Source organism: Pisolithus orientalis (assembly GCF_024613125.1).
Source record: "Pisolithus orientalis strain OTSU chromosome Unknown F5J12scaffold_33, whole genome shotgun sequence".
NCBI lineage: Eukaryota > Fungi > Basidiomycota > Agaricomycetes > Boletales > Pisolithaceae > Pisolithus > Pisolithus orientalis.
The window spans coordinates 316415-377442 of NW_026260814.1; the positions used below are offsets into that span (position 1 = coordinate 316415).

Consider the following 61028-nt stretch of genomic DNA (forward strand, 5'->3'; position numbering starts at 1 on the left):
ACAAACGTATTTACTCCCTTACCGACTTTTGTCTCCCCACACTCGATACTACGTGCGCGAAATGCGTATCCTCGCCTATGCACAACTATTGGAATCGTATCGGAGCGTGACGCTAGAGAGTCTCGGTGGCGCGTTTGGCGTGAGCGTTGACTACATCGACAGGTGGGTCGATTTTTCTTTTTGGTAGGATGTACTGAAGGGACTTATTGCGCAGAGGAACGGAAAGGACGAAGAGCAATGGCAAGAACACTTGCCTTTATTCAGAATGGTAGTAGCATTTGATAAACGTTGAGGTTTTGATGAGGGGCTCAGTTGTCGAGTTGACAAGTGAAGAACAAATGTAGAATTTGATGGGGATTGAGGAAGAAATCCCCGAGTTTATATACATGAGTAGGTACGCACAGACCAGTAGCGTAAAAGGAAACTACTACTCAGTATAGTAAGAAATAGTGCAGAAGGTCATGGAATATGATGTATATTATGATGTCATTGTGACATCATTGTGGAGCTGATTGCTAAGAAAAGTCATGTGATGAACAACGTGTTGATACATGTGTAAGTCTGGATCAATCTAGACATCGGAACTATTAGGAATATTTCCAACACTCCCCCTCACTCTAAAATGGTAAGGTCACAAGACCCATTGACAAGCGATTAGTCTCGAACTTCTGCCAAGTTAATGATTTTGTAAGACCGTCTGCTTTTTGTTTGTCAGTTTGAACATATTCAATACTGAACAAATTATCTTGAACACATTCGCGAACGAAGTGCCATTGGATGTCAATATGTTTGGAACGACCATCCAATACAGGATTCTCAGCAATGAAGCAAGCTCCCATATTATCGCAGTAAAGAATAGTCTTTTCGGTCTTGAGTTTGAGTTCATCAAATAGCATAGAAAGCCATTTGATTTGTCTGGCAGCATCACATAAAGCCATATACTCGGCTTCAGTGGAAGAGAGTGCGATAGTCTTCTGTTTTCGAGATCGCCAAGAAATAAGGGAATTGCCAAGATACATGGCATAACCAGTAGTGGAATGATGAGTGTCTTTATTTGCAGCCCAATCAGAATCTGCAAAGCCATAGATTCGAGATTCAAGTCCTGAATAATATAAAGCCAGTTTTGGAGTAGATGCAATATAGCGAACTATATGCAAGGCTTTATTTCGATGATCTTCGGTAGGATTTGCCATATATTGAGACATGCGAATAACCGCAAAGGCAATATCAGGACGAGTACCAAGAGCCATATAGAGTAATGACCCTATGATTGACTGGTATTGTGACCGAAGAGAAGAAGTGGCTTGATAGTCTGATGGTGCTTTTTCCAGTTGATATCCAGAGGGTAATGGAGTGCGAACATTTTGAGCAGTCTCCATGTTGAATCTTTTAATAACCTTTTTAACATAAGGTATTTGGTCGAGATAAATTTCCTTCTTCGACCTATCTCAGTGAATTTGAATGCCAAGATATTCCTTGACTTCACCAAGATCTCTGGATTCCCATTTTTTCATGAATTGTTCTTTCTTGGCTTTAAGAAGACGCTTGTCCGATCCTAGAAAGAGTCCATCGTCGACATAGATGAGGAAAATGATGATTCCAGCTTTGGAAGTGTGGATATAAATTCCAGCATCCACTTTTGAACGAATATAGCCCATAGCGAGTAAGGATTGATGGAGGGCTTTATTCCATGCCAATGCTGCTTGCTTTAAGCCATAAAGGGCTCTAAGCAACCGATAAACCTTGTGTTCTTGACCCGAAACTTTGAAACCTTCTGGTTGCTCCATATAAATTTCTTCATCAAGATTGCCATATAAGAAGGCAGTTTTGACATCCAGGGCTTCTGTATCCCAATTTCTTTGGGCAGCAAACGCGAGTAAAATGCGAACAGTTTCGAAACGAGCCACTGGAGAGAAGGTGTCTTCAAAGTCGGTACCAAATTCTTGTGTGAAGCCTTTTGCCACAAGACAAGCTTTATAACGACCATCGCTTTTAATAGCGAAAACCCATCGACACTTGACTGGTTTCCGATTTTTAGGAGGATCCACCAAAGTCCATACTTGTCTTTCTTCAATAGACTTTATTTCGTCTTTCATTGCGTCGAACCATTTCTTTTGTAAGTTGGGAGAGAGTTTTAGCACATCTTTATAATGTTCCAGAGATTTTTTAACCCTGGCAGCCAACGCAAACTCAAAAGGATGCATTTCCGGACCTGGCATTTGTGCATGTTGGTCAGGCATGCCTTTGGGTGAAGAAGGAGTATCTGGAAGAGGAGTAAGTGGAGATAATGGAGTCGGAGGAGTAGTTCCTTGTGGATGTTCAGTCCACTGACGAGGAACTTCAGGAGGAATCATTGCAGGAGGCAACCTTAGAGAAGGAGGTCTGCGTTCCTCTGCATATCTCCAAATATTCTCCCTAGAGTTGCGAGCATGCTGCTCAGCATTACAAATCCACTGTTGTGCTTGATCCCGATTCTGTTGAATATCTCGTTCAATTTGTACTGGAGGTCTGTCTCCATAAATGTTTCCAGGATGAGATACTGGTATAAAACAATGCTTTGGACGAGGTTCTCTGTCATCTGAGGGAGGATGAGCTCTGCGAACATTATGTGAGTCTCCTTGAATGAATTCTGGTTGATGAGGATGTCGTAGATGATGAGGGTTGACTGGTGGTGCAGCAGCAGGTGCTCTTCTTTGTTGTTGAGCTCTAGGCTGGTCTGCAGCTCTCTGCTGTGGGTTTGGTTGTGGTGGAGTATTAGGACGAGGTGGTTGCCAGTGATGAGGCGGCAGTTGGATCTGATCAGGATCCGGAAGTGAATGTAGGCTTTCTGTATCGGAAACAGATGATTCATGGTCACTTTTGGTATCGGGGTCAAAGGTTTCGGATTTGTTTTGACCAGAGCAAAAAGGAAAAGAGTCTTCCATGAATTTTGCAGTTTGAGAAAGAATAATCTTTTGTCCATGGAGGAACCAATATCCTTTTGTATTAGGCTCGTAGCCTAAGAAAATCATTTCGACTGCATGAGGTTCCAATTTGTCTTTTCTTTGTTCTTTCGGAACCCATACAAAAGCTTTACAGCCAAAGGTGCGAAAATAGGAAATATCCGGGATTTTTCCTAAGAAAAGTTCAACTGGAGTCTTGAACTGAATCCTTTTAAGAGGAGTTTGGTTGTACACATGAAGTGCACAGTCAAAAGCAAAATTCCAGAAGCGTTTCGGAATACATGCATGATGTCAAATGGTCCCAGCTTTTTCGGAAATAGTCCGATTAAAGCATTCTGCATGACCATTCTGCTGTGGTTGGTCGGCAATTGATAATTGATGGGTAATTCCGCGCGAAGAAAGGAGCGCCTTGAAAGTAGAACCCATAAATTCTCCCCCTTGATCTGAACGGAGCGCAAGAAGATGATGCCCAGTAGTATTTTGCATAGACACCATCCAATTGGCAAAAGCAGTATAAGTGTCGGATTTATTGTGAAGGTAGAGGCAAAAACCGTAAGATGAAAAATCATCCAAGAGGGTTAAGATGTATTTGGACTGAAAATAAGATTCAACAGGTAATTCAAGTAAGTCTGCATGGACCAACTCGAGAGGTTTAGTTGCACGTTTCCAAGAAGGTTTAAAGGCTTCAGAAGATAATTTGCCCTGTGCGCATCCTTTGCAAGAGGTAGTCTCCCCCTGTAATGTAATATCCTGTGTAAGACCTAATCGGTGAATATGTCTGAGAACTGCTTGTGCAGGGTGACACATGCGATTATGCCATAGAGACTCTTGTGATTCCTTGACCAAAGGGCAAAGGACCCCAAAAGCAGTGGTAGGTGGAAGCGGTACGCCCACAAACCAATGTAGAGGTGAAGTCAGTGAAGCTATTTTTGCTTCAAGGACAATCCGGCCATTTGGTGCTCTGATAGTCTCGCCAGTAAGTGTCGCGGTGCTCCGATATCCGTTATTTAGGAGCACATTTCAAGAACATAGTCGCTTTGAAAACAAAGGACTGTAGACAACATTATGTAGTGGCAAGTTACTGCCATTTTCCAGGCAAATAACCACTGTTCCTTGACCGAGAAGTTGAACCTTTTTAGTGCCCGCAGTAGAGGCCAAAGGTGGATTTTTAAATTCTCGAAAGGTCAGGAAATCAGTTTTAAAAGGAGTCACATGATGTGATGCTCCAGAATCCAACATCCATAATGACTCACCCTTTGGTAGGTTCTTTTTAAGATTCGCATATGACAAAGGCACACCCAAGGGGTACAAGTCATAAGAATCAAAGGCATGACCATCGAATTGCATGGGTAAATACCCAGAGGCAGATTCGTTTGGATCATACTCAATGTCTGGATTATGCTTTATACGGAATGATTTTACAACAGGTTTATCTGGCACAGATTCGTGAAATTGTGACAAGGACATAGGCTTAGCACGCTTTTTAGCGGCTTTTACAAGTATGGATTTGTGGAGAGATCCTCCGTCTCTACTATCCTGTCCTCGAAGTCGAGGGGAAGAGAGATTAAGAGTCCGTTGTTGCATCGCAGACGCAATGCCATTATCCTCAACATTCCGATTCTCCACCAAGTTCTCGCCAGCCAAAACAGAAGTTCCCACTTGTACTGAGGGTTCGAGGGAACCACTCGCACATATCCTGTCCTGCTCAGCAGGGGGAAGGGAAATCTTCCTCGGATGAGAGTCCGAGTCCTCCTGTTGCTTCGGTTCCCAAAGGGAAACTGCCAGCAGGTTGCAAGTTGTGGCTGTTCAGCAACAAATAGAACATTGGCAGGAATTAGATCCGGGAATGTTAACACGAATCTTGACTGACTCAACTTGATCCAGTTGGAAATTTTGAATTTCCTCCAGATACCAAGGAGCAAGATTTCCGGTTGTAACATCAACTGGATAATTTGGGGTCTCCCCCACAGTTTCCATCGCCATTCGTAAATCCTGGCGGGAAAGATCAGGATCATGCATCTCGGTGTCAGATATAACATGTTGTCCGAGATACGTATTAAGGTCAGAAGAATAAACTCGTTCAACTGGAGTAGTGTCCGGGAGAGAATATTCAGGAGATGGTTCACGGTGTGGAATTTCGAGAGCATCAAGCTCCAAATCAAAATCAAAATTTTCAGCAGCATTCTCGAAGCTTTGCTGATCTGGGTAGACATCCCAAGATCTAGAGTTTGGATTGTAAGAACCCTCAGGAAGTTCTTCGATATAGGCAGCGTCAATTGCTTCTGTGCCTTCTACTTCGAGATTATTGGCTCGGGCCTTGCCCTTGCCTCGGCGTCTGTTCTGGCCTCGGCCACGAGAACCAGAACCTTGCTGCTCTTGTTGTTGGCCATAGGGAGTGTAACCTCCACGTCCACAGCCACGACCTCCGCAACCTCTTCCGCGACCTCCACGGTAACTGCGAAAGGATCCTGATCCAGATCCAGATTGATGATCAGAAGTATTATGTCCGCCTCTGCAAATTTGACAGAGTGGCGGTTTATTCATACGTGCCAGAAGTGAATTTGATTCTTGTTTGACTGTGGTCGAAGAAGACCTGGCTTTTTCCTGTTGAGGAAGCATAGTTTTGCCCAATTTGTGGGCCCAGACTTCTTTCATGCGAGGTATTATGGTATCGGGAGAAAGTTGATCGGCAGCAATAGAGGACAATATATTGACAGGAGCCTGTTCCCAGGCTTGTGTCATCGAATGAACCAAAATTAGCGCTTTCATTTTGTCATTAAGGGCGATGCCCTGAGCGCTGATAGCGGCAATAAGCATTGTAATTTCTGCTATTTTGGTCATGATATCATCCTTCGGTTTAATTTGAATGTGAATGAGTCGCTGGAATTCCATGAATGTAGTCATGGCTGAAGGAGCGCCATAAGTGGCTTGGAGAGCCTGCCATTTCAAATGTGCAGATGCTTGTCCGTCAATAGACATTGCGATCATTGGATCACAATAAAGAGTAAGAATTCCCTGAGCGCGAGTGTCAGAGACATTCCACGCGTCAATGGCTGCTTGTCCGGCAGCTGCTCCAGGTAAAGCGATTGTGCCATCAATGATTCCCATAATACCGAGAGTTTGCATGTAAGCCTTCATAAGAACCGACCAGGATGCATAGTTCAAGCCGTTAAGCTTGGGGATCTGCTTAGAAAGACCTTCGGACATCTAATGTCAAAAGTCCATAAGCAGGTGTTCGTATAAGAATGAGTGAGTCGGATGAATGGAAGTGGATGGAGGATTTAATTCATGAATCCGATTCCTTTTTGGTCTGCGAGCGGATGCTCTAGCAGCTTGAGATGGTCAGCGTTTTCGTGTACATTGATTCTTGTAATAAGGACGAGGACTACGTCTCTTCTCCATTTTTGTTTCCGGTGCTTTGGTACCTTTCTCAGCGAATCTCCAAGAAGAGATGTGAGAATTATTGCACTCTAGACTTAAAAAGTCTAGCAGAGGGAAATAATGATAAGACATAAAGCTCCAATTGCAATCATGCAATGGAATCCCATCCAATCGAAATCCCAAATAGGGATCAGCGCAAGAATATGGTACATTTAAAGCATAAGAATGACGAAAATGTTTATCTTTAACAAGAATTTCAAAGACGTTATATGATTCATACAATGTACACGTATTAGTTGCCGAATGGTTTCGGCCGCCTGATGCATACGGTGCATCCAGCGAGTTTGGAAGAGGATAATTTTTGATGTATGGCTCGAGCCTCACGAGCTCTGCTAAGAGCTGTGGTGCGAATTCTGCGAGGTCGGGGAGCTGCGAGATAGTCAAAAGTAGTGTCGTCCATGACACGTTCGAGATCACGTAGAACCTCTTCTGTTCCTGGCCAGTAAGCGAACTCTGCGTTAATGGGGTCGAGACCCCACGAAAGATGCCGGTTAGCAGAGTTATATCGCAAGGTACTTCCCACATCTGCTTCATCCCTATACCGTCGTACAGACCTAAATAGGTCACTATCAAACCCGTCTCCTCTGCGTCTTCGTTCCCTGAACCACCCTGGGACACAGGCGATGTCGGTCGATCCGTCAACCCAAGTTCCTCGGAAATGGAACTCAAGATGCTGGTTCCAAAGGCGGAGAGGAGGGATGATGCCGTTGAAGCAGGGATCGTAGAGTGGGTGGACGTTATAGTAGATATAGACAAACGTGTCGTGGGTAATGGTGAATGCGGGAACAGTGTCGAGGGAAGGATCTTCATAGTAAGCACTGGGAAGATCGCAACCATTAAAGTTAGCGATAGCATGAGGCGACAAGGTATGAGACAATTTTGGGAAGAAGTCGGTAAGATAGCCGTGATAGGCTAAATGAAGGCCAGGATAGAAAAAGGGTGATTCGAACCCGGGAAAGTGGGGCATTTGTTGCCACGCTGTTTCCACGGTGTCAATTGGGATGAGATATGTCGCAGGATTTGGCTTCTTGAAGAAAGCCATCGACGACGGAACAGCTTCTCTCCAGCTGGCGCAATCCCATACATACAACATCTCAGTATACTCTATAATTTCCTTTACTGCATACTTCCGCCATTTTACTTCATACATCCCATCTCGCTGTTCAGTGATAGCGAGTTCAAGTTTCTTTGCAACGACGAGGGACATCTTTTTAGAATAATTAGTTCCTGTTGTTCGACAAAGCAAACAAGTTTTAGAGTAAATCGAACTCAGCGATGTCTTCGACAGTGAGAACGATATTTGGATTAACCAACTCGTTGACAGCCACAACCTCCTCAGGAAGAGGAGTAGGAGCCTGACGTGGAGAAGGCGGGTTAAGCGCTTCTGCCACATCATAGGGTGGAACAGGATCTAAGTCTGCGTCGAAGTCGATATCGGGAAGGTGAAAATGAAGGTAATGAGGAGGTGGAGTTGGCGGACGAAGAACGAGTTGCTGCAACAGCGCTCTGCGAAGAATCTGCTCTTGAAGCAAGTTCTGTCGCCTTCGCCACCAAGCGGAAAGACCTAATAGAGTAAACCAAAAAGCCACAGAGCATATAAAGAGCTCGTGGAGGTTAATCGGATCCAGGCCACCATAATGAAGTAAAAGTACTGCCTGATTAAGGCCGGTAACAAGCAACACAGCGAAGACTACTACTACCATTCCTAGCGCATCTAGGCCTACGATATCCATAGTGTTATGCCCGTCGGCAGTGAACGCTCTATGCAAATACCGCAAATAGTTTACCACCTAGTTATAGGCGGGGCTCATAACCTATTGTGCAGAGGAACGGAAAGGACGAAGAGCAATGGCAAGAACACTTGCCTTTATTCAGAATGGTAGTAGCGTTTGATAAACGTTGAGGTTTTGATGAGGGGCTCAGTTGTCGAGTTGACAAGTGAAAGAACAAATGTAGAATTTGATGGGGATTGAGGAAGAAATCCCTGAGTTTATATACATGAGTAGGTATGCACAGACCAGTAGCGTAAAAGGAAACTACTACTCAGTATAGTAAGAAATAGTGCAGAAGGTCATGGAATATGACATATATTATGATGTCATTGTGACATCATTGTGGAGCTGATTGCTAAGAAAAGTCATGTGATGAACAACGTGTTGATACACGTGTAAGTCTGGATCAATCTAGACATCGGAACTATTAGGAATATTTCCAACAGGACTGGCATAGGGAACTCTTGCGGTTCATTGCAAATGGGCGGTTGCATTGCACGATCGATAATGTGCATGGGATCGTGGAGACGACAAGACCGTCGATCAAGATGGCACAGTATGAGAAAGTGGTCAAGCAGGGGGATGTACTGTTGAATTCCCTGCAGAGACTCAGCAAAGTACTGTATTGATCATTGGCTGGCATTCTGCTACATAGTACGGACTTCCCTTGCATAATCATAAACTGATCTGGCTTTGTCGGTTCACATCGTTATCTGACCATCTTGGACGTCGAGGGGTATGCCATTATCTAATGGAATAGCAATCCGGGGTGACTGGCACGCCACGTGCTGGTTTGACGACAGGTCCGTCATTGTCACTATCCATTGGACACTCAGCAATCGTGACCCGGAGGAAGACACAGTTCTATTCAAACTACATTTGAGCCTGCTCGCTCGACACTTGACATACTTTGGCCGCATGCTCAAAGGCCCAGGTACAGATGAAGGGGAGTCAGTCGAGTCTGATAACTCGTGAATATCACAGGTGACAGTCCCACCTGGACTTGGCGTCCGGGTGGAAGAATTCGTGTCATTACTGGAACATCTATAGCATGATACGTGAGCGTATTTCAGTGTCTACATTGCAATAACCATGGCTCGATATCAGGTGTTATATTGACGATTGAACCCCCCCCTTCCTCCTCACAGCCCTCTATCATTGAAGTCTCCAATCATGTCGCTTCGATCCTTCGCGTGACCTCCTCATCACAGCTCAGCTTTCCCTGCTTACACGCTCTCATCCGAAGCTACTTAGAAGCGATGTTTCCAAGTGGCCCCTTTTCGTTTACGCATCTTGATCATCTCGAGGAAGCATTGGCATTGACGACGGCATACGACATCAGATCGGTAAGTCTGTCTCCGTCAACTCAACCGTTTTTTTGTACCCGTATTTGGACGGAGCTATGTCTGTTGGAAATATTCTATATGTTCCAACGTCTAGACACATCTAGACAAAACATGTGTATCAACATGTTGTCCATCACATGACATGTCTTAGCAATCAGCTCCACAATGATGTCATGTATGACATCATATTATATGTCATATTCCATGACATTCTCTGCTATTCTATACTATACATAGTAGTAGTTTCCTTTTATGCTACTGGTCCATGTGTATCTACTCATGTATATAAACCTGGGGATTTCTCCCCTAACATCATTGCAATTCCACATTGCCTTCTATTGTCTATATGACAACTGAGCCCCTCAAGCTTAATTTACTCAAACCTACTACTGTTCTAACAAGGCAAGTGTTCTTGTCTATTGCTCTTCATATAGCTCCTGTTCCTCTGCACAATAGGTTATGAGCCCCACCTTCTAGGCAAGTGTGCTATTTACATATCTGCATAGAGCGATCACTGCCAACAGGCATATCACTATGGATATCGTAGGCCTAGATGCGCTAGGGATGGTAGTAGTTATCTTTGCTGTGTCACTGGCCGCTGGTCTTAATCAGGCGGTTCTTTTACTTCACTATGGTGGCTATGATCTGATTTACTTGTGGGAGCTTTTTATTCACTCTACCGCATTTTGGCTTTCTTTTCTAGGTCTCTCCACATGGTGGCAACAGCGACAACTATTGTTACAAGACTTAGTTGTTCACAGAGCTCTGATTCAGATGCTCATTCGTCGACCTCCAACTCCACCTCCACATTATCTACATTTCCATCTTCCTGACATCGACTTTGATGCTGACCTAGATCCCATACCTCCCTATGATGCTGTTGAGGCTGCTGATGCACCTCCTCCACATTGTGCACTGACTCCTCTTCCAGAGGAAGTGGTTGCTCTGAACAAATTGCTCAATCCCAAGCTTGTTCTCGCTGTCACTCCTGGTGATAACACTGAGTTCGATCTCCTTTAATTCATTTGTGTTCTTCACTGTCATTACAGGAACTAATCTATGGTCTTTACTTCTTCAAGCATGTCTCTTGTTGTTGCCAAGAAAACCAAATTGCTCACTGCTGAGCATTGTGATGGAATGCATGAGGTGAAGTGGAGAAAGTATGTGGTAAAAGAGATTATAGAATTTGTTGAGATGTTATATGTATGCGACTGTTTGTCTTGGAGAGAGGCAGTCCCATCATCAATGGTGTACTTCAAAAAGCTGAATCCTGCAATGTACCTCGTTCCGCTTGACACTGTGGAAACAGTGTGGCAGGTGATGCCCCACTTTCCCAGTTTCGAATCTCCATATTTTTATCCTGGCCTTCATCTAGCCTTCCATGGCTACTTAAGCAATTTCTTTCCTAAATTAACCCATATTTCAACTCCTCATGCCATCACTAACTTCAACAGTTGCGACCTTCCTAGTGTTACCTATGAAGATCCTTCCCTCCTCACTGTTCCAGTGTTCACTGTCATGCATGACACTTTTGTCTACATCTGCTTCAATGCCCATCTACTCTATGAAGCCTGCTTTAACGGCCTCATCCCTCCTTTATGAGTTTGGAACCAACATTTGGAGTGGAATTTCAGAGGAGTTTGGGCTGATGGAAGCACTGACATCCAGTGTGTCCCAAGGTGGTTCTGGGAGCACTGACGAGGAGGAGACCGTTTTGATAGCAACCTGCCTGGGTTTATATGACGATTCAAGGAGTCTACTGATGTGGGAAGTGAGCTGCGATATATGCCTGCTAACAGGCATCTTTTCTGGTCTTCAAACACCACTCACACTGACTTCGCTTACTGGCCCAGCACAACAGAGATTAATAATGATCTCGAACATGCCATGGAGAAAGAACATGCCATGGAGAAAGATACATTCGATTATCTCATGGAACCCTGACCTTGCGGAATATGGTCTACGGCTCTTAGTCAAGCTCGTGCAGCTCGAGCCATATGCCAGAGTCTATCCTCTTCCAAGTATGATGGATGTACCGTACATATCAGGAGGGTGATACCATTTGGGAACTGACAGTTGTATCATTGACGAGTCTTACAATACTCTAGAAGTACTTGTAAAAGACCTTCATTTTCGCCACTCTGATGCTGTCAATGTACCATACTCCTGCACTGATCCATATCTTGGATTCACTTCTGGAGGCAAACCTTTGCATAACTGCAAGTGGTCATTCCTTGGATACCACTATTTCCCTCCACTAGACTTTGAAAGTCTAGAGCGCAATAACTCTCGCATCCCTACAAGACGATTTGCTGAGAGAGGTACAAGCATCAAAAAAGTCTGGCGAAATCCTCGTCCTCATATTCCCAAACTTCGCTATTGCCACCCATCTCAATCTGCTAGAGCATCTGCTCGCAGACCAAAACAAATCAGACTTTACACATTAAATCCTCCATCCATTCAAACTCATCCGACTCACTCTTTTCTTTATGAACACCTTCTAATGGACTTCTAAAGATGTCTGAAGGTCTTTCAAAGCAGATTCCGAAACTTAATGGAGTCAATTATGCCTCTTGGTCAGTTTTAATGAAGGCTTACATGCAAACTCTCAGTATCATGGGAATCATTGATGGCACTGTTGCACTCCCAGCAGCACCTCAAGCTGCTATTGATGCATGGAATGTCTCTGATGTTTGTCCTCAAGGGATCTTGACTCTATATTGTGATCCAATGATTGCAATGTCAATTGACAGGCTTGCTACTTCAAATGTGAAATGGCTTGCTTTACAAGCTGCCTATGGCGCTCCATCTGCAATGACTACATTTATGGAGTTTCAACGCCTTATTTGCATTCAAATTAAACCAAAGGATGACATAATGACCAAGATTTCGGAGATTTGTCACAAATTTTCGAGGTGCCTGATAATGCTGCCAGCTGACAATGCTTGTGAGTTTCCTTATTAGGGTCATTAAAATGGCCTGGTAATGATATGTCAATGGCTTGGGGGCAGTGCCAAGGGAAGAAGTTTCATTGGACAGGAGTTACCCGAGTTACTGAGTGATAATGATCTGATAATGACTGATATTATGGCGTGACATTTGTCTTACATCAGCCGAACACAGCGTATGCAGCATGTCTGACAACTATCAGTCAGCTACGAGACATCTTCTCTCATGGCTCCCTCCCATACCACCCGTTTGGCTTCAACCCATCAAAATGCTGAACGGAATCATGCTGTTTTCCATCAATGCCCACACTGCAACAGGAATTTTCAGAAAACCGGTTTCAAGCAGCATGAGGCGAGTTGCAGGAAGCACAAAGAAGATGAGAGGGAGCATGTAGCTTTTGAATGTCAGTACGAAGAGAAACAATGAGGTATGTGAATTGGTGCATAGCGCAGGCAGACTCAATCTAATGGTTTCTGGCTTCAATTATTAACTCAGCTGCCCACCATCGAGCTGCGAGAGCATCGGTACTCAAATCACAGTCTCGAGTGCCCGAAGCTCACCGTACGGATACAGGATATTTTTTCATCAATGAACCCGGTGAGTCTGACTTTCATTTATGTTGTGGCCCTAGTCTCAGATAAGCTGCGGCTGCAGTCGAGGTGACTATGGGACAAGATTACAATGAGACAAGTGACATGCTCCACACCTCAGGTACATATTCACTTTGGTGTGCATTCTTGCAGTGCTCATAATTCCCTCAGACATGTCGATGCCAACTTCCACAAGTTCTAATGTGGCAAAACTTCCTGAATTCAAGATCCAATTTCATCCGAGAAGCAATCGACCACCGATTTATCAGTCTTATGAAGAGTTCCATGTTCGCAGTGAGAAATCTGCATCCCTGGTTGACAAGACACCTTGGTCCCCATTTCGTACGTTGGGTGACTTCGAGTTTGCGGAAATCGCACTCGCTTCACTGCTCAACCAGCAACAGGTCAATGCCCTGCTGGATCTCATTGCTCATGTCACACAGGGAGCCATCCAAGTCACGCTCAAGAATGATGCCAAACTTCGCAAAGCGTGTGATGCAGCTGCAATGGAACTCACTCCAGTAAGATTTTCAAATGTCCATTCATTGCCATCCGTCCTACCTCTCTAAATAGTTCTCCAGGGTCGAAGTTAAGGTACCATACAAAAAGGAAGAATGTACGTTCGAAGCGCATATTCGCCCACTGTGGGAGTGGGCACTCGATATCTTAGAAAATCCATTCCTCAGTCCGCACTTCACTTGGGATGCACAGCGACTCTACAGGCACAACGGCATTGAGTATGAATGTTTTTATGACGAGCCCTGGACCGGAGATTATTGGTGGGATATTCAAGTATGTGCCTGGTCGATACGTCATTCATTACCTGTACATAACATGTTGTATTTGTGCTAGTCGAGCCTACCAGATATCAAGAACGCCGTGCCATTTGGCCTGATCCTTTATGCTGGCAAGTCCAACCTATCGTCTTTCGGCACTGCCAAGAGTTACCCTGTCGTTGTGCGCTGTGCAAACTTACCAGTTGAGATTCAGAATAGCAATGTTGTTGGCAGGGGTACTGTTGTCGGCTGGCTGCCTATAGTGAATGACATCCACTGTTTAGATATTCATATAGACTAAGAACATTTCAGGTCCCCGAAGATGCCAAAGAAGAGGGAAAGCTAGGCTACACAACCCTCAAGTGTGTCGTTTGGCACAAATCTTTCAAAAAGTTACTTCTGGAGATTGAGCAGTACTCGAAGACTGGGTATGCACATACATCTTCGCATGACAACATTACCCATTGGCTCTTTCCAAGTCTTATGATACTGTCTGCCAATTTTGAAGAGATGTAATATACTTTCTTCTTCTTGCTCAAACTGGCAATACTAACTCAATGGCCTACTATAGATGCATGATGGCACTCACTCGTGGTCACGGTGGCAAACGCCCTTGCCCTGTATGTCTTGTACCGTCAGAGCTACTCCATGACCTCTCCAGGACTTTTGAACCTTGTACACATGCCCAGGGCATCGATGCGTTATGTGTTCATGCAACAAATCGAGTCGAAGGCGATGAATTGCTAAAGTGGTTAGGTTTATGACCGATCGAAGTAAGTTTCCACCAACAAATCACCTGTCAATGAACTAATATTTAATGGGATGCAGAATGTGTTCTGGATGATTGGGTTCTCTGATCTCCACCTCGCCTGCAGCTTTGACTGACTGCATTATGGGCATGGTTTTTGGGGCAAGCACGTCTTTGGGGACCTAAAGGTGATTGTAAAGGCGCTCAGGTGACAGATCGAAGCCGACGTCAAGAAGTAGTGAGTCACTGTTTGACAAACAATTGCTGTGAATGTTGTCACTTCTCACCTTTGACAACAACAGTGTTGCAAGTTTTCCTCGCTGGCAAAACCTCGCACACTTCAACCAAGTTATTCACGTCACTTTTTCAGATGGTAACAAGCTGGCCGATATCTCCAAGGTGTGTGTGTCCAATACCGGATGGCTGTCAATGAACTGTTCCCTAGCAAATCTTCTATGCAGTGATCAATGTTTTGAAGAAGAGTGTAACCCCTGAAGGGTACCAGCTCCTCCGAGTCATCTGAAGCTACCTACAGCTTGATAGCCTTGTCGGCTTAGATGTCCAGACCGAACATATGATTAACATGATCAATGACGAGATATTGACATTTGATCAGACACTGAAGGTAGTTATACACTTTGTGCTCATGCCAATTTGTTGTAATGTGTCATTTTCAGGACTACACCAAATGTGTCATGAAGTCCAACATTGATGGTCTGCGAACTGACTGGAATTTCCCGAAAGTCCACCTTTGGAAGCACGTCATTTGAGATATCCGCCTAAAGGGTGCCATGTGCAACTATAGCACTTGGCCCAACAAAAGTATGCATAAGCCAATCCGAGACGCATATGAACACCATTCGAATGGTAGAGATGTTCCTGCTCAGGTATGACAACCGTGTGTGCCAACATTCCTACTCACAGTCACTTTAAAATGCATGTTAGGTCTTGTGGGTAGATCACCAAGTTCTTGCTACGAAGCTTCTCAGATTGCGTGTTGATCACCTCAAGAAATCTGTCTCTGGGGAATCAGATCCAGAAGCTGATGTGGTCAGTGAGCATACCTCACTTGATCATATTAAGCTTGGTGCACACGTTGTCGCGACCCAAACCCTGAAAGACTTAGAGGAAAATGGTCAGCCAGATATGGCGTTCCATCGGTTCCGTCAAAGGTTCTGCGAGTTCCTTAATGACGCCCTTCTGGCATATGGATATCAAGTCAAGTCATGGATCTCCCTCCCTGCTGACTTCACGGTACATATCTACACTCTCATTATACATTCATCTAGTTGAAACTGTGCTTGTGCTAAGGTTAAAGAATACTGTTATCTGCTGGTCAACTACGAGTCGACTGTCACCTGGAACCAGTGCACAGATTGTCTCCACTGCAACCCGTCATTTTTTGGTGTGCCCCGCTGTCACACACCAAAGGTGTTTGGTGAGGTGGACATGGATGTAGCTGATGAATGGAGGTGAAGACCATAGCCCTCATGCAAAGAAGGACAGCCAGCAATGTTGGCAGTCATCCCTCTTGCACAAGAACAGGTTGTCAATGCCAAAGAAAAAGGAGGAGGCAGGTTAAGCGCCAATAAAATTCTTAAGCGCCCGTGTACAGCATTCTGGTTTTCAACACATCTCCACCAATTCTGCAGACACTGAAACCATTCCCACACTCGCTTGTAGTGCTCAGCCACGCGATCCTACCTTCCAAGATTGGAAAGGATTTGTGCACTCCACACGTTTCTACAGCACTCCCTCCAAAAGAGGCTCATTTTGCTAATTCTTCTGATATGGCTGCCTCCACATCAGTCATTTTGCTTGTCCCCTTTGCTAGGGACCATGGCTACATATATCTACCAGGAGTTCCTACCAGCTTCCGTCCTGAAGTGTCCTGGTACATCCCACCCTCATCTGCCCCCTCTCAGCCCATCCAGCTTGGACAGTGTGTTCTTTTTGTCAGTATGACCTCCAGGAGGACGTTCTTTGGTCGCCTCAGGTCTGTCATTTGCTTGGAAAGGTCTTATGTGGTCATTTCAGTCTCTCCAGTCCAAGAAGCATATGGATCCTTCCTCCCTGCCCCCTGCAACATCTTCATACCGGTCTCGTCCGTCATTCTTCCAAAATTGCAACAGCTACAGTATAATCTACTGTTCTCCACTCTCCCTGATTGCATCCATGATGAGTATGATGCACATCTTGCCTCCTTGTTGCAAGATACAGCAGAAGACACTCCCCCTTCATCCTCTCTTCCAACAGAGCCTCATTCATGAAGTTTTTATTTGCTTCACTGAGAGGATGGTTTGGGGGGGAAAGTTGCAATCCCCTATGCTCCTGTCACCCCACAGACCCCCAAAGCTTGACCCCTGTTGACATCTGACTCACCCTGTCCACTTTTGGATGTACTATATCGCCATCAGATCAGTGCTGCCTCTCTGTCATCCCACTTTGGCCTAGAAGCAATCTCTTCAAGATGTGACATGCACAGCCTCCCCCTAATGTGATTCCAGTGCGCTTTCTTGGTTCCTGACATTGCTTGACTCATACTTTGACATTCTGACTGTCTTTGACTCACCTATTGCCAATACTTACCAATCTTTTGACTTTGCTTCCTGATTCTTCGCCTTTTGGCTTACTTATCCTTACCAATGCTTACCAATGCTTTCCAAGACGATTACCCATCGCTTACATTCCTTACTCATCAGTTACCAATCACTTACCAAGTGTTTGCACCTTGTTTTCCATAGGCAATGCCCCTGTACTGTATATAAGTCACTGTACTTAGGTAGCAAAAAAAAAAAGACATCAGAGAACCCCTCTTGCTCACAATTTATCATCTCTCAGTAAATCATTCATCAGCTTCGATAGTTGAGACTTTATTAAGGGTCTAGCTATCATCTACTTCACTTATCATCATCTATCATCCATATACTTCGCTCCAAGCCCTCCCTGAGCTCAGTACAGCTTAGGAAATCAAATTAAGTCACTATCCATCCTTCTGTAGGCTGACAGCAGTCTACCCTATCGCTTTCTATCACGTTCTTGCTCCCTCTTCGTCAGGAGCACCCCCAACCCTCAGCACTCATCTTTGAGTGTTGTAGCTCACAAAAACCCTCCCAAAGAACAGGTTCTACCATCTAGGTACCGCATAGGCACACCACCACTCGCTTTCATTGTCTTTTGTGTTGGTTTTGGTTGGTTTTCACCACTGAACCACACTTTGACTCACACCGCTACGACTGTGCACTTATTCAATACACTGAGACAGAAACCACCTTCGTTCGTCTCATCTGCATGTTTTCCTGTGTCATTCCAGACATAGGAAACATGGAATTTATCTTGGCGCAACTCTTCACGACAAGGATCGGACCGGCCCGCACTATTGATCGTGATCTCAGGCTCAAATGTGTCAAGCCGGTTCCACAGGCTGTGTCCATCTTCATACTGTTGTGCTCAATCATCCGAGGGGCCGTTCTAGCACCTGACACCAAACATGATGACGAATTTTTTGTTGTTGAGCAGCTTGATAGTGATATGTTCCTATGGACACAGGTGATGTAGGTTACTTACCGTCTCTAGTGGCCTTCCAACCAGAGAATTTTGAGCGCATTGCAGATGTCTATTCTGACCCATCACCGTCTTGTCCTTTGCAAGCCATCAACCATCCTAGCAAGGAATCTGAAGACTTGCAACACGCTCAGTAGCAGATGAAAGGTACTTGGGCAACAGATTGAAGCCGACATTGAGAAATAGTAAGTCACGATTAATACTGTTAGCAACCACTCTGGAACAGATCACATCAGACACATACCCAACTCTTTTCCCCCCTGCTGTGGAGCAAAGCGGTAAGTAGTAGGTGCACTGATGCAGGGACATTGGGGGATATCATGCGGTCTGTTTCACTACTTGTTATGCCCACCACACGAAACTCAATCTACTGGATGCTGGACAGCAGGCTGCCAGAGCAGACAACAATCTCGTTCCTTTTATGTACAACGACAGAGATACGCTCTGACCAATGAAGTGTTGAAACTACAGAGCAAAGGGATGTATGTAGGTCTACAAGTCTGTTGAAGCCTTGAAGGCAAAGAAACCACGATTCAGTTCCTCTTCACTTCCCTAGTCCCCCCTCTTCCATTTTCCAAGGACCTTCTCGGACACAACTTGTTCAGCAAGGAAACGGTCCAGTGCATGGACAACAGCTTGTAGGGTGTTGTGGAAAGTCAGAATCGAGTGGAAGTCGACGTCCACGTCACGCCCAGTCGTTTCAGTGACGGGAACATCGTTGGCTGGGATATCAGGAGGGGGATAAGTGTCGAGGGAGAGTAAAGCGGGGTCTATGGTGGAAGGCATAGCGACTGCAGCAGGAGCGGCCCATTTGGGGGGCGAACTGTTGGGAGAAAAATTCTAGTGGCGAGTCAATATCGACGGACTAGTACACAAGTGGAACGGAAGACATACCACCAAGCTATACAAGTCGCTGAACACGTCTGTAGCCACTTCAGTGGTCTTGGGCGCGTCAATGGGAGTTGAAGCGCCGTTGGGAATTTTGAATGCATCAGGGGACATGGGTGGGGCAGGGAAGGGGTAGACTTGAAGTCGCTGAGTGTGGAAGAGGAGATTTCGAGTTGACGTTGCTGAGAGTGGAGGGGGAATCAAAGGTCATGCTCACAAGAGACCAACAGTCGACCGTCAGCAAGGGGAATTGGTGAATGAGGCACAAGGTGAATTTCATACAATGCGAGAACAGAAGCTACTAATTGAAACAGGTACTGGACAAATGGAGACCATGAAGATGCAAGAGCGTTGAAGATACTCAAGGTGCATACGCTACTGACAAAAGTTTATAGGCATACGATAAGGCGTCAGCAAACAGAACGAGCATTGGCGATGCTTTGCACCCATGGATACAACAGATGCATCACTGGCCAGTCAAGGTCGTGATGGAATGCATTCAAGTCAGACAAGTGTTGGGAAGCTGAGCATACCCTTTCACCTTGTATCCAATTCATCACACACTTACTCGCTGACTTTTTTCCTTGACAACGTCAGATCTTTGTACAGAACGCAGCATCTGGTCTCGCTTTTTTTCATGTTTGCATGCACGTATACAAAACTCACAATACACGTTATGAGCAAGACGAAGTCTTTGTGTACTCGACTGGTCCCTCTTTGCAACATTCCGTCCTGCCCATGGTTCGACCCACTATACATGCTTTTTCACACACCGTCTTCCCATTCCATCATGTCGAGTAGCATGGCGTGGATGTCTGTGAAGGTAGCACAAGCCGTTGCCGCTGTATCTCCCACTAAGACCATCCACATGCCAGAGTAAGTGGTACAACCTAAACCATTTCCAACATGCTAAATGTGCGAGACCATTCGATCTTCGTTCGCCAAGGGGAACCTGCTTAGCCCTCCACTCATGCATGAAGTCATATCCTCGCAGTGAGTACCTGCTTCTTGGGAGTATGTGTGGTATTATTTCCAGTATAAAGCAGAGATGACGCAGGGTTCTGCAGCTGTTCATCATGTGGCTGCTGCTGCCCATTGGAAGGATTCATACTTCTCCTGGTGAGTTTGCAGTTCCCCATCATTCCTATCCCAACCCATCTCAAACCACTTACAGCACTGAAGCATTCCGCTTTCAATTCCACTAGTTTTTCTCGCATAATCTGTGGCTGGGTTCATGCGACACCGGCATCGAATTGTCTACACTAGACTATGAAAAGTACCGCTACAACACTCCTTATCATTGTCCTTTGGTCTCTCATATGGCGCTGCATCTGTAACATTACACAAACAAATTTAATAAAACGGGTGTAATATTATAACCAGAAAGAAAGCAAGAAAAAAGCTCCCAAAAGGTATTCAAGTCATGTCGATTGACACGTGACAATGCCACGATTCCTTGCGTTGTCGCATATTACACTTGCGATTTGTACTGCATCAACATCGATCCCCGGAACGCATGTTCAATTACATATCAAAATGGACTAAGGTGAGCAAATTTCATACTGTAGTCGCCTACTGCTGATGGCATTGTCAAATCGTGCTTGATTATGTCCTCAGACCGGCTCAATAGCTGGTTATTTGCAACCACTGACATCCAACCCACTGATGGTCTGCCATGTGGATTCCCTGAGGCTACTACTATGTACATATTGCTTTTTGTTGTACTATTCAAATTTTCCATATTCATCTAAGAGCACCCAACTGACAGGTGTCACCCTCCATTGGGATTCGCGATGTCTGTGGCCCTTAATAAGGAGAATAAAGGGAGGCTTGCAAAGGTTCGCAACCATCCGTGTGTGGCCTTACCATTTCCTCTGGTCCTTGACATCCATTTCCTTCACTGATATGACACCCAGCACTGCTTATGACGCCTTCAACTCTGATGCCAAGGATGGAGGTCCCGAAGACTTCAACCTTGATGAAGGGATGGACAATGCTGACTTGGAAGACCTGGACAGTGACGCCGAACAGCACAGGCGACTTACCCATGTTCCTGGACCTCAAGCTGACATTGCTGAGCTGCAAGCGGTACATATACATTCTTGTTCATGATGAGTCACTAGGCATTAGTACTGACACGATGCTAGGCTCTCAGTGTTGTGCAGCGAGCATACACCGAATGCCGCAAGGAACTGCACCAGACAAGGAAGGCTCTCTTCGAAGCCAATAGCCAGCGTTCCAAGCGGTCCAGGAACGCTTCTAGCAAGCCAAACAGCCTCACGACTCGTATTGAGCAAGAAGCAAAGAAATACCTCCTACTGTACCATTTTTTCATTATTCAAAGCCTTTTCCCAGCAGCTCCAAATCCCAATACTGATCGACACGATCCAGCATGGTGGAAATCACAGGATGGGAAGCTCAAGGGCGCTCTGACTGAGCTTTATGAGATGATTCCTGCAGATTTACATGAGTCAATGGTAACCTACAAGCAATTTGGCTCCATGGTACGTGTAATTCCAACCTTGGTGACCACTAATGTATTAATTTGTTTGAAGTTCATACAAGCACACAGTCAGGAGAGATCCAATGTCCTCAAAGTCATCAAGGACTGTGCTGGCACGTTATTCGCTCCATATAACATTTCACCGGATCTCTTTACTGGAAAGCCCGCTTGTAAGAAGGACAACAAGGCATGCCTGGAGCTCTTGAAGAAGGATGGAGTCAGAGAGTACACCCGTTTTGCACCCATCCTTTTTGCAGATCCTAAGCAGATGGTTACTGGAGGCTTCTTGAAGAGTCCCATCCTAGTTAAGGTAGGCATGTGCAGTTCAATGCTGCTCTTACTCGAAAATTGATTTCAGCCCATAGGTTATCCGTGTCCTGATGTTCGGAAAATCGATCCTCGCAGAAAACAAACATGGATGGCCCCCAGCCAGGGGACAGAAGATGGGCGTGCTGAGCGTCACTGAGGGCCTGATTGCTGGTGCCTGCATCTTGGTGAGAGTGTCCATGGTCACTGCTAGTACACGCTGACATCAATATCATACCAAGGTTTGATTCCTATTGTTGCATGATCCTGAATTAAGTGCTACCGGTGCAGAAACACAGGTCAACTACCGATCAGAATATGATTTCTACCTCGAGAAGCTTTTCAAAGCATCTCCTTGGGCTGTCAGCGTGATGAATTTCTTCAACCAGGAAGTCTTCGGGAAGGGTTCTCAATTGGCGAATGTCAAATCCGAGGTATTTGCTAATGTGGAGCAGCCGTGTACTTGGGAAGATGAATTTTTAGATGAACTCGACAACATTGACCCCACTGACAGTCACACCCCACCCTGTTTCCACACTGTATGACCCCAATGCCCCTGGCAGCCGTGATTCAGGTCTACATGACTCCAATCTGTCATCGGTCTCTCACGCTCCATCACCTATTACTGGCTCAGGTCACTCATTTCAATCCCCCTCACTCTCGTCCAGCTAGCATCACTGCTGCACAAGCCTGATCTCGCTGCTCAAACTATTTCTGGTGCTTCTCGTCGATCGTCCCCTTCTATCTCAATTGGGCAGCTGATTTCGAACAGTGGTGTTGAGGTGTCAGCAGGTGACCATTGCTGTTGGTCAGATGAATGTGTCTGGTGCAGCTGAGGCTGAAACATCTTGATCCCGACAAGCAATTCCAGTCATGAGTTGCTGGTGCAGCTCAGCTGCTCAAAAGGCGAATTGCAGCCATTCCCAAGGTGGTTCCTGAGGGTTTTACTGACTGATATTCATGCTACTGAACCAGCTCTGGAACCTACCCGCCATGGTCACCATGTTGCTGCTACAAGGTCCTCGAAACCGAAGAAGATGAAGGTTTGAATCATCACATTGCAATTGTCACTTATGTGCCGAGTTTCCAATGATCTACTGGTCTTTGATTTGGCTTGCATCCCATTACATTAGATGCAGTCCATGTTTTAAGGCTATGTAGATATACTTGTAATATGTTCATTCGCTGCAAATCGTACATCAGTCGCTGATCATCTGATTTCTTCTAAGTCATTCAAACTCCGCTAGCTATATTATAAGTGACTCACCGCTCTTCTCATGCCTTGTTGTCTCCCACATGGTTCATTGCATTGTCATACAGTGTTGTTGCTGTTATCCACCTATGTCGTGCCTGTTTGTCGTTGTCTGTTGCCTGGGGAGTGGGTTCAAGGGTCGAGGTATGTTTTCGTTCATGACACTATTACTTCTGACATTAACTTTTTTTAAGGTTCCAGACAACTCATGACATCAGTGTTGCCTGTCGATGCCAGCTCCATCCTATTGCTCGATGCTATGAATGCCTCTTGTGTAACACTTATTCTATCTTCCTCATCCTGTCGTCCCATCTTGCCACCCTCATTGGTTCACTAATCTCGTAAGTGTTTCAATTACGCTGTATAAGCTATTAGTGATCTGATGGTTGTCCACAGCGCATGCATTTACTTTCCTCCTTGTGTCATCATCACAATGACTCCCATACTTACGTTTAGCTGCTGTCCCTTCCTCCCCTTGCCGTTCTTAGTCACTCATTGTCTGCTTTGCATATCCATGTGCACCACTGGCATTATTAGGTAGAACTCTCCAATTATTACCACCACTTGTCTATACATCGATAAGTAGTGATTTCTGAAATGGAACTTTAACCATTGTCATGACTGTACCAAGGCAAAATGAAATAACAACGGATTGTCAAAATATTAATAAATAATAATGGTTAGTATACATTGTGATGGGTTCCTGGTATTACTATGGGTTCTTTGCCATTGTCATGTCATTATAAGTACTTATTAGGCTGCAGCAATATAATACCATGATTATGTAAAATAATGAGTCATCAAAGTCATAATCATGAGATGACACGTGATTTCAACCACATGTTCATGGAAAGTGGGTGGCGTTACAAGTCATTAAAAGGCGGTGTGGGAAATCCGCTCCTATTAAGGTATGCTAATGACTTGTCATGGATCTAGGAAATTTGCGACATTACTATGCTCCTCACAGCCATTACTGCTCAGGGTATTACCCTGAATGATAAAATGAAAGCTCTCATCCTGGTTCATGCTATGTCCCAAGCCTGGGAACAAGCACCCATCAATATTCTATCATCCATTCCTGCCGATCAACTCGCCCCTGATACTGTTATTCCTCGCATGAAAGAAGTCTGGGCCAACAAATTGGGCAAGTCTATGCTTCCACAAACTGAAAAGGCTGGGTCTTCCTCGCAAACCCATATAAAACAAGAATCAAATTCCCTTCTGGCACACATGAATAAACCACCACTTTGCAACATCTGCAGGGGTGGTCATAATACTCAAGATCATGTTGGTGGATCTAGTTCTGGATTTTACTGAGGCCATGGTGGCCGAGGTAGAGGTCATGGAGGATGCAGTCATGGACATGGGGGATATCAACCTCCTTCCCCACAGCAGCAGAAAGGTTCTGGTTCTCGTGGTCAAGGCCAAAACTGTCATCATGGCAAGGGCAAGGCCCGCACCAATAATCTCGAAGTTAAAGGAGCCGAAGCTATTAATTCGGCTGATATCAAAGAACTCCCTGAGGGTTCTTATGATCCTAGTTCTAGGTCGTGGGATGTTTACCCTGACCAGGAGCAATTCGAGAATGCTGCTGAAGAATTTGATATCACTGCAATTGATATCCAAAACCGTGATAATTCTCCAGAATATTCTCTCCCAGATTCTACTCCAGTTGAATGAGTTTATTCTTCCAACCTTAACACATACCTCGGACAACATGTCATTACTGACACTGAGGTATATGATCCAGAACTCACATGGGCAGATATTACCATGGCTATGGAAGAAGTAGCCAATACTCTGAATAATCCTGTTGATGCTACCACTGGTCAACTCGCATCCTGGTATATCGATGAAATTTCCAATTATCAACTGGATCGAGTTGAGTCAGTCAAGATTTGTGTAAAACTTCCTAGATCTAATTCCCCATGTACATGTTCAATTTGTTGCCGCACAGCCCTCACTTGCCAGCAAGTAGACTCATCCCTTCGGGAACCCTGGGAATGGATGAACTCGGACTCTTATCAGAGGATGATTTCCCTTTCCATTACTCAGCCAGACAGGACATGTCCGAGTAATTCCTGCGCACCCACAGTACGAGTAGGAGATACCATTTTGGTTGGTGAGAACATGGTGGAGGATCGGAATGCAAAGGACAATGGTGGTATGGCTTTGCTGACAATACGGAATTCTAGTCAGTCTGCCCCTTGACTTCGAGGACATGATTGTGACAACAGAGGATCTCTCTGAAAATCCATACTGGTAAAAAACCAGAAAAAGAAAAACCATCCTATGTCCTTATCACAATTTCACGAATCTGTGCCAGAAAAACCTGTATGTAAACCTTTTCGTATAAAGCATAATCTGGACATCGAGTATGATCCAAACGAATCTGTGTTGGGATATCTCCCTTCTGCATTCGATGGACATGCCTTCAATTCTTATGACTGTTATCCTTTGGGTATACATGTCAATATTAAAAACCTACCAAAGGGTGAGTCGATTTGGATGTTGGATAGTGGAGCATCACATCATGTGACTCCATTTAAAACTGATTTCCTCACTTTTTGAGAATTTCAAACTCCTTCTCATGCATCAACTGCTGGGTTAAGTAGAGTTCAAATACTCAGTGAAGGAACAGTGGTTATTCACCTGGAAAATGGCAGTAACCTGCCACTACATAATGTTGTTTACAGTCCTTTGTTTTCAAAGCAACTATGCTCAAGAAATGTGCTCTTAACAAACAGGTATAAGAGCACAGCGACACTCAATAGTGAGATAATCCGAGCACCAGATGGCCGGACTGTCCTTGAAGCCAAAATAGCTTCACCGACTTCACCTCTTCATTGGTTTGTGGGTGTACCACTTCCACCTACCACTGCCTATGGGGTCCTTTGCCCTCTGATAAGGATTTCTCAAGAGTCTTTATGGCATAATCACATGTGTCATCCAGCTCAAGCTGTTCTCAGACACATTCACAGATTAGGGCCTAACATACAACTACAGGGGGAGCCTACTCCTTGTAAAGGTTGCACACAAGACAAATTATCTTCCAAATCCTTCAAACCTTCTTGGAAACGCGCAATGAAACCTCTCGAGTTGGTCCATGCTGACCTTCTTGAATTACCTGTTGAATCTTATTTCCAGTCCAAATATATTTTAACCCTCTTGGATGATTATTCATCTTACAGTTTCTGTCTCTACCTTCATGCTAAATCCAATACTTATACTGCTTTTGCCAACTGGATGGTGTCCATGCAAAATACTACTGGGCATCATTTACTTGCACTCCATTCGGATCGAGGGGGAGAATTTATGGGTTCAACTTTTAAAGCGCTCCTTTCTTTGTGTGGAGTTACCCATCATTTATCTATTGCCGACCAACCACAGCAAAATGGTTGTGCAGAACGCTTTAATCAGACTATTTCCGAAAAAGCTGGGACCATTCGACATCAAGCTTGTGTTCCAAAATGATTCTGGAACTTTGCCTTTGACTGTGCACTTCATGTGTACAACAGAACTCCTCTCAAGAGGATTCTCTTTAAAACTCCTGTTGAACTTTTCTTAGGAAAAGTGCCTGACATTTCCTATTTCCACACCTTTGGCTGCAAAGCCTTTGTATGGGTTCCAAAAGAACAGAGAAAAGATAAATTGGAACCACATGCGGTTGAAATGGTTTTCCTAGGCTACAAGCCTAATACAAAAGGTTACCAATTTCTACATGGTCAAAAGATCATAATTTCCCACACTGCAAAATTCGTAGAAGACTCTTTTCCTTTTTGCTCAGATACCAAAAAGACCGAGACCTTTGACCCCAGTTCCAAAGACGACCAGGACTCTTCATCCGATTCTGAAAGCCTACATTCACTTCCAGATCCTGATCAGATCTAACCACCACCTCATCACCAGCAACCACTAAATGTCCACCTACTCCTCCACAACCACAAAATCCATACCCACAGCAGAGAGCTGTGGACCAGCATAGAGCTCCTCAACAACCAAGAAGAGCACCTGCTGCTGTACCATCAGTCGACCCTCGTCATATACGGCATCCTCATCAACCTGAATTTATTCAAGGTGACTCATGAAATGTTTGCAGAGCTCAACCTCCTGCCGATGACAGAGAACCTCGTCCAAAATGTCATTTTATACCAGTCTCTCATCCTGGAAACATATATGGAGATAGACCTCCAGTCCAGATTGAATGAGATATACAACAAAATCAGGATCAAGCACAACAGTGGATTCATAATGCTGAGCAGCATGCTCACAATTCCAGAGAAGATATAAGGAGATATGCAGAGGAAAGAAGACCTCCTTCTCCAAGGTTACCACCTGCACTTGTTCCTCCTGAAGTTCCTTGTCAGTGGACTGAACATCCACAAGGAACTACACCTCCATCACCTGGATCACCACTTACTCCTATTCTGGATACTCCTGATTCTCCAAAAGGAATGCCTGATCAACAAGCAGAAATGCATCCTTTTGAGTTTGCACTTGCTGCATGGGTAAAAGAATCACTGGAACAATTTAAAGATGTGCTAAAACTATCTCCCGATCTTCAAAAGAAATGGTTCAACACTATGAAAGACAAATTAAAGTCTATTGAGGAAAGACAAGTTTGGACTTTAGTGGATCCTCCAAAGAATCAGATACCTGTTAAGTGTCAATGGGTATTTGCAATTAAAAGTGATGGTCGTTACAAAGCTCATCTTGTGGCAAAAGGCTTCACACAAGAATTCGGCACCAATTTTGAAGATACCTTCTCTCCAGTGGCTCGATTCGAAACTGTATGAATCATACTTGCGTTTGCTGCCCAAAGAAATTGGGACATGGAAGCCCTGGATGTTAAAACTGCTTTCCTTTATGGAAATCTTGATGAAGAAATCTATATGGAGCAACCAGAAGGTTTCAAAATTTCGGGTCAAGAACACAAGGTCTATTGGCTGCTTCGAGCCTTATATGGCTTAAAGCAAGCAGCACTTTCATGGAATAAAGCCCTTCATCAATCTTTACTTAAAATGGGCTATATATGTTCCAAAGTGGATGCTGGGATCTATATCCATTCATCCAAAGCTGGCATCGTCATCTTTCTTGTCTATGTCGATGATGGTCTATTCATTGGTTCGGACATTTGTCTTCTCAAAGCCAAGAAACTAGAATTTATGAAGAAATGGGAATCCTGTATACAAATTCACTGGAATTGATCCAAGAAAGAACTTTACTTGGATCAAATACCATACGTCAAAAAGGTCATCAAAAGGTTTAATATGGAGAATGCTTGAAATGTTCGCACTCCATTACCTTCAGGATATCAACCGGAAAAAGCACCATCAGACTACCAAGCCACATCATCACTCCAAAGCCAATACCAGTCTATTATAGGGTCTTTACTCTATATGGCACTTGGCACTAGACCAGACATTGCATTTGCTGTCATTTGCATGTCACAATATATGGCAAATCCTACTGAGGATCATCACAACAAGGCCCTGCATATAGTTCACTATATTGCATCTACACCAAAACTGGCCTTATATTATTCTGGTCTTGAATCTCGGATTTATGGCTTTGTGGATTCTGATTGGGCTTCAAATAAAGACACTCATCATTCAACTACCAGTTATACCATGTTCCTTGGCAATTCTCTCATCTCTTGGTGATCAAGAAAACAGAAGACTATCGCACTCTCATCCACAGAAGCAGAGTATATGGCACTCTGTGATGCTGCATGTCAAATTAAATGGCTATCTATGCTATTTAATGAACTCAAGTTAAAAACAGAAAAGACCATATTATACTGCGATAATATGGGAGCTCGCTTTATAGCTGAGAATCCTGTATCCGACAGTCGATCCAAGCATATCAACATTCAATGGCACTTCATTCGTGAATGTGTACAAGATGGTTTGTTCAGTATTGAATACGTTCAAACTGACAAACAGAAAGCAGATGGTCTAACTAAATCTTTGACATGGCAAAAATTTGAGACAAATCGCTCGTCAATGGGACTTGTTACACTCCCATTTTAGAGTGAGGGGGAGTGTTGGAAATATTCTATATGTTCCAATGTCTAGACACATCTAGACAAAACATGTGTATCAACACATTGTCCATCACATGACATGTCTTAGCAATCAGCTCCACAATGATGTCACATATGACATCATATTATACATCATATTCCATGACATTCTCTGCTATTCTATACTATACATAGTAGTAGTTTCCTTTTACACTACTGGTCCGTGTGTATCTACTCATGTATATAAACCCGGGGATTTCTCCCCTAACATCATTGCAATTCCACATTGCCTTCTATTGTCTATATGACAACTGAGCCCCTCAAGCTTAATTTACTCAAACCTACTACTGTTCTAACAAGGCAAGTGTTCTTGTCTATTGCTCTTCATATAGCTCCCATTCCTCTGCACAATAACATCTGGATTGGTCCCATCATGCAAACAACACGTCTTTGTACCGGAGAATAATTGTGCTCGTCCTCAGATCCAAAAGGGCATTTATTACACTCTCCTCATGACAACTGACTTTGAAGCAGAATTTGGGAGTGCTGGGTTGCAGCTACTAAGCAGTGATGGTCACCAGGGTTGCCAACTCCAGTCCAGACTCTCCTAGGCATTGGACTGACTCAGATGAATTGGTCTCCAAACACATGACAGCCTCAAAAGCTATAACACTATGACCTGAATATCTTGCAGCAGGGTTTAAAGCCATTGGGTTGAGTGCACCTGATGGTAGAGGCATTGTTGCAAGCAATGAGCATGACTGGAACAAATACAAAGGTACACCTTATGAAACCTGTACATAAGCATAGCCTTGGCCATGGGTACTTACATGTAGGAGTATTTACCATTGGTTCAGCAACATTCTCTGGTTGGATTCCATATTTTTACATCACATCAATGTATACAAGTAAACACAATGTTTCAAACTTCAAACATTCAAATCAGTGAAGAAACAGCAGAGATATGGGTTTATGTGTGACAAGCACCAACATCACACTAATGCCAGGTATCTTGCAGTGCATTTTGAATATTGAGCATGCCTTATGAATTGATGATAAGAAATAGTCCCATACCTAGACATGCTACTCTTAATGTTTTGACCATATTCAAACTTTATTGGCCTTCAACAGCATGTTTGCTGAAAACATCTCAGAATGGTAACTCCATAAGTAGTGAAGATGTCCACTTACACATGTGATGCTCAGTGATGATCTTGATAATAGCATCACATAAAGCATCCATATCATCTTTATGATCATGAAAAGCTGCCTTGACAGCATGTGAAATGGCAGGTTGTATTTTGAACCTGTTGTATTCTGCCACACTCAATGACAAAACCTCCTGCCAAAGATGTTGCCCTTGCTGCATTAAAAAATAAGAATGCTCAGCAACAAGCAAGCATCCTAGAGCAGTGAGTATATCTTGTGCAGGCAATGGGAAACGCTTACCAATGGCATGTTCAGCCATTGACTGGAGACTTGGGAACCTCCCCAACAAAGTGACATCTTTGGGCAGAGCTGGCATTTGGACAGCAGAATTGACTTCAAATGTTGACTGGTACTCTGTATGTTGGCCTTAGACAAAAGGGGTATTGGGCCAATGCTTACAAGCTAAGAATTTTAATGGCACATGTGTGACAAATATGACCAAAGTATACATGGATGTGAAATGTAGCCAGTTGGGGCTGCTATAGATTACACACCTCCTGGCATAGAAGAGGACAAACCAAGGGCACCACCACACAACCATGATCAGTATATGCATGCAAAACAGCATGCAACCACTCACATTCTGCCATAAAAAGTGGTTTGGGGAGTTCATAAAATGTAGCAAATACCAGGGGTAACAGAGTAGAAACACTTACAAGCTACAAGCCAAGTGGAACCCAAAGTATGGAAGCCAAGGGAATCAGGAAAGATCCAACATTGGATTAAATTCACATACATTCTGCCATACCATCATCATGAACAGTGCAAGGTATTGCACTGAGCAGACATCCAGCTAAACATGCCATGAAATCACTCACCTCCTGTCATGCCACCAACATCAAGAGTGCAAGTGAGGCCATTGAGCAGACATCCAGCTAAACATGCCATGAAATCACTCACCCTCTGTCATGCCACCAACATCAAGAGTGCAAGTGAGGCCATTGAGCAGACCTCCAGCTAAACATGCCATGAAATCACTCACAAGCTGTCATGCCAACAACATCAAGAGTGCAAGTGAGGCCATTGAGCAGACATCCAGCTAAACATGCCATGAAATCACTCACAATCTGTCATGCCACCAACATCAAGAGTGCAAGTGAGGCCATTGAGCAGACATCCAGCTAAACATGCCATGAAATCACTCACCCTCTGTCATGCCACCAACATCAAGAGTGCAAGTGAGGCCATTGAGAAGACATCCAGTTAAACATGCCATGAAATCACTCACCCACTGTCATGCCACCAACATCAAGAGTGCAAGTGAGGCCATTGAGCAGACATCCAGCTAAACATGCCATGAAATCACTCACCCCCTGTCATGCCACCAACATCAAGAGTGCAAGTGAGGCCATTGAGCAGACATCCAGCTAAACATGCCATGAAATCACTCACCCCCTGTCATGCCAGCAACATCAAGAGTGCAAGTGAGGCCATTGAGCAGACATCCAGCTAAACATGCCATGAAATCACTCACAACCTGTCATGCCACCAACATCAAGAGTGCAAGTGAGGTCATTGAGCAGACATCCAGCTAAACATGCCATGAAATCACTCACCTCCTGTCATGCCACCAACATCAAGAGTGCAAGTGAGGCCATTGAGCAGACATCCAGCTAAACATGCCATGAAATCACTCACCCTCTGTCATGCCACCAACATCAAGAGTGCAAGTGAGGTCATTGAGCAGACATCCAGCCAAACATGCCATGAAATCACTCACAAGCTGTCATGCCACCAACATCAAGAGTGCAAGTGAGGCCATTGAGCAGAAATCCAGTTAAACATGCCATGAAATCACTCACAAGCTGTCATGCCACCAACATCAAGAGTGCAAGTGAGGCCATTGAGCAGACCTCCAGCTAAACATGCCATGAAATCACTCACCCTCTGTCATGCCAGCAACATCAAGAGTGCAAGTGAGGCCATTGAGCAGACATCCAGCTAAACATGCCATGAAATCACTCACCCTCTGTCATGCCACCAACATCAAGAGTGCAAGTGAGGCCATTGAGCAGACATTCAGCCAAACATGCCATGAAATCACTCACCCACTGTCATGCCACCAACATCAAGAGTGCAAGTGAGGCCATTGAGCAGACATCCAGTTAAACCTGCCATGAACTCACTCACAGCCTGTCATGCCACCAACATCAAGAGTGCAAGTGAGGCCATTGAGCAGACATCCAGCTAAACATGCCATGAAATCACTCACAAGCTGTCATGCCACCAACATCAAGAGTGCAAGTGAGGCCATTGAGCAGACATCCAGCTAAACATGCCATGAAATCACTCACCCTCTGTCATGCCACCAACATCAAGAGTGCAAGTGAGGCCATTGAGCAGACCTCCAGTTAAACATGCCATGAAATCACTCACAAGCTGTCATGCCACCAACATCAAGAGTGCAAGTGAGGCCATTGAGCAGACATCCAGCTAAACATGCCATGAAATCACTCACCCTCTGTCATGCCACCAACATCAAGAGTGCAAGTGAGGCCATTGAGCAGACATCCAGCTAAACATGCCATGAAATCACTCACCCACTGTAATGCCACCAACATCAAGAGTGCAAGTGAGGCCATTGAGCAGACATCCAGCTAATCATGCCATGAAATCACTCACCCACTGTCATGCCACCAACATCAAGAGTGCAAGTGAGGCCATTGAGCAGACATCCAGCTAAACATGCCATGAAATCACTCACAAGCTGTCATGCCACCAACATCAAGAGTGCAAGTGAGGCCATTGAGCAGACCTCCAGCTAAACATGCCATGAAATCACTCACCCTCTGTCATGCCACCAACATCAAGAGTGCAAGTGAGGCCATTGAGCAGACCTCCAGTTAAACATGCCATGCAATCACTCACCCTCTGTCATGCCACCAACATCAAGAGTGCAAGTGAGGCCATTGAGCAGACATCCAGCTAAACATGCCATGAAATCACTCACATACTGTCATGCCACCAACATCAAGAGTGCAAGTGAGGCCATTGAGCAGACATCCAGCTAAACATGCCATGAAATCACTCACAAGCTGTCATGCCACCAACATCAAGAGTGCAAGTAAGGCCATTGAGCAGACATCCAGCTAAACATGCCATGAAATCACTCACCTCCTGTCATGCAACCAACATCAAGAGTGCAAGTGAGGCCATTGAGCAGACATCCAGCTAAACATGCCATGAAATCACTCACAGCCTGTCATGCCAGCAACATCAAGAGTGCAAGTGAGGCCATTGAGCAGACATCCAGCTAATCATGCCATGAAATCACTCACAATCTGTCGTGCCACCAACATCAAGAGTGCAAGTGAGGCCATTGAGCAGACATCCAGTTAAACATGCCATGAAATCACTCACCTCCTGTCATGCCACCAACATCAAGAGTGCAAGTGAGGCCATTGAGCAGACATCCAGCTAAACATGCCATGAAATCACTCACAGCCTGTCATGCCACCAACATCAAGAGTGCAAGTGAGGCCATTGAGCAGACATCCAGCTAAACATGCCATGAAATCACTCACAAGCTGTCATGCCACCAACATCAAGAGTGCAAGTGAGGCCATTGAGCAGACATCCAGCTAAACATGCCATGCAATCACTCACCCACTGTCATGCCACCAACATCAAGAGTGCAAGTGAGGCCATTGAGCAGACATCCAGCTAAACATGCCATGACACCACTCACCTCCTGTCATGCCACCAACATCAAGAGTGCAAGTGAGGCCATTGAGCAGACATCCAGCTAAACATGCCATGAAATCACTCACCTCCTGTCATGCCACCAACATCATGCATGCAAGTGAGGCCATTGAGCAGACATCCAGCTAAACATGCCATGACACCACTCACCTCCTGTCATGCCACCAACATCAAGAGTGCAAGTGAGGCCATTGAGCAGACATCCAGCTAAACATGCCATGAAATCACTCACCTCCTGTCATGCCACCAACATCAAGAGTGCAAGTGAGGCCATTGAGCAGACATCCAGCTAAACATGCCATGCAATCACTCACCCACTGTCATGCCACCAACATCAAGAGTGCAAGTGAGGCCATTGAGCAGACATCCAGCTAAACATGCCATGACACCACTCACCTCCTGTCATGCCACCAACATCAAGAGTGCAAGTGAGGCCATTGAGCAGACATCCAGCTAAACATGCCATGAAATCACTCACCTCCTGTCATGCCACCAACATCAAGAGTGCAAGTGAGGCCATTGAGCAGACATCCAGCTAAACATGCCATGCAATCACTCACCCACTGTCATGCCACCAACATCAAGAGTGCAAGTGAGGCCATTGAGCAGACATCCAGCTAAACATGCCATGACACCACTCACCTCCTGTCATGCCACCAACATCAAGAGTGCAAGTGAGGCCATTGAGCAGACATCCAGCTAAACATGCCATGAAATCACTCACCTCCTGTCATGCCACCAACATCATGCATGCAAGTGAGGCCATTGAGCAGACATCCAGCTAAACATGCCATGACACCACTCACCTCCTGTCATGCCACCAACATCAAGAGTGCAAGTGAGGCCATTGAGCAGACATCCAGCTAAACATGCCATGAAATCACTCACCTCCTGTCATGCCACCAACATCAAGAGTGCAAGTGAGGCCATTGAGCAGACATCCAGTTAAACATGCCATGAAATCACTCACAGCCTGTCATGCCACCAACATCAAGAGTGCAAGTGAGGCCATTGAGCAGACATCCAGCTAAACATGCCATGAAATCACTCACCTCCTGTCATGCCACCAACATCAAGAGTGCAAGTGAGGCCATTGAGCAGACATCCAGCTAAACATGCCATGAAATCACTCACAAGCTGTCATGCCACCAACATCAAGAGTGCAAGTAAGGCCATTGAGCAGACATCCAGTTAAACATGCCATGAAATCACTCACCTCCTGTCATGCCACCAACATCAAGAGTGCAAGTGAGGCCATTGAGCAGACATCCAGCTAAACATGCCATGAAATCACTCACAGCCTGTCATGCCACCAACATCAAGAGTGCAAGTGAGGCCATTGAGCAGACATCCAGCTAAACATTCCATGAAATCACTCACAACCTGTTATGCCAACAACATCAAGAGTGCAAGTGAGGCCATTGAGCAGACATCCAGCTAAACATGCCATGAAATCACTCACCCTCTGTCATGCCACCAACATCAAGAGTGCAAGTGAGGCCATTGAGCAGACATCCAGCTAAACATGCCATGAAATCACTCACAAGCTGTCATGCCACCAACATCAAGAGTGCAAGTGAGGCCATTGAGCAGACATCCAGCTAAACATGCCATGACATCACTCACCTCCTGCCATGCCACCAACATCAAGAGTGCAAGTGAGGCCATTGAGCAGACCTCCAGCTAAACATGCCATGAAATCACTCACATACTGTCATGCCACCAACATCAAGAGTGCATGTGAGACCATTGAGCAGACCTCCAGCTAAACATGCCATGAAATCACTCACCTCCTGTCATGCCACCAACATCAAGAGTGCAAGTGAGGCCATTGAGCAGACATCCAGCTAAACATGCCATGAAATCACTCACAGCCTGTCATGCCACCAACATCAAGAGTGCAAGTGAGGCCATTGAGCAGATATCCAGCTAAACATGCCATGAAATCACTCACCCTCTGTCATGCCACCAACATCAAGAGTGCAAGTGAGGCCATTGAGCAGACATCCAGCTAAACATGCCATGAAATCACTCACAGCCTGTCATGCCACCAACATCAAGAGTGCAAGTGAGGCCATTGAGCAGACATCCAGCTAAACATGCCATGAAATCACTCACATACTGCCATGCCACAACATCAAGAGTGTGAATGATCCTAGTCAGCAAATCCAAAATGGCCATGCCATTGATTACTCACTTTCTGTTAGTACATGCAAGGGAACATAAAATTGAGTGTCATTTACCCCACATGTTAGAAGAATTTTGATGCTTACACCACAATTTGGAAACCATTTCAGCAAGCCACATTCCAATTCTTTTGCATCCACCTGCAATCCTCCCTTGAAGCCTAGTTCCATTCTGATTCTCAATGTCCTTCAGATGATCAGTATCTGCAACAAAACATACTTGCTTACTTACTTGTGCACAGCATATTGCACACACAGTGCAATACTTGACTGCTGTGTTGATATAAGTAACCTTTGTAAACCTTCCTCATTCAACACATTTGCTGTGCAATCCATCACAGCACTGCAGTCTGCATGCTCTTGATGCATCTCTGCCACCACCAGAATTTTCTAGTAGCACTACCTCTGAGTGATGGAATACTCACTCTGAAGTGATACATATCCCTTAGGTGGAAACTTGCAATTGCCAAGTTCCTGTTTTATGTAGTCAAGCCACTTGTCCAACAGTTCTCCTTGCTTTTCTGCTGCCCTTTCCTTTGCCTCAGCTATGGCCAAACCTTGATCCAGAAGCCCCCTAAGTGCAGGGAGGTACAAAGCATCCACTTTGGTCAATAGCACTATCACAGGAACTATGCAGAAGTTTAGTCACATGCAATCCTCTGTGCAAGTCTTTTTCTTACCATGACCTGTGTCACACTCATTGAAAAATTTCTGCTCAGCCGCAGTTACTGTCCTGTGGTAGTCTGTCATGGGGATGCAAAACCTACATCGATCTGTTCACTTAGCCTGTAGTCATTCACAATGTATTCCTTACCAGATGGCATGGATTCGTTCATTCACCCTCGTTGCGGTTCCATGGTCAACCACAAATTTCCTCATCTCGTCAAACTGTCGGGTGGAACCTGCTTCGAACCCACAGGAGTCATGGAACACAAAGCCTGGGTTACTACGAAATACGAGCTCATGCTCAATCTTATGGACACCACGCTGAGAGCACTCAGCATCAATATCAATTTCCACGAGTCAACATGGCATCTTACTTTCAAAGTGCCTTGCACGACACCACCATCCATCTGAAATTGTTAGATAGTTCTCACCAACCCGATAGGACTATACCTTGTTTCCTTTCCCGTCGAAGATCTCTGGCTTTTCTGTAGAGTTGCAAACTCTTTGGAGGATGGTGGTTTTACCGGCATTCGCTCTGCCCATGACCAGAATTCGAAAGCGCTTGATTTTTTTCATGTATTCTTGAGCCATCTCAGAATTGAGACGGTAAGCAGGTCCAGAAGACGCAGTTTCTGCGACTCGGCGTTAGACAACTTGGATTTCACGAAGAGCGACAATAATACCTTGCGGAGTAGCCTTAATCTGAGGGGGAACTGGATTCGCCACATCACCAATAAGATCGCTAGGTTCTGTGTCCCGATATTAAGCATGTCATTTTCGTAGGCTAGAACAATATCATACCTGCAACCGTAGCTTCAGTTGCAGCAGGAGCTATATCACTTGGATCGCTCTGGCGGGCGCGATGCGAATCACTGCCGAGCGACTTGAACCACGTCTTGATACGACCAGGAGCCATGTGAATGTAAGATACGATTCTGTGTACTTCAAAATGGGAGTTTAAGACGTGCCGAGGATCAGCGTGAAGGCCGTCGTCGTGGTATTGAGCAAGTCCTTCCGATATCAAGGCGCCTATCTTCTCACTTACGCATGTGCTTACGTAACTTTCAGTGTCGGTTCGCATCGTTACCTGTCCATCTCGGTCGTCGAGGGGTATGCCATTATCCAATGCAATAACGATCCCGAAGTGAACAGCACGCCAAGTACTGGTTCGCTGACGGTTCCGTTATTGTCACCATCTATCAGACACTCAGCAATCGCGACCCGGAGCGAGAGACGGTTCTATTCAAACTACATTCGAGCCTGCTCCCTCGACACTCCACATACTTTGGCTGTGTTCTAAAAGGTCCGGGTACAGACGAAGGGGAGTCAGTCAAGTTTGGTAACTCGTGAATATCACAGGTGACAGTCCCACCTGGACTTGGCGTACGGGTGGAAGAATTCGTGTCATTACTGGAACATCTATACCATGATACGTGAGCGTTTTGCCGTGTTTCCGTTGCAACAACCATGGCTCGATATCAGTTGTTATACTGATGATTGAACTCCTCTCCCCTCCCCCTTACAGCCCTCTATCGTCAAAGTCTCCATTCAATCATGTTGCTTCGATCCTCCGCGTTTCCTCCCCATCCTAACTCGACTTCCCCGGCTTACACGCTCTCGTCCGAAGCTACTTAGAAGCGATGTTTCCAAGTGGTCCTTTTCCATTTACGCATCCCAATCATCTCGAGGAGGCATTGGCACTGACGACGACGTATGACGTCAGATCGGTAAGTCCGTCTCCGTCGACTCAGCCGTTTTTTTATACCTGTATTCGGACGTACTCATGTCTGGATCGGTCCCATTGTGTGAATGACACGTTTTCATACCGGAAAATAATCGTGTTCGTCCTCAGATCCGAAAGGGCATATATTACAGCCCCGTCACGATAACAGTCAAGGTGACATCGTCGAAGATTCGAAGACGAGACACAGTGTCCTGTCGCCCGCAGATGTAGAGAGACGCGGGAGGTTGATGGCTGGGATTGTGGATCATTTCACGCCCATATTGTTCACACCGGTAGGTGCGATCCTTTGTGGGGCTCTTGTGCGTACCGGAAACCACCAGTTGCACTGCGGCACGCAATGAATGATTCCCCCTCCCTCTTTCTCATCGAACGCCCTATTAACTACAATTTTTGCTCCTGTTTAACGCTCTTCTTTCCCAGCCCGCAACGCCACACATGGCATGCACGGGCGTGTTTGCCGATCAATGGATGTCACTCGTCATCCCCTCCGCGATCTCAGATGGTGGGGTGTACAAACCTCTCGAGACCCTGGAATCCATAAAGCAACTCGATTGGGCAGCTGAGGGATTATGTCCTGATGTGTGCGGGAGAAAACGGAAGAGTGGACAGAGGAGCAGGCTGTAGTGTGGGAGAAGGTGGGCAGTTGGCTTGGCTAGTAAGCTGCCCTTTGGACACACCTGAATTCCGTAGCCATTCCATTCTCGTTGTCATCTCCCGGTTGTGGGTATGGTGTCTTTTCATCCGTCATTTGAAGTTTACTGTCTAGCTCCTGGTAGAACCGTTCCACAGATGCTACTGTTTCGAGTAGAGGACTTGTTTATATAATTAGACATATCCAGCCGTTAGGGCCTCTAATCCTCGAAGATTGAATCGTTTTGTGCGGTACACGTTTCAATTCAAGTTGAAATTGTCATGCATCAGCACTCGGTACCGCTCAGGGTTTCTGCAGGTTGTACCGCATCTCCGTGTCATGGCTAGAGTACTTACACCCAAGACGCCCCCGTCATGGTCACAGATCTACAAATATACATACACGTATTAGAATCAGACGCACCGCCTATGTATTAGGCTCAGCATTTAGCTGATGGTTTTTTTACATATATCCAAGATTACCGTCTGCACATTATCATTATCGATTCATCAACGCAGTAAATTCCTATACGATAGCAACGACAAGATAGCATTGTAGGCATGCGTGAAAGAAAAAAAAAAGACTTTGTCAATGAGTACAGATGTGCAAAGAATCATCAGCATGAAAAAGTAAGCCAGGAAAAAAAACCGATGGCATATGTGCAAGTCATAAGGTGCGTGCATGCGTGCGTACGTCGTCATAAATATTGCTGGCGTGGTGAGTGGATAGGTCGTTGTAGTGGGGTACCACTGTGTGACGTGTGCAGCGCGTGAACATGTGACGGATGGATTAGTACGTTGTGCTTGAAATCGAACACGGTGGTATACAAAGTAGTAACGAAGTTCGCGGGGCTAGTTGCAACCGCGACGATCAGCAGGAGATGCGGAGCGCTTGATGCAGTGGAAAGGATGCCGAGCCAGTGAGAAAATACCAGGAACATGACCATAAGTAGCGGGCAGTGGCATCGCCATAGACATTGGGAGGAATGCCACGACACGGGCGGTTGAGTCGGGTTGAAAGGCGGGCGAGGCTAGGATCACTTGGGGCAGGAAGAGATAGGAGGGGAGCAGATCACCGTCAGCCTCAATCCAGTACTTCAAACCGTCCCCTCTTCACCTCCCTTATTCCATCCTGCTCCTCTTCCAAACCCCTCTTCTCCCCCATACCCATACCACCACTCATCCCTTCACTAAGGCCCACACCCACATCGACAATGCCTTCGTCTTCCATCATATCAAAGCTAAACCCCTCCGGCACACCCAAATTATCACCGTTCACGAGGTCTTTGAGGATCGCTTGATATCGTTCCTCAGTCAGCCCCATCCCAGCAAGCGGATCAATCCGCATGTCAGTTCCAACCCCACCCATGAACAACGGACCATTTCCATTGCCATCTACATCCTCCGCGTTCGCGGATGCTGATGGCGGTCCAATTCCACCGCCGTCCCCTCCAGAATAAGCCATAGTCGTCCCTGAGGAGGACGCGGAAGACGTCGATGTAGTAGTAGCAGGAGGGGTCGCCGAGGCGGGTACGAGCGCATCCGTTAACAAATTATCTGTCGAGAGGCGCGGAGCACATGGTATTCTCGGTACCCTCGACATCTCCTGGATGACCTTGAGATGCATGAGATGCTTCTGTACAAGACCATAACTTCGTAAGCCCCATCCTGCCACGTCACACGCAACACAAATAGAAAACGTGGTACAGAAAAGGATCTCACCTCCAATATGTCCAACAACCCTTCCTTGGTGAACGGTTTCGGTAACACATCGTTCATGCCTGATCAGTCTCCTGCTCACCGCATCGTCGTCGACAAGAAGTACGTATGGCGGGACTGCCCATCCTGGGACGAACGTTGACCCCCCGACTCGCAGTTTCTGTCCTCCACCAGACGAAGGCGTCGCGGCTCCGGAAGTCGCTGATGAAGATTCTCGGACGCCGGGGTTCGTGGGTGTAGGTCGCACGACTTCTTCAGTACCTGGACTTTCCTCTTTCTCGAACCCCTCCCCTTCACACTCCCCAATTCCACCTACACCGTCTTCATCAGCACATCCATTCCCGCCTCCATTCCCACCCCCATTCATATTTGGCGTACCAGGTATATCCCCACCATACGTCCAATTCCCATTCGCATCGTCAAGTGCACTCCTCGGAAGCACATGTCCCAATGTGAACACCTGTAATCCTTCATGAACCGTTTGGACTGTCCCGTCCCAGGATGTATCCGGACGGATCAGAAAAGGAGTATCACCACTCGTCATATCCGTCCCCTCCGGTCTCGATCCATTTCCCGAACCTGTACCACTACTCGTCATTTCAGCAGACGCCCCAGCCTTCCTCGACATCTCATTCATCTGTGCCAGACTCGCCCTCGCAATCGCGGTCGGATCCGGATATCGATGATCCCCAACCAACCCCAGCACACGATGGGCCTCATGGACATGTAAAAACTGAACCTGCTGCATTGGTTGCATCGTTTGCATAGCCGACACCATTTGTTGCATCGATGTAGCTTGCGGTAAGGAAGACATTAATTCCTGCATGGGTGAATGCATAGATGGAATCGTTTGCGAGAGAGGGATTGTTTCTCGCATGGAAGATATCTGTTCTTGCATAGATAGAATCAATTGAATAGATTGTATGGGTGGCTCAGCAAGTCCTTGCGCCTAACCTTGTGCTTGTGAAACTAATGGAGACGGGGATTGGGATTGCGCTTAAACCTGACTTCTTGATAGTGCCCGAAAAAGTGTCGATGACGACGCAGACGTCGTGGGCGGTCCATGTCCATGTCCATGGGATCCGACCATGTGCTGCGAAATGAGACACAGTGAGTGGCTGCAAAAACGGACTTGGCTGCGGGTGTTGCGAAGCCAGCAACGTCGCTGACATCGCAGTCGCCATGGTCGACATTTTTGTCGACATGCCGAATGTGGACGGAGGTGGATGCGTGTTGGGAGTCATACTGTGTCCCAGAGACCCTGATCTTGTCGGGGGAGGCATTACAGGTGTATGGGGTTTTTGTATTTGCTGAGAGTTATTTGCAAGGCCAGCTGTAGGTGGTGCTGGTCCGGATGCGATGGGTGTTGCGAAAACGGAATCTTCGTGCTTCGCTGAGGAACAACGATGAGTATGCGAACGTGCATCGGAGACGCAGGCACAGGGTACACGGGGTAGGGTGCAAGGATCCATTGCACCCGCGACCCAACTCCCATCTTCTAGTTTCCCTTGACAACCCAACCATTTCTTTGGTCCAAATAACACGGAACACGAACGAACAGAGCAAGATCCAGACCAAAAAAAGTAAGCAGACTCACCGCCTTCCGCACGCAGAAAATATTGCACTAAACTCTGCATCAAACCACCCTGCCGAGCAATATTCCTCTGGAAACGAACCATTTCTCCAAGCACGTCCTTGTAACACCTTTCCAAATCTCTCACTCGATCCTCTGATCTACCAGCCGTGTCATTAGAGAGTTGTTCTGAGACTGCAGCGCTGCGACTTCCGGTTGTAACCCTGACATTCCGTTCTGAAAGCCAGACAGGGTGTTCTGCAATCTTGTTGTGACGGATTGAAGAGTTGCGTTTTGAGCATGCGATGCGTTGGCTTGGGACTAGAAGGCGGTCATCTGCGGCTGGAGCTCTGAGTGCCGTTTCTACAGTGCACTCGTATGTGACGCGAGGGTGTTGGTTTGCGTTTGGAGAGATTTCAATACGCCACCTTTGGGTCTGGCTGAGCCAGAATGACCCAGCGTAGAGGGTCCGATAGCGAACCCTGATGGTGCTGATACACGCGCTGCAGGGGCCTTGCGTTTCATGTTTTCCAGGGCTTCTCGCCGGTCAGCGTGGAAGTCAGGATGTCAAAATGTCCACGAGTGTTCACCAAATTGGGTGTCATCGGTATTTTTGACCTGGAGTACATGTCAGAATGGGAATGTCCTCCGGTCATAAAAGACACCAGAACGCGCATATAAGATGCACATGATATATGCGCATACCCACCTTGTGCAAGTCATATTTGTTCAGCCGCCTGATAAACGAGGCAAAATCAGAGTGTTTAAACATGCGAGGGAGGATTGATTTCGTGAAGTCGTTCATGTCCTATTGGAAGGGGAGATGTGAGTAGGGCAAGAGAAGAGGTCAGAAGTGAGAACGCGTGGTCGATCAAAGTGATGACGGGTTGATGAGAGATAGAGCAAGAAAGAAGTAGGAAGACCGACCTTTACGACAAAGCAACCACCATTTGGACCGCATGATACTATGTGTGGGAAGGACTGATCCTCAAGTATCCTGATTGCAAGTAAGCAGTGGATCGGAAGGATGGCCGCGAAGAGGACGTACTTGTACAGTTTCTTGAGGAAGTCGCTGGTCGCTGGCATGTTGTCATCGCTGTTCTTTTGAGATTGTGGTAGAGCGGGAGGGGGTGGGGGTGATGGCGGAGGTTGTTGCAGTTGTTCGCGTTTGAATTGTCGGGCAGGTGTGATTTGGTGGATGGAAAGCGAAGAGGGGTGTTGTTGTCGTGGATGGAGTGGGCCAGATGCGGGGAGGATGTCTTCGTGAGAGCTAGAAGTTCGATGGAGGGACGTGGGCCAGGATGGCAGTGGAGACGAGTGAAGGTAGGGAGTCATGCAATTTGGCAGATTGAGAGGCGGGAGGGTGTTGGTGTTGGAGCGAGACGAGCTGACGGGGGCAGGTGGAGCTGGGAGGGGAGGGGGAGGTGCGGACACTGGCTTGGGTGTATCGGATCAGAGGGGGAAGTGTGGGGTCAAAGGAACGATGCAAGTCTCAGGCGGAAACGCTCATACAGCAAGCTGAATTACACTAAAACCGATGCATGTGCCGGTGATGAGTCTCAGAAGGGAAGCCAGCAAAATCCCTCCCAAACGGAGACTGAGAAGACGAAATATGACGACTTGACCCACCATCTCGCATCCATGTACGTCGCTTCGTCTGGCCACCATCGTGTGGCATGGCAATAGAGGTTCATAAGAGTCAAGAGAGGGCTACTCCAGTTGTGTACAACAGTCATTCCGCGGGTCTATAGCTAGATCATGCACATACAGAAGGCAGGTAGTGGTGGTAAGCCGAAGCGTCGAATAGTCCTTTACTACTTGAGCGGGGTCGGCTCTGAATCCGATTTTAACGGTAACTTCGTCGGCGCAGCTCCGCTTCTTCACTGAGTGGCTGTTCCCGTCGATTCGAACGTCTCAGTTGCTGATGCGGCCATTCCCCTTTCCAGAGGCTTATGGCACGGCAGTGGGTCAGTTTGTTAGGTGTCTACCTGCGTAAATGGATATTCATGATATTTCAGCAAGTAAGATTCGAGATGGCATATGCGTTTATCGCCCAAAATTTTGAAGTGGGCGACGAGAGATGTATCTTCGGGTGAGCTATGATCCAAATGGTCCCTTGTAACTACTGACAAGTTGTAACAGTTCACGATCGTAAACAACTGATAACGCCTCGGAATTTAGTTACTGCTTTCCTTTCCTTTCTCTTTCTTTATGTCTCCCTCTTTTAGCTACTCGTTTGTCTCCCACTGCACTCTGGATGTATATAAACCATAGATACTGATGTATGCTCCCCCAGTCTACCTCGAACAGAGACCTTTGGCCAGTTCTTCCTGAGTGACTGTAAGAAATACTCCAATGAGGATGGACTCCCTCTGTGTGACTTAAACAAAGTTGCTTTCATCACATATTTTGAACTGCTCATAATCTCTCTTCTCCTACTCTCCTAACCTGCCTTTGATCTTGATGTCGCTCACTCAATGTTGGTCTGGCCAACTGGTATGTAGCAGCAACATCAACTGTCATACTCATGTCTTCTCCCTTTAACCCAAAAGCAATAAACAAAGAAATCTGATGCCATTTCTGGGCTATCAAGCCAGAACAGGTCAGTATGATCCAGTTCAGAGGAGTTACTCAGGGTGCTGATTATGATTATCAGACCATGCCCAATGAAATGACTTCTCCATTAGCTCACAGGTCTTCAGGACTTGTTAGGACACCAGGCAATGCCCAAGGCTGCATTGACAATGCAAGTGATGTGCCAAGCATAGCCATTGCACAGCTGGTCCATGAGCTTGGGAGCATGCTGCAAAGCCATGCTCCAGACCCCCCAGCAATGACTGGAGTGGATAGAATAGTGCATGCAGAGGATGATGGTTTTATGAAGCCATGTTCACCTGCTTGTAGTAATGTTTTGCTAGTCCTGATGTCTGTCTTGTTAGACCAGAATAGGTGGCCTGCCTGGATGTGCAACGAGTCTGAAGTTATTACTAAAAATGAAGATGAACCTAGCCCTAAGGTTTTGTGGTCAGATCTTGTTGAGAATGATGAAGAATTAAGGAAAGTCATACTGCAGTGGTTTGGGAATCCAGTGGTCATGGACAAGAATGACCAGCCTGAAATTATGAAACATGGTCAAAGTGTTTCAGATGCAAGCATACTGAGATTCACTGCAGAGGTGAAAGGAAAATGGAAAGTGCCTGCCCACAGTGAAACTTCAGAAGAACATCCTGTAGATGTTAATATTCAACATTCCATCTTGGAACAAGAAGAACAAGATGAGAATACCAGAAACATGATCATGAAGCTGAAGGAGGCCAGCCTGGTCAAGCAGCTCAATAGTGCTGAGGCTTTGATCTGTGAACAGCAAGCAATCATTGAATCATTCAAGCATTGCATGAAACATGAGTCCATAAATCTGGGACCATCAGGACTCAGCATCAAGCAGAAGGAACGTGTGAACCGGACAGATGAGAATATTGGCTCAACTGAACCAAATAACACAAATGCTACAAAGTACTATTCTACCAGTAGCATGAAACCTGTTAAATGATCAGACTTGCCAGAGACTATAATTGATGCAAAGGCCCACTGCAGGGATAAGACCCCAGCAAATAAGGTAACCTCCAACACTTGAGCCTCATCCATATTCCTGCATGAGAGTACTGTGCTGCATGCAATGCATGGAGATCCTGGTGATGATGACAGCTTGTCAAGCTCAGACAGCATGGCTAAAGGACATAAGAAACCTACAGGAAACTATAATCAGTGAGCGATTGCCCTGAGCAATCCATCTGACTTGTCCTCAACAAATGACAGTGACTCCTCATTGGAGGGAGACTCCTCATTTGGCTCAGATTTCTTCAAGGAAGAACCATTGACTGTTGGCATCAATGACTCAGACAGAGAAAAGGCATGGAAACACAAGAAGAAGCATCACTACCATGCAAAATTAAATAAGTTGAAGTATCAGCAAGCATTTTTGAAGGAAGACCCACTGTTCACTTACCAAGGCAAAGTACAAGTGGGACTCTTTAAGAAATGGTGTCATGAGCTGCATGACTGGGTAAAACATGCACAACTAGACCATAAAAAGAGTATTAGGCTAGCAGGGAAATACCTGAGCAGATGCACTTACCAATTCTATGAACAAAACATACTTGACTTGAAGAAAAAATATAACCTCACAATCTTCTTTGAGGACTTGTTTGATTATATATTCCCTGCAGACTTCCAAATGCAGCAGCATGCTAAGTTCAATGCATGCTGTCAAGAAGGATGCTCAGTCCTAGACTTTTTGAGAAAATTACAGGAAATAGCAGATGCTGTGGGTGACATTAGTGAACAGGAAGTAGTTCTTGGATTTTGGAGACAATGCCAACCTTACTTGAGAGCAGAACTTACCAAGAGTGGATATGATGCAACTACAGTCTCTATTGTGACTCTAGAATCTGAATGTGTAAGGTATGAGAAAGCCAAGTGCATTATCAATGAGGACAGAAATTGCAAGCCCCCATGTGACCAAAGATACACACACAGGCAAAGCATGGATTGCCTTAGTGCAGCTGCTGTAAAGACCAACAGTGCAACAGATGCAGGGAATGCAATCCATAACAAGGACAAAATCACATGTCAGCACTCAAAGGATCAGAACCCTGATAAGGAGAGAAAGAGGCGCCTTCATGCAGAAGGTAAGTGCTTCAACTGCAAAGGCACAGACCATCTGGAATGGAATTGCCCCAAGCATTGGCAGACCAGGGACAAGCAGAAAGGACCACATGTCTGTCTTAACACTGTTAACATGTCCCCCACTGAAGCTTGCCTTGCAGCCATTGAAGAAGGGGCTGAACTTGGCCTATTCACACTAGGAATTACTCACTCAGAAATGCCTGGACTCCTCCAGCTGAAATGAGAGACCCTGAAGGCATGTATACTAGCTATGCTGTACAATGTTGTCCCTTTAACTCTCAACCAGGAGATTGACCCAAACAATTCCCCTTACCAGCACAACCATTTTACCTTGGAAGACTACAGTGGCTTGGACACATACTTACTGATGGACCAATACACCTTCAACAATCACATTCTCTACTATGAGGATCTCACCAATCCAGATTTTAATGTTGTCCATTGGCTCCACCTGAAGAAAACTGAGTGCTACAAAGAACTAGTCTTTGACAAGTGCAAAATGAGTGTTATGCCTGAGCACAGTGACTTCTTCAAATGGAATAGGCACGAAGTGCACAAGGTGGGAGTCTATGGGCCGAACTTATTGTAACCCCTATGGCTGAGTTATTGTAGTAATCTGACAGAGGTTCTGTCTGCTGGCGAGTCCCTAAGGTTGTTTGCGTGGAGAGAGAACAAGGATTAGAATGAAGGAATGAAGCTCAGTTGCAAGCCATCGAAAAACTGCAGATACAGGACAAAGTACGTAGGATTATATACCCCTAAGTACGAGTACTGTAGCAGTCACGACAGATGCATCGCAACATGTATCTGCAATAATCAACAAACTTATCAGTCAAATAATTAGGAGTCATATGGTGTCAAAGATGAGGGTAGGAAGGCGATGAAGGCTATACTGGCTGGTGCAATCAAAGTGCAGCGAGGAGCCTGACATCAGAGCTATAGTACAGCATACGTGCAATAAAGATGAGTCAGAAATGAGTCATAAAAGTAACAAACAGACATGTTGTCCATCAGAAAGGGAATGGCGAACTGCCAGATCAGACATTACTCCTGCTGTATAGTCTGGTAAAATGACCCTTCCCAGAGGTGATCTGACATGCATGGTTGATTTGTCATCTATAGAAGTACATTTAGCAGACAATACAGAAGTGGGACCTTCCTTAGGAGTATTGGTGGTCCCATTTAAAAATCCACTCCATGGGCTTTTCTTTCTTCAGCCATTGCAAGATGATCTCCCATATACACGGTTTTCGTTCCATCCTCTGAAAGGACTATACGGATCCCTGGGAGATTCTTGGTTTTGAGGGATTTACAGTCACACTTGTAGTGACCCTTTGCTCTGCATTTGAAGCAAGTTATTTTGGAGTTAGAATGTCTTACATTCTGTTTACATTTGTCAACGTCCATCGCATCAGGATCTTGGGAACTCCTGTGGTAATGAATGAACTTCCTTTCATACCAGGATTCCTTCCCTTCTAGGATATGCTTGGTAGCAATTGCAGTCCTGGCTTCTCCCGCACACTGTATCCACTTGATCACCGTGGAAGGTGTGCATCCAGAATTGAGGACCCACTTGCGATATTCCTTGTTCAAGCCTTTCCCGAAGAAGATCCCTGTTTCACATGATTCTTCTTTCAACTGGGCTTTATTAACAAGCCCCATGAACTTGGCAATGTAGGCTTCCAATTCTCATTTTCCTTGGGAGATATCTGACAATTGAAGGATAGCGAGGGCAGTCTGGTTGCCAGACTCGAAAGTAGCTTTGAGACATTCCATGAACCTTTGGAAGGTGTCCATGTAGTAGATAGTACCATTGAGAAGTTTATTTTCATTTTGATAATTTTTGGCAAAAGAGATGGCCACACCCTTGGTCATGTAAGTCAGGGCAAACAAGATCTTCAGCGATTCTGTGTTGTAGACATGCTTGTTAAGGTTCAAATAACCTTCAACTTGAGTAACCCAGGTTTGAAGCCCATTGTGGCTTCCATCATATTCTCTGGGATGCCCGACATTAAACTCCCTACCTCCATTGGGCAGGTGGCAATCGTACGTATCATCAGGATTGGCTGGGGCCTTACCCTTACTGGACCCACTGGCAGGGACCTCTGGGGGAATTACCTTTCCGAAGTTCCTGGCATACCAACCTCATAATGCCGAGTCCAATGGCATCCCTGTTGGAAAAGGGTCGCTGTTGTGATTTACCATGGCCTTCCTAATTTCTTCAGCCATTGTGATCCTTTGACTTTCCAACCTCTCTCTCAGCTCCTCTTCCGAGAACACCTTTGGTGGCATTTCAGGAGCCAACTCTCCATGACCAAGTGTCATGGACATAGCAGGTAAACTGTGTACTTCTTGTTCCTTGTCGAGGACTGACCCAAGCGAAGTATTGGACTTCTGATTGTCTTCTTCTTCTGAACTAAGCACAACTTCTGAATCCCTAAACTGGGATAGATAAGATAACCAAGGATTGGTGGCAGTAACCAAGGGTCCTAGTCTTCCTAATGGAATGGGTGGTAGCAGGGGATTCCTGCCAAGCCCAAGGGGATTTGGCCTAGGGGGGATTGGGGGTCTTGATTTCTGGGGGTTAGACACTTTAACGAGAAGTGATAATGAAGGCTGAGGGAGGAATTATTTCTTGAAAGAAACCTGTCAGCATGAGGGGTTGATTGGTGGTGTGCGAGTGACTTTACACATAGGGAGACACAAGTGCTGGCTCTAGGGAGGCGATCTATTAAAGCCTAATGGCTGCCTGTAGAGCGGTGAATTTGATTGAGGGTAGAAGGGTGCCTTTCAATTTTGTTATCGATTTGGGATCGAGTTGAAGGGCAAAAAGGGGTGATGAAGGCGAGTTAGTCTTTACACTGAGGGAGACCAGCGAGCCTTGGTTGAGTTCAAAGTGGTTTGTTGAAGTTCAGTAACCAGGGATGAGTAGACTTTCACGAAGAGGTCGATGAGTCCCAAAAGCTGCATGGAGTTTTTCAATTTTGTTATGCCCGAGTGTGGTGACTTCTTCAAATGGAATAGGCACGAAGCACGCAAGGTGGGAGTCTACGGGCTGAACTTATTGTAACCCCTATGGCTGAGTTATTGTAATAATCTGACAGAGGTTCTGTCTGCTGGCAAGTCCCTAAGGTTGTTCACACAGAGAGAGAACAAGGATTAGAACGAAGGGATGAAGCTCAGTTGCAAGCTATCGAAAAACTGCAGATACAGGACAAAGTACATAGGATTATATACCCCTAAGTATGAGTACCGTAGCAGTCACGACAGATGCATTGCGATGTGTATCTGCAGTAATCAACAAACTTATCAGTCAAATAATTAGGAGTCATATGGTGTCAAAGATGAGGGTAGGAAGGCAATGAAGGCTATACCAGCTGGCACAATCAAAGCACAGTGAGGAGCCTGACATCGGAGCTATAGTACAACATATGTGCAATAGAGACAAGTCAGAAATGAGTCATAAAAGTAACAAACAGACATGTCGTCCATCAGAAAGGGAACAGCAAACTGCTGGATCAGAGCAGCAACATGGTCTTGACAGGTATTGGAAATACCTTGACAGCTGGAGATCCGAGTGTCCCCTGGAGCATTCAAGCCCCTAGGACAGTGACAATTATGAGCGACACGACAAGGCACATGACACATGTGACTGTGAGAAGTCAAAAAAGGAAGGACCCCTGATGGAAGCATAACAATGAGATGGCATGGGCCCTCTCCCACAATCCCAAATTGCCTTAAGCCCATCAGCACTGAAACCTTGGAGTGCAGAGCAGCTCGAATGCACTCCCCTGAGGGGGGTCACAAAAATGAAACCTACATGCATCAAAGGCACCACTTGCCTCCTACCCAAGCCCATCATTGTCATAGTCTGCATCAATGACAAGCCCTGTCAAGCCTTGCTTGATTCCAGTTCATTGTCCAACTTTATCTCTACCACACTCATAGATCAATTGCAACTACCCCTTGATCTACTCAAAAAAACCCTGAACCTCCAGCTTGCAGTCTTGGGATTGTGCAGAAAGGTCAAAGCAACCACAATACCCTGGATCTTGTACCAGGATATTCATGAGAAGCATGTACTGGATGTTGCGAACCTCGACTCAGATGACCTAATCTTAGGTATGCCATTCCTATTTCAACACCAAGTGCTACTTGGGTTTAACCCATCTCAGATCACTGTTCACAGCAATAACTCACTGCCAATCTGAGGACCACAAACAAGTGCACTCAAGTCACATGCAGCTGAGCTACTGACAGATGAAAAGGAATGGTGCCAAGAGGAACTAAGAGCATATGCAAGGGATATATGCAAAGAAGCCATTGAAACCCCCCTTCCCCCTCTCCGTGATATTAACCATGTTATTCCATTGATTGACAAAAATAAAGTATATTTGTGGCAACCATCTCATTGCCCTGAACCTCTTAAGCCCCTTTGGTGCTTGAAGTGTGATGATTATATTTGAACCAGATGTTGGGAATTCAGTAGTGGTACCAATGCCATCCCAATGCTAATGTTAAAGAAAGCTATGAAGGATGGGTCACTAAGACTATGAACAGTAATAGATACAAGGGAATGAAATGTGAATACCAGGAAACTAGGATCCCCACTACCAGACATGGAGGCAATCCTCCACAATGTTGTGTCTCATGCCTACAGGTCCCTGCTCAATGGCAAGGATGCCTATGAGTAGATCTGCATAACTCCTGAGGATGTTCCCAAAACACTATTTACAACACCTGATGGGACCATGATCAGTCATGTAATGCAGACTGGCAACTGCAATGCAGGCACAACTTATCAGTCATTAATGAACCACATATTTGTGCCATACATAGGAATCTTCATGGATGTCTACCTAGATGACATAGTGGTCCACTCTGACTCACTTGAAGAACATGTAAAGCATGTTAAAATTGTCATTGACACTCTGCAAAGACACAAATTCTACCTAGTGAACACAAACTGCAGTTTTTTATGGACAAATTATGAATCCTGGGACATGTGATCGATGCAGATGGTATTAGAATGGACCCTGACAAAGTAGATAAAATCATTAATTGGAAAACACCCACTAACAAAGACCTACTTGCAGGCTTCATTGGAGCAGTTGGGTATCTTGCACCTGGATGCAAAGATGTTCACATACCCCTCAGGCACCTGCACAAGACAGCAGCAGCCAACACTCCTTGGTGCTGGTCATTCACAGAACAAAGGGCATTCGATTTAATAAAGGAGTTAGTACATACACATTGCAAGATACAATGAACAATGCTAGACTACTCACCTGGACATGCCCCAATAAACTTGTCTTGTGATGCATGCCTGTCAGGTGGAAGTGGTGTGAACAGGAACTATTAGCTATAGTTGAGTCATTGAAAAGATTCCAACACTTACTGCAAGGCACAAAATTCCACATATTCACAGACCATAAAGGACTTGAATGGATCCAGACACAATGAAAGCTGTCCCCATGGCAGGCTAGGTGGCTTGAAACATTGGGTGACTTTGATTTTGAGATCATACATATACCAGGCAAGATGAACATCATCACTGACACACTGAGCCATATTTACTCAGATGAACCCAAGGGGACAGTATGATCAGCCTCAGAATATGTCAGTGCTGAAGAGGAGCACACACCTTCAACACTGCTACTGAACTTGATTACCACCCTGCTGTACACAGGCTCACCCATCTTCCTGGGAGCAACAAGGCATCAGTCTAGCACATGGGAAGTGTTCCCTAATGCAAAGTGAGTGATCCTGAAGTTACCAGGTGACCCAACATGATCACTGGAGGGTGGGAGTATGCCAAAGCCTGACACATCACCTGATGTGCCAACAATACCCAAGACACCTGCTGAGACAAAAATACCTACAACATGTGTTGACAACAGCCTGGACAATGACATTATGGCTGACACACCCAGTGAACAGGAACCAACCTCATTGCCTGAATTAGTCACCATGGCAGAGTCAGACTTAGACATATGCAAGGACATATGCCATCAATACCATAAGGACAAATTCTTTATTGACATCATTAAAAACCCTAAGAACTGCAAAAATTTTGAAGTAGACAATGGTCTGATTTACCTGAAAGACAAAGGACAGTGAATTCTTTGTATTCCTGACATAAACTTGGGTTCCCACCACTTACACAAGATCTTGATCTTGCATGCACATTCAATCTTAGCACACCTAGGCCCTGGGAAAACTACCAACTACCTACATGACAATGTATGGTGGAAGGGGATCAATTCAGATGTAGATGAATTCTGCAAATCCTGTACACTATGTCAGACCTCTAAGCCCAGTAATCATTCCAGCTACAGACTATTGGAAATGCTTGATGTCCCCACATACCCCTGGGAAACCATTGGAATTGACTTCATCAACTCCTTGCCAGAATCACATACACTTAATGGAACCTTTGACATGACACTTGTCATAATTGATTACCTAACTGTCATGGCACACCTTGTCCCTATGAAACAGACTTACCATGCCAAAGACATTGCCAAGGTAATGTTTGATAGAGTATACAAGCATCATGGAATGCCATGGAATATAATTAGTGACAGAGACTCGCTATTCACAAGCACTTTCTGGAATAAACTAAATGAACTAATGGGAACTGAGCTAAGAATGTCATCAAGCTTTCACCCACAGACAGACAGAATCACTGAGCAGGCCAACCACACCTTTACTCAGATGCTATGCTCATGCATATCCCTGAACCAGAAGGACTGGGCCTTGAAACTACCAGCAATTGAATTTGCAATGAACTCAGCTTGGTCAGAAACTACTGGGTTTACTCCACTTATGCTAAACTATGGGTGGTCACCAAGATCCATGACCTGGGAAACCAACTCAGAATTCCTGGGTGTAAGAGTATTTGCCCAATGCATGAAAAATGCCATTATGCAGGCCCATGACTCAATTATTGCTGCATGCATAAAGCAAACTACTATGGCAAACTGAAAACATAGAGATGCACCATTTGTAAAAGGCAACTTGGTATACCTCTCTACAGCCAATCTAGCATTACCTAAAGGGCACACTCAAAAACTTGCACCTAAGTTTATTGGCCCCTATAAAATTCTAGATGACTACCAGAACAATGCATTCCTACTCAATTTGCCAAATGACCTCAAACAGCGCAGCATTCACCCTGCTTTCCATGCCAGCCTATTACATCTACACATCCCTAATGATGATTGATGCTTCCCTGGGCAACAACTTCCCCAAATCATCAGCCTTGGAAAGTTTGAAAACCTTTCAGTCAAACAGATCATGGATCACCATGGAAAGGGGAGGGACTCCCTATTCCAGGTTGAATACTCCAGTGGTGACAAGATTTGGCTTCCTCTCCATGAGGTCTTGCACCTCAAAGCTTTCACTCAGTACCTAGAAGTGCTAAATGTCTCTAGTGCTGACAATCTTGCACCCAGGAACTGGAGTGACCACACTCTGCAGGAACTGCCTGTGCTAGCTATATCTGCACTTGACCATGCTGCCTGTCATGAAGCACTGGACATCATTGACAGCATCACCATGAATGACAGCTGGGCAACTCCACCAGCTCCATCCACTGATTACTCCTTGGCCTCAGGGACCACCCCCAGGAGGAGCCCAAGAATATTTAAAAAGCAAACTACAAGTACCCAGTCAACCAGCACCCCACAATCAAACATGCACTTCATGCTGCTTGAACTAGAATGTTTCCACATCACTGCTACAGCCATCCACAATGGCTTGTTCGACATCAAATGAGATGTCATTCCACCCAGTTATGTTAACATCTGCATCCTTCATGCAGACAATCCTGATCCATATCTACAATACCCCCTTCCTCCTGCATTCAGGCAAGCTCAAATGGCAAAGCCCAGAAGGAACTCTACTTGATGACCCCATGTAGTCCATTTAGTCACAACATACAGGTAGCCTGCATGCCAAAATGCCAACACTTATATAGACCCTGCAATGGGCCTGTCTAAATAGATTAGCCATGACACATGGACAGGCCTGAGGGCCTATAGTGAGAGCAACATATGTATGGGCCCATAAGCACAATTCCACAACATATGGGAGGGCCTGTGGAGGGTAAGGATGCTGCAACATATAGACAGGCCATGACCAAGTAAGTATGCTGAGCTACTGTAAGACAAGGATGGGCCCATCCATGGTAGGGTGCACCCCAGTCACAATATCAGGATGGGCCTGCCTATTGTATCATGAAGAAGGTTGCAACATATGGATGGGCCTGCCCATCATATGCTCTATAGGGTCACAACATAAAGAGGGGCCCCCCTATGATAGATTACAGAGTTGGCAACATATGGAAGGGCCCATCTTTGGGATAATATACCCCTGTCACAACATATAGACAGGCCTGTCCATAGCAAGATGCACACCTGTCACAACATAAGGATGGGCCCATCAGTAATATCATTGACAGCATCACAACACATAGATGGGCCCATCTAGTAAGATGCATCTCTGCCACAACATAAAGACAGGCCTGTCAGTAATGTCATTTATGGCATCACAACATATGGATGGGCCCTTCTGTAATACCATTTATACCATCACAACACATGGGTGGGCCCATCCATAGTAGGATGTACCTGTTGCAACATAAAGACAGGCCCTTCAATATATATCATTTACAGGGTCCCAACACATGGACAGGCCCATCTAGTAAGATGCACCCACATCACAACATAAAGATGGGCCTTTCAGCAATATCAATTACATGGTCACAACACATGGGTGGGCCTGTCAATAGCAACATGTATGCCTGTTGCAACATAAAGATGGGCCTGTCAGTAATATCATTTACAGTGTCACAACACATAGATGGGCCCATCTAGTAAGATGCACCCCTGTCACAACATAAAGATGGGCCCATCAGTAATATCATTTATAGCATCACAACATATGGAAGGGCCCTTCAGTAATATCTTTTATATTGCTGGACACTCTCAGCCCAAAAAGAAGGGTAAGGGAATGCAGAATCTCATATTCTACTGACTTAATGCAATGGCAGGCCAATGTATGGAACTGCCTTCATCTTCTGAGGGAACCACTGTGGGAGAGCATAAAGGCTTCCCCACAGGCATGGCAGACAGACAAGTCATATTTCCACAATAATGCTGAGTTGAAAGGTGCCATCAACCTGTCACCTGCATGGTTTCAACAGGGTCATGGGGTGGGTGATCATTTCTTTCCTTGTGAATAAAGTGCTCATCTGTCTTGAAGCCCCAAAATGGCTTCCTGGAAGCCTCATGGCTGCTCAAATCCAGGATGGAAAACACTTCTACAAGGGAATGGGTTGACCAAATGTCCAACACCAATGCCCTGTTATCTGCAATCCTGCATGTCATCCATCCATGCATGTATGCAGATGGCAGGGAAGTGTTGATTTACCTTGGCAAACAGGCAGAACAGCAGGCAGATTCAGATATGAGCTCCATACTGCTGATATGGAGCTCCATGTATAGCAGCATGTCTGTGATGGTGAATCAGGCAACTTGTTACCACAGGGATATCAATGGATGGGATCTATGGTATGACATGCTGGTAACCATGGGCAACTACCTGCCCTTGGACCTTGTCATTCCAATGTTGAATCTGTGGTTGTGCTACAACCCAGGGATGATCATTGCATTTTCAGGTTCAGCATTGGAGCATGGGGTGGGAGCTGTAGATGGTGACAGAGCATGCCTGGCATACTACATGCATGCCAATGTACATCAGTCAGTGCATGTTCCCATGTGTCAATCACCATGGATGGACAACTTACTATCTAGACCAGTTGCAACTAGAGAACTGTTGATTTGAAGCTGCAAAATTTAATGTAAGATTTAGCAGGTGATGCAGATCTCATATTTTATTAGGATATGCTGGTTCTCAAACTTCAGATGGGTGGTGTTGCCAAGATTTTGCATATGGGCAGGTGCTTCAACATCATAGATTGGGTGGGTACTCAGAGCTAAAGGGTGTGCATCATAAACTGCAAAAAAAATAAACCTACTCAGGCCATCATGCAGATGGGCAGATTGTCAGACATCATCAGATGGGCAGGGGTTCAGACATCATGTGAATGGGCAGTATCTCATAAATGATTGACATTCACAGCAATGTATATACAACCAACTCCACAGTCAAAAACATGTAAACTATTGAAGTGGCATGCCCAACAACCCATGCAATGCCCACCACCTAGCATAGAAACGGTCAATTTGTCGACCCTGACCATTGACAACATCAGCATATTTCTGGATATTTTTGATGCAGTAGTTTACCTGCTCCTCAATATGGCCATCAAGACAGTCTGTGATTGGTGCCTCAGGCAATGGCCATAAGCCCTGGGCCATCATCAACTATTTGCAGTGACAAGAATAAGTGGCATACCTTACAAAAATCCCAGGCTGCAGAAAACAACCCCTTGCCTTGCAATCTTTGGGAATCTGCTGTGTATTCCTTGGAACAATATAGCCACCAAGGGAATGCAAAGCTGGAATTGGGATCAGCTGCATGGGGGGTCCAATGCAGGATGATGGCACTGATATTGTCAATTATGCAAAATGCACTAAGGAGAATTAGCTGCATTTGATTGTGGAAGCTAGCCTCATCATCTTGGTGTCTGAGGTATGCATGGTAGCATGCTGGGAGGGGAGGAGTATAACTGGCATGCAACATTGTCACCAGAATCAAGCTATTAAGCTGATTCTGAAGGAATTATGTATCAGTCCCACATTGTGAAAAATTGATGTAAAACCTACCAAGTCCATTGCTAGGTTTGCAAACCATTGTGCAGGCCATCCCATGATATCAGCGGTCTGCTTCAGATGTACAGAGGCCACCTTGATCTGGCATGCCAAGTAGAGGATACCCATCTCTACCACAGACTGGCAAGATGGGTGTGATTGGCTGGCAATGAATGGCTTGGGACAATTGTCAAAGGCAGAACATGGATAACAAATGACTTCCATCAAATCAAGCATATTGATGAGTCAAAGGCCCTGAGAGGCTGCACCATACTGGTCCCTTGCAGCTGTGCCCAATTCTCTTGCAATGGCATTTGCAGCCTGCACAGGGTGCCTTTTGAGGGTGGGATCAAACAGCATGTTGCTGGGAGTAGTGTGTCCACAATAGTGAGATACTGTGGCATGTAAGGTGTGCAGGACTAAAATTATCAATGTCAAAGGTGTATCAGATTAAGCTCATGCCCATACCTTGATCACAACACAGAACAGGTGCCAATCCCCATTGTTCCATTTGAAGAGATTGCTGTGTGGATGGAAGTTCACCTACATAATCAATGGATATCACCAATCACATGAATGGAACCAAATAAATGCTCACCATTGCATATTTCTTTGAAAAGATCCCTCATCTCCGATCATTTGGGCATGCCAAAAGTCAAATGGATTGCACCATTGTTCTCATCTGCTGCCAAGTCAAAAGATTCAACAGGTACATTTGAAATGAGTGGGGGAGGCATTGGTTCCCTCATATCCTGCAATTGAGAAAGCAGGTTAGTCAGAGAATCAGGTTAAGGAGATCAGTCCCTCAGATTTGATGATTCATGGGTGATGGGCAGAGGAGATGGTTCCCACACATTCTGCAAGTCTGCCAGAAAATTGACCTGCATAGTAACATCTTGTGCAGCTGTTGAAGACCTGTCCATCCTGTTGAACTTCTCATGTGTGACTGGCAGTGCCAATGGTTCCTGCACATTCAGCAATTGCTTGAGTAGATCCATGTTCATACCATCTGCTGGGGGAGCAGTTGGTTCCCATTCATTCAGGAACTGATTCATCAAGTTGTTGTGTGGATCTATTACTAGAAAATTAGTTTGTTCATTAGCTTGAAGGGCAATCATGCCAACTCACAAGCCATGATTCTGCCCTCTGCCAGAGCAGTTGGCTCCCTTTCCTGCAGGAACTGATCCAGCAAGCTTTTGCATGAATCTATAGCAAAAGAATGTTTGTTTTTTTAGCTTGGAGAGAAATCATGTTCACTCACCAGCTGTGATATCCATGTTCAACCCTGCCATATCCACCCTTCCACTTGAGACAATTGGTGGAGGGGTTGGCTCTTGCAACTCACACAGTTGTACTAGTGTCTCCTCCAGATTTTTGGACTGCTTCATGTGGGAGCTAGATTGCCTTGGCTGTGGATGGCTTAGGTCACTGGATCCGACAATGAAGACAACCTCACCTTGACAATGAAAACAAACTTGGTGGGACTGTTCAACAGACATATTCGACAATGATGGGTTCACTGATAGGTCAATGATCAATCAAGATTTAAACTTGTAGGAACAATGGCAAGAATATCATTCACACCACAGGAAGCAAGGTTGGACAATGGTGGATGGAGCCAAATTTTGGGTAACAGCAATACATGGGAGATGAGCAGCAATATCTCCCTACATAGATAGCTACCAGTCACTTCCACATGGCCAATACATAGACCTGTCCCACTCAGCTCTCTGCTCAACTGTCCTGCTCAACCATCCCACTTAACTATCCCTCTCTCTGATATCAAAGATGCCTCTCACAACCACCATGGTGTCATGAGCTACTGTACATGCCATACAATTGTATTCTAATGTGTCACACTAGGCTAAGCCCTCTATAGACCATACATGAGTTCCAAAAAAGGTTTCCACTCTGACTGTTTGAGGGATTCAACAACTACTTCTGCTTCTGATTGCTGCCTGTTTGCTTGCATGATCTCTTTGCATCAGGAGATGGAACATCTGCATCTGGCCTTGCAGGGGCCTTTCTGACACAAGGTGACTTCCAGGTGCTCCCAGGGATGCCCTGTTTCACATTTGTGGATATTGCATTGGCAGTCACAGATCCATTATGGTTGGACTTGGACAAGTATTTGGCCCCAGGTTGATGTTGATTCATGTCTGGCTCACTCAATTCTGACAGAGCCTGCTTAATATACAGCACAAACTTGTTAGCCATAACAGCTGATTCAACATGACCAAACTTGCCTGGTGTGTGTGCTTCAGGGTGGATTTCAGCTTTCCACCTTTTTTTCTGCTTGTTGACCCCTCCTCAGTTGGGTGGTCAGTGAAAGGAATGCTCTCCAATCCATCTTCATCTGCATATTCTGAGTGGTCCTGTAGTTCAGTTGTGTACTCGTTCCCTGAGTGCAGATCAGGGTTTGCTGCGAATACAAGTTACAGTGGGAAGCTCACTATTCAGGGATGTTTCCATTTTCTTTGAATTGGATAGGGTGGGAAAATAAGTGTCTTCATCAACTTCATCATCGGAATCATGGCCATTGCTTTCCCACCCATTATAGTCAGTTAGTGCTTTATTTTGCAGATGATGCACTGGGGGCTTTGCATGGGCTGGAGGTGCAGAGAACCACTCACTATGGGAACCATCAGCTGGTGGGGGATTTGAGTGGGAACAAGAAGGGAATGGTGTCTTGGCATGGTTTTGCCTCCTGCCAGATACCTGAAGACCAGAATCACATTAGCACTGATCTGTTGTGCATGAAAATCACACATGGCACACCTTTTTAGCAGAGGGACCATCTGTTCCAACATCACTTGCCTCAGCCTTGCTGTGATCATCCAAACTGTCATCTGCACTGTCGTCCATGCTATCATCTGCACTATCATCTGCCACTCCCTCTTCCTGTGCTTTACCCTTGCCCTTGACATTTTTCCTTCCAGGATTCTTTTTGCATTTGGGGGCAGGTGTCTTTCAGTATTTCCACTGCCTCACAACCTGGAGGGGTGCCAAAGTTCTATCCACCAGTGGCTGCAG

The 61028-nt window shown here is 45.5% G+C and overlaps 10 protein-coding genes across 10 annotated transcripts in view; 6 read left to right on the top strand and 4 right to left on the bottom strand.

Annotated features, from left to right (window-relative positions):
* F5J12DRAFT_914782 (26S proteasome subunit RPN7-domain-containing protein) overlaps positions 1 to 272 on the top strand; it is a gene marked incomplete at its 3' end in the record, with an annotated part of 1534 nt that extends 1262 nt beyond the window's left edge. The window contains exons 6-7 of the mRNA XM_051749131.1: positions 1 to 162; positions 215 to 272. The exon at positions 1 to 162 is cut by the window's left edge and continues 10 nt beyond it. Coding sequence (XP_051597030.1) covers positions 1 to 162; positions 215 to 272 — 220 coding nt within the window. The remainder of the gene's footprint in view (positions 163 to 214) is intronic.
* Positions 273 to 8613: 8341 nt separating this feature from the next.
* Positions 8614 to 8784, top strand: F5J12DRAFT_725199 (uncharacterized protein; the record flags this gene model as incomplete). Its single annotated transcript, XM_051741609.1, has 1 exon — positions 8614 to 8784. A coding segment is annotated over one exon (171 nt), but the record flags the coding sequence as incomplete, so codon positions are not given.
* A 4429-nt stretch (positions 8785 to 13213) lies between these two features.
* F5J12DRAFT_785137 (uncharacterized protein) lies at positions 13214 to 15857 on the top strand (the record flags this gene model as incomplete). The annotated part of the gene is made up of 13 exons (XM_051743182.1): positions 13214 to 13561; positions 13614 to 13832; positions 13893 to 14078; positions 14129 to 14244; positions 14388 to 14436; positions 14573 to 14589; positions 14867 to 14963; positions 15010 to 15062; positions 15108 to 15189; positions 15242 to 15325; positions 15350 to 15451; positions 15510 to 15614; positions 15648 to 15857. The coding sequence occupies 13 exons, from the start codon at positions 13214 to 13216 to the stop codon at positions 15855 to 15857; spliced, it is 1668 nt and encodes a 555-aa protein (XP_051597032.1).
* Positions 15858 to 18680: 2823 nt separating this feature from the next.
* Positions 18681 to 19130, bottom strand: F5J12DRAFT_785138 (uncharacterized protein; the record flags this gene model as incomplete). The annotated part of the gene is made up of 2 exons (XM_051743183.1): positions 18681 to 18968; positions 19023 to 19130. The coding sequence occupies 2 exons, from the start codon at positions 19128 to 19130 to the stop codon at positions 18681 to 18683; spliced, it is 396 nt and encodes a 131-aa protein (XP_051597033.1).
* A 1679-nt stretch (positions 19131 to 20809) lies between these two features.
* F5J12DRAFT_785139 (uncharacterized protein) lies at positions 20810 to 22370 on the top strand (the record flags this gene model as incomplete). Its single annotated transcript, XM_051743184.1, has 6 exons — positions 20810 to 20868; positions 20933 to 21104; positions 21164 to 21520; positions 21572 to 21829; positions 21885 to 22013; positions 22125 to 22370. The coding sequence occupies 6 exons, from the start codon at positions 20810 to 20812 to the stop codon at positions 22368 to 22370; spliced, it is 1221 nt and encodes a 406-aa protein (XP_051597034.1).
* Positions 22371 to 36427: 14057 nt separating this feature from the next.
* On the bottom strand, positions 36428 to 37441 carry F5J12DRAFT_725216 (GTP-binding protein; the record flags this gene model as incomplete). The annotated part of the gene is made up of 5 exons (XM_051741612.1): positions 36428 to 36570; positions 36625 to 36828; positions 36880 to 36962; positions 37014 to 37195; positions 37316 to 37441. 5 exons carry the CDS (start codon positions 37439 to 37441, stop codon positions 36428 to 36430), a joined length of 738 nt encoding a protein of 245 aa, XP_051597035.1.
* A 471-nt stretch (positions 37442 to 37912) lies between these two features.
* Positions 37913 to 39265, top strand: F5J12DRAFT_906949 (uncharacterized protein; the record flags this gene model as incomplete). The annotated part of the gene is made up of 8 exons (XM_051748848.1): positions 37913 to 37975; positions 38018 to 38194; positions 38225 to 38298; positions 38391 to 38405; positions 38493 to 38592; positions 38741 to 38881; positions 39030 to 39188; positions 39212 to 39265. The coding sequence occupies 8 exons, from the start codon at positions 37913 to 37915 to the stop codon at positions 39263 to 39265; spliced, it is 783 nt and encodes a 260-aa protein (XP_051597036.1).
* Positions 39266 to 40083: 818 nt separating this feature from the next.
* F5J12DRAFT_956707 (uncharacterized protein) lies at positions 40084 to 41835 on the bottom strand (the record flags this gene model as incomplete). Its single annotated transcript, XM_051749875.1, has 1 exon — positions 40084 to 41835. One exon carries the CDS (start codon positions 41833 to 41835, stop codon positions 40324 to 40326), a length of 1512 nt encoding a protein of 503 aa, XP_051597037.1. The 3' UTR covers positions 40084 to 40323.
* A 1211-nt stretch (positions 41836 to 43046) lies between these two features.
* Positions 43047 to 44035, bottom strand: F5J12DRAFT_334704 (HSF-type DNA-binding-domain-containing protein). Its single transcript, XM_051738948.1, has 4 exons — positions 43580 to 44035; positions 43459 to 43528; positions 43241 to 43339; positions 43047 to 43149 (listed from the first exon to the last, which is right to left on the bottom strand). The coding sequence occupies exons 1-4, from the start codon at positions 43864 to 43866 to the stop codon at positions 43099 to 43101; spliced, it is 507 nt and encodes a 168-aa protein (XP_051597038.1). The 5' UTR covers positions 43867 to 44035; the 3' UTR covers positions 43047 to 43098.
* A 969-nt stretch (positions 44036 to 45004) lies between these two features.
* F5J12DRAFT_914786 (uncharacterized protein) lies at positions 45005 to 46081 on the top strand (the record flags this gene model as incomplete). The annotated part of the gene is made up of 2 exons (XM_051749132.1): positions 45005 to 45133; positions 45188 to 46081. The coding sequence occupies exon 2, from the start codon at positions 45191 to 45193 to the stop codon at positions 46079 to 46081; it is 891 nt and encodes a 296-aa protein (XP_051597039.1). The 5' UTR covers positions 45005 to 45133; positions 45188 to 45190.
* Between the last annotated feature and the right edge of the window lie 14947 nt (positions 46082 to 61028).

Bases quoted from the DNA above. Each gene is read 5' to 3' on its own strand.
- F5J12DRAFT_334704 (XM_051738948.1), bottom strand. From the start codon at position 43,866: ATGACTCCCTACCTTCACTCGTCTCCACTGCCATCCTGGCCCACGTCC. The intron at 43,529-43,579 runs GTACGTCCTCTT...ACTTGCAATCAG, and splicing joins TTCCTCAAGAAACTGTACAA to GATACTTGAGGATCAGTCCT. The intron at 43,150-43,240 runs GTGGGTATGCGC...CATGTACTCCAG, and splicing joins ACAAATATGACTTGCACAAG to GTCAAAAATACCGATGACAC.